Source organism: Bombyx mori, chromosome 28 (assembly GCF_030269925.1).
Source record: "Bombyx mori chromosome 28, ASM3026992v2".
Lineage (NCBI taxonomy): Eukaryota > Metazoa > Arthropoda > Insecta > Lepidoptera > Bombycidae > Bombyx > Bombyx mori.
The window spans coordinates 19,498-80,445 of record NC_085134.1 but is presented as its reverse complement, the minus strand read 5'-3'; the positions used below and the strand labels follow the sequence as shown (position 1 = coordinate 80,445).

At 41.3% G+C, this 60,948-nt stretch overlaps 3 protein-coding genes across 4 annotated transcripts; all 3 read right to left on the bottom strand.

Moving 5' to 3' along the window:
* Positions 1–1,561: 1,561 nt before the first annotated feature.
* Positions 1,562–2,905, bottom strand: LOC134201583 (uncharacterized). Its single transcript, XM_062676718.1, has 2 exons — positions 2,626–2,905; positions 1,562–1,746 (listed from the first exon to the last, which is right to left on the bottom strand). Exons 1-2 carry the CDS (start codon positions 2,813–2,815, stop codon positions 1,580–1,582), a joined length of 357 nt encoding a protein of 118 aa, XP_062532702.1. The 5' UTR covers positions 2,816–2,905; the 3' UTR covers positions 1,562–1,579.
* A 14,317-nt stretch (positions 2,906–17,222) lies between these two features.
* Positions 17,223–43,569, bottom strand: LOC101743315 (retina and anterior neural fold homeobox protein 2). 2 transcript variants are annotated; one of them, XM_012691593.4, is made up of 6 exons: positions 43,302–43,569; positions 33,858–34,006; positions 32,716–32,856; positions 25,680–25,767; positions 19,967–20,078; positions 17,223–19,539 (listed from the first exon to the last, which is right to left on the bottom strand). In XM_012691593.4, exons 1-6 carry the CDS (start codon positions 43,372–43,374, stop codon positions 19,338–19,340), a joined length of 765 nt encoding a protein of 254 aa, XP_012547047.1. In that variant the 5' UTR covers positions 43,375–43,569; the 3' UTR covers positions 17,223–19,337. The 2 variants fall into 2 exon arrangements, with proteins under 2 accessions (XP_012547047.1, XP_012547048.1); XM_012691594.4 differs by having other exon boundaries at positions 32,716–32,853; positions 43,302–43,568.
* Positions 43,570–53,010: 9,441 nt separating this feature from the next.
* Positions 53,011–55,364, bottom strand: LOC119630715 (uncharacterized). The gene is made up of 3 exons (XM_038021077.1): positions 55,119–55,364; positions 54,389–55,023; positions 53,011–53,095 (listed from the first exon to the last, which is right to left on the bottom strand). The coding sequence occupies exons 1-3, from the start codon at positions 55,362–55,364 to the stop codon at positions 53,011–53,013; spliced, it is 966 nt and encodes a 321-aa protein (XP_037877005.1).
* Positions 55,365–60,948: the final 5,584 nt, after the last annotated feature.

Below are 60,948 nucleotides of genomic sequence, written 5' to 3'. Positions count from 1 at the left end.
AACTTGATTTATTAACAGTTTATCTGTTTCGCCTATACTATGATCCATTTTAGACCTTAAATATCATTGACTTCATAAGATAGAATTTTGAAGTGAAAACTTCTTTAGAATGGTTGTGATTTCAAACCGGATGCAACGGAAAAAACGACAGGTAAGAGACACAAATACAAAAATGTGTAGGATGAAGCCAGCAAAGAATGAGACAGAAATATACATACTATTTAATACAACGCCATCTGTGAGATTTTTTAATACTAACGTGTGTATGAATGCTCTTGTAGTGAATTTTAATTTAGGATTATACCTGAAATTAAAATATCAATTCACGGAGGGCGCTACCTTACAATTATTTACTAATGACAAAATTTTACATATACTTAAGACCTTTAGGATAATTGTATTTTAATTTTGGAAGGTTTCACTTCTACCACGTGTGAATTGCACACATTTTGTTTTTTTTATTTATTAATTAATACATTTTTTTTATTTAGTTTTTCTTGATATTTGTCTTGAAAGCACGGAACAAAGCTGTTTCCATTTTTTTGTTACTGATGACAGTAAAGCTCATGTATAGCTACAAAAAAAATGTGTGTCGACAGTCAGACGAGAACATGCCGCGTAACTGTTTTCTATTTTCGTATTTAGATAAAGAGTGGTATTAAAATTAACAAACCGCAATACGGGAACCTTTCATGAACGGATTTATTTTGTTGACAATACGAAGGTATTAAGATGACAATAACACGCACACCTATTATATTATATGTATTATTATGTCGTTTAAGGAAACGCGCCTGAACGCTCGCTTTCACGTAGCTGGCTGTTAGCTGCATCACTGGGAGAGAGCGATGCAGTGGTCACTAGTGAGCCGATGTGAGTCCGCGTGGGGCTCACGGGAGCACTGCGTTGCGAAAGTCGACAAGGTTTTGTGTCCGAATTTATTTATACGAGTATTTTCTGTGCGTATTCTTGAGACTAAGAATTTTGTCTTTGCGATTTTGTACTTTGTCCGAGTCTAGTCATGAAACTATAGCTTAATGCATAATGGAGAAAAAGATAACTACAGAATTACAAGGGTTCTGTAAGAAATGCATTTAGGAAGTTTTAGTCTATTTAATAATTACATGCGCAGCGCGGGCTCAGCCATGGACAGACCTCAGACGCACCTAGTTAGAACTGTTAGGGCCTCCCTCGGCCGCGCTCGGGACTGGGTAGTAATCCTTGCCCTCCTGGTAGAGTTCCATAACCCATAGACACAGCCCACTGAGTTTCTCGCCGGATATTCTCAGTGGGTCGCGTTTCCGATCCGGTGGGCGATTCTGCGAAGCACTGCTCTTGCTATGATTCGTGTTAGCAACATCGTCAGGTTTGAGCCCCGTGAGCTCACCTTCTAGTTAAGGTTACGCTGAAATAGTCTCTCAAGGCTATCAGCTTAGGTAGGAAAAAAAAGAGCTCCATAGTGAGCTCATCCGTCGTAGTCAAGCGATAAGGTCGATGGACTAGCCACGAACCTTCCACCCCAAAAAACCTAGTCAAGCCTAGTCGTACAATAATACGCAAGTTTCAGTTTTGAAGGTATTTAATAAAACTCTCCGTCCGAGAGCTTCATAGCGTAGAGATGCAGGGACCTGAACTCGCAGTACTGGTTGGTGCACCAGCCGCTGTGCCCGTCCGTGCAGCGGCAGGAGTCGCACTCGTCCATGTACTTCTCGCCGGGGATGCACTTGAAGAACGGGTTCTTGATCACTGGAACACCACCACCAAATGGCAATTCAATCCATAGCGTAATAATATTATTTTTATTTTTTTTATTGCTATAATGTGTGGACGAGCTCACGGCCCACCTGATGTTAAATGGTTACCGGAGACCATGGACATCTACAGCGTAAATGCGCCAACCACCTTGAGATATAAGTTCTAAGGCCTCAGTATAGTTACAACGGCTGCCCCACCCTTCAAACCGAAACGCATTACTGCTTCACGGCGGAAATAGGCGGGGTGGTGGTACCTATCCGCGCGGACTCATAAGAGGTCCTACCACCGGTAATTACGCAAATTATAAATTTTGCGGATTTGATTTTTATTACACGATGTTATTCCTTCACCGTGGAAGTCAATCGTGAACATTTGGTGAGTACGTATTTCATTAGAAAAATTGGTACCCGCCTGAGGGATTCGAACACCGATGCATCGCTAGATACGAATGCACCGAACATCTTATCCTTTAGGCCACGACGACTTTATTTGTTAGAAAATGCTGGATCAGTGTCTATATCACTCGCAAAACCGCGTGTCCAGCGCGATCGTATGTGTGATATGTGTATGTTCCCTCTACTGGTGGTAGGACCTCTTACTGATGGTAGGACCTCTGTACTGGTGGTAGGACCTCTTGTGAGTCCGCGCGGGTAGGTACCACCACCCTGCCTATTTCTGCCGTGAAGCAGTAATTCGTTTCGATTTGAAGGGTGTGGCAGCCGTTGTAACTATACTTGAGACCTTAGAACTTATATCTCAAGGTGGGTGGCGCATTTACGTCGTAGATGTCTATGGACTCCAGTAACCACGTAACACCAGGTGGAAAAAGAAGTAGTAGAGCAGCTGTATGCAGTATGTATGACGTGTTACCGGTGCACCTGAGGCACGGCGTGCTCCTCTCGCAGAGCGCGGTGACGGTGGGCTCGCAGTACACGCACGAGGGCATGGAGCGACACGCGCCGGAGTCCTGCGCCTCGCACAGCAGACAGTTCTTGTTTTCAGGGACCAGCGTCAGCGAGGTCTCCTCCTCCCAGTACTGGTGAGGGGGCTTTGGCTTCATGAATTGGGACACTACGTAACTACGAAATCATATAAACATGTTCTATACTAATATTATAAAACTGAGGAGTTGGTTGTTTGTTTGAACGCGCTAATCTCAAGAACTACTGCTCCGATTGGAAAAATTATTTGAGTATCAAATAGCTTTTGAGAGGTTCCGTTGCGTGCGCTGCGGAAACGATTAAAGTTACGCTAAAATAATGTATGACAAAATTGTTCCCCTTTCAAAGTTTAAAAAAAGTCCGCGACAGCATATGTCTATATTTAAAGGTTAGCTCACTATAACGTTTTTTATGGTAACCAAATTTGTTCTAAAATAAAGCATTATTCGTGAAGGTGTTTTTATAAAGATAATATTAATCCCTATCCAAACAAATACATTATTGATTACAACATTGAAACACCCAAATCACTTCAAGGTAGGCTTTGACAATTATAGATTTTTCTGGATTTCTCCAGGAACCCATCATCAAATCTTGATGATTACAGGACCATTCGGGAAGTCTACCCTTTCGAACAAAAAAAAGAAAAAAGAATTATCAGAATCGATTCAAGCATTCTCGAGAAATCGATGAACATACATAGATAAAAAATTATGGTCGAATTGATAACTTCCTCTTTTGAAGTCGGTTAAAAATCGTGATTTTGGTTCCTTAATTTGGGTCATGGACATTAGCAGTACCAGTAAATAAAACGTGCTCTAGGTCCCGCGACTTTTACTAGCGCAATAATAAATGTTCACATTGCTTTCGTAATTTTTTCGTAAAACTAGTGACGTCAGCATTCGGGACCAGGCTACCTAGAGCTGCGTTGTCAAGCGTCCACGCAGTAAACAAGTCTCATGATGTTGTAACAATTACAAAACATTACGTTGAAACGGATGTAGACGACAGGGTAGACTAATATTGAAATGGAGCAAAAGAACTTACGCTTGAGATCCCGGTCTATACACCGGAGGCGACTCCTCACCAGTCCCTCCCACTGAGCTGAGGGTGCCGGGAAGGGGGGCGCCGTGGATGCGAGATACACGCGGATCTAACCAGTAACATCATCAGTTTGATATTTTACCACAAACATACTGGCCCATCTGGTGTTAAACGGTTACCGGGGACTTGAGGTCTATATCTCAATTGTACAATTATAACGCTAATTCCATTATTTGCAGGTTTCATGTTTTTGGGACACGACGTTATTACTTCGTCGCAAAATATGGTACCTTTCTGCAGGATTTAAACACCGGTATAGTCGCATGGCTGGGTACGAGTACACTGGGCACCTTATCTTCTAGACCACAACGATTTCATATATCAGCTAGACGTTCGAATAAATTTAGGATCAAAATGGTGCGTTACCTAGTCCCGATTAGAATAATTCGTCCCAAGAGGGGGCGATAGCATCCGAAAGACCTAATTTATTTAGAAAGTAAATTCGTTTCCTGTATATAGAATGACCAAGGATTGAACTCACCTTCCCCGTAACACAGCACCTGACCGAAAATCGCTAAACCGACCAACTCAAATAATCTTTGGAACATATTGTATCGCAGCACCATTGTTATGTTAGTGAACGTCGTTGTGGATTACATTGCTCAATCGCTCCAATTACCGCACAGCACTGATTGTACAAACGTACAGGCTGATGTTCTGGCATTCATAAAATTCTATTCAAACGATAGCTGTATACTTTTGTTTATAAGTCGGTTTTGCTGGAATAGGTCCATTCCACTCCCAACCCCCTCCCCGTTAAGAGGTCTATTGAGGACCGGGAAGCTACGCTCTCCGAGCATTACACCAGCGTGCACGGTGGTACAACCATCGTGCGGGTGACGCGACCCGCTGAGAAGACCCGGCGAGCGATCTCAGTGGGCTGTGTTTATGGGCTAGTTCGCACGTCGAACCCTTCGTCATAATCGACGAGTTCGACGAGGACGGTGACCGGTGCTTAAGGGGTCTAAAAGCATCGAGAGTAGATCTGGGGGATCCGACAAGACATGTTTCGGGTGACGGTGGATTTGCGTTGCCTCATTGCGGTCGGACAAGAAAACTACGCATTGTAGCCAAGCCAAAGCATTTAAGCTGTGTTATCTTCATACGTATTCAGACCACGCTGTAGAGACCAATAAACATAAAATAATTGGTTTTTAGTTTACTTTTTGACGATGGTGATTTAAATCACAATGGGCTAAAAACTTCGGTCACTAATGGTCACTGGTGGTGATGACTTGGTAGCACTGACGTTACTGCTGGTCAGTTGCCCCTGCTGGGTTTGCATGTTCACTACAGAGATGAACCATTGTGCGTCACAATTCCATGGGGTATCCTTGCAACCACCGCTGGTAGCGATGGTGGAATCGTCGACCTCCTGCACAAGTAATTCTTCACAAAACATTACCTTATTGATTGTAAACTCAGACAAGCGGAGCCATACAGCAGTGTTGCTCGATAAACCAAAAAAAGCTTTTAATATTCCACGAAATTACATAAAGCACTCTGTCAAACTGGAACCTAATTACAGTTTTATCTGTGGAGCTTACCGCTGGAGGCTCATTACCTGAATGTTATTGAACGCGTCGAGCGGATCTATTCATTATCTTTGGGCTTTTTATTATTATTTTATTAGAGCAATATAACATCATATTTAATGATATTATTATGTTATTCAAAGGGAGCCAATATGGCATACGGTAGGGTTGAACAACAGTTTGTGTCAATGATATAATCATTGTATAAATCGCATATTTTGCATTGGCATTTACAGGTGGCAGAGCATCTTGTAAGTCCGTCCGTACCGATCTGCCTATTTTTGCCTTGAAGCAGTAATTCGTTTCGGTTTAAAGGGTATTTATTAGAAGGGAACTAGTTTTTAGAACAATGTATTTTGGGCTCTCTACATATGCTCAGTAGTGCTGTCCCGGCAACGGGTCCTGTGCGGACGCTAGCACAGCGTAACGCCCGCACAAAGTGCGCACACCTGAGGCGCACTACTAACATCTTTTTTTTATCGCTTAGATGGGTGGACGAGCTCACAGCCCACCTGGTGTTAAGTGGTTACTGAAGCCTATAGACGTAATCTACAACGTAAATGCGCCACCCCCCTTGAGATATAAGTTCTAAGGTCTCAGTATAGTTACAAATATATTATTCACAAAAAACTTACAACACGTAGACTTAGACTTTGTTCTAGATCAGAGAATCGTAGTTCAGGAAAGCTCACGAAACACGAGCAGGTGAGGCAAATACGGTTATCAACGTAACGTGTCGTTTCATTATTAAAAGTTATCATTATATCATTATGTGTTATCATTATATTATGATAATTCAGCGCGACTTATCAGACACGTGTTCATTCTCAGCGTGGAGTGCGCACGTGTCGATAAAACTGATCAATTACTTTAACTAAACAATTAAGTATGTGTCTATATTTAAATTATCATAACATCACATTCGATACTGGTTTTGGTTGTTAACTTGACGAAAGCGGATGCCCTTCCCAATAGTAGCTCTCCGAGTCGCAGAACTCACAGCAGAATGTTAATGCCGTCACCATCTTGGGGTACATGGTCGGCATTCAGTTTGATTGTATAAAGACTGTCCATGTTCATTGTGACTGTCCATAAAGACTTCAAACTGAAACACAAGACTGATTTGCGGCAGAAATAGACCGAATGGTGGTATCTTGGGTGGGTACCATCCCGCAGCACGATCCGGTACTTGGCATCAGCCCGGAGCATGGAGCCTGGAGCATGACGCATGAGCTGGACAGCGCAAGCAGCTCCTAACCCTCTCGCCGCCGCTTCCGTGTTCAAGCACAAACGGTTTCATCCGTCCCCAAACGACACGCCTTTATTAAATTAAATACCATGAGTCCCGGGGCAGGAGACTATACAACATCGTGTTCGCTAAGGAATACTTCTTCGAGTTTCTCGAGAAAGATCTGTTGTCTCCACATCCGAGCTCGCTGCATACGCGACAGAAGCGCCACGCTCCGCGGACCCCTCGATCATTTCATTTATTATATTTTAACTGCGAACGATTCTGGTTTTATTGAATTATAATTATTGCTTACCGAAAATAACCAACGTGAGTAACATAACCTCAATGTGAAGTAGTTTTAATCATAACATAGAATCACAATTAAACACTACAGAAGGCTAAGTGAACAAATATACAAAAAAAAGTGTGGTGTCGTGGGACACCGGATAGGAACGAAGATCCTTATTATAAAACTATACTTGAGACCTTAGAACTTGTATCTCAAGGTGGGTGGCGCATTTACGTTGTGGATGTCTATGGGCTCCAGTAACCACTTAACACCAGGTGGGCTGTGAGCTCGTCCAACCATCTAAGCAATAAAAAAATAAAAAAATTAAGTTCTATCTGAGGTATAAAGAAAATAAAACTGGAGGTTTCGCAACAACCCACGGTCATTCGGTAACGTGCGAACTTGCTTGCGTGCGTGGATGAAGTGTACCACAATAATGTGGTACGGTTGTTTGCATAAGAGTTAGTGTATCGCGCAAACGAACGCTCTGAGATCGTGGTTAATGAATGATAAAAAATATGTTATTTTTTGTGCGTTATTACAAAGTTAAGTCGTACACTGTGTGCATTACTAATAAAAATCTTACGTTACGGACGTTTTTTCTCGGTTAGAGTACCTCTCCGCACCGTCCCTTTAAGCAACTTTGTTCCAAAAATCGTACGAATATTTTATGAAATAGTTACACACGAGCTGATGCGCAGACCGGCACACGAGAGATTCTATATGTTTCATAGAGTGTTTTCTGGACCATACCAACAACACACTCTATCAAATATTTACGAAGTCTCGGGCTGTATTTTGTGCTTCGATGAGAGAAATCAATCAGGTGATGACCTCTCATAAACGAACCTACCTTCAATTGCTCGAATCCTATAGCGATAAGCAAACACAATACTAATGCAAAATACAATTAAATCCTTAATTTAGCTTCATTATGTACCACGAAATTAATTAAATAGAATTTGCTTTTCTCACGAAAGTCACACATTCACTGGCTTGTCAATAATTAATCTGTGCAAATATGTGCAGCCGAGTGTACGTATTGTTGTAACGCGAACAAATCAAATAACCATGCGACTACAGCTATGAGCTTAAACCCATGCGGCATTCACTATTCATTGTGTTACTTTTTGGCTTTAAAATTGACCAATTTAGAGGTAGAGGTGGTCTTTTTGTTTAAATGACTAAGTTTATCGTATATTGTTTTAATGAATTTAAAATCATAGTCATTATAGTAAAATTATAATCTTAGCAAGGGAACACGGCAGGTTGTTTTAATTTGGTCAGGTTGTGTGACGGAGATGAATTTATTGGTTTCGCGTGGGAACCGTGGGGTGAAATGATTTCGTATCTCCAATAAACGTATTGTCGTAATGTGCAGCCTCCCCCATCTCCCCCGCCCAGTCACACCGGTGACTGCCCTGAGATAATATCTTCATTAGTTTCGACGTAACGCTTATAATATAAATTAGAAGCACGCGTGGAAAGCGAACCAACACTACAGAGTAATGATGATTGGGATTTAGACCAGCTTGACTGTATGTGGTTACCATCACCGAGGACATCGGTAATGGTATGGGCACAATCTAGATGCACCACTAAGGTGGACTTGTCAATCTTTTTGTTTATATAGGTGAACGATCTCACGGTCCATCTGGTGTTAAGTGGTTGCCGGAGCCCATAGACATCAACAATGAAAATACTGTCATTTACCTTGAGAAATGAGTTCTATGCCCCAATATAGTATAACGGTTGCACCACCCTTCAAACCGAAACGCTTTATCTGTGCGGACTCAGAAGAAGTCCTAGCACCAGTTTAGAAAAAAAACTGAAATAAATAAAAAAAAAACAATAAGCTTAGATAATAAGGTGATGTTTATAATAGCAGTTTATTGAATATAAACGAAATGAGACGATAAACAAATAAAGGCGAGCGCACACAAACAAGGGTGACAACAAAACCGGGGAAAACTGAATGATGTCCGGGTGGATGAAATTACCCGGGTAAGGCGGCTTATGACCGGAATCGATAACCGATGATTGCAATAAAACCGGCGGCTGTTTGTGGAGTCTCGCCCCCCGCGCCCCCGCGCGACCCCCGCACCCCCCCGCCTACAGTTTAGACGATATTAAGTTTATACAACGATTTGTATTACACCGGGGACGCACTCTCGGCAGTGTCTCAACGGCGACATTCGTTCTTGTGAGTTGAGTGAGACCCGCCACTCGCCAGTGACCACGGACCGCACCGCGCCGTGAGGGGCTGACTGCCTCCGACCCTTTAACTACATTGTCGACAAGTTCACAATCTAGTTAAAACACATTTGCCATATATATTTGTATGTGTTTTATTTTGTTACTGTTTTGTAAATTTCAAGTTCTTAATTTCACTTATCTTTGGTTCAGTATCTACTCATGTGTTTTGTTAATGTTGGAAACTTGTTTGGTTTATCTGCCTATAATAGTACCTATTTGGATGTAGTGTAATGTTAGTTTCCCTAATAAATAGAAATATAAATCAATATTTTACTTTTGTGTTTTAATAAGCAGCGCGGGGTCGGTACAGGAGGAGGAGGACGTCGGTACAAAGAGGATATAGCAGCGCACTGCAACCACCGCCGACCTCCGCCGTAGTTGGGGCGCATTGTGAGCCCGCACGGATAGGTCCCATCGAGCTGCCCATTTCCGCCGTGGTAACGCAGCTATACAATAGAATTGCAACTTCGGCCTCATGTCTCAAGGTAGATTGGTAGATTTCGACATTCACGTGGTGGTGTCTATGGGCTCCGATAACCGCTTTACATCAGGCGAACTGTGAGCTCGTCCACCCATCTATGTCCAATCAATAAATAATAAAATAAAATGATTGCTGTGTATACAATGAGAGCGAGGACAGTGAGCTCCGCGCCTTAATTCCGTCATTGATTGTGTCAATAGCCACCCCACGTTTAATATCGGTTCACTTTTACTCTCAAATCTCTTGTGCACATGTCACATGCTTTATATTAACACTCTTTTATTAAGTGAACGTCGCGTCGATATTAAAGGGGTTTCTACAAGTGCATCTCTGTAACTTGTTCCTTAGATAGGCGCTAACTGAATTCATTATGATAATGTATTTCGGATTATTTGAAAGAACGTATAATGGCGAAGCTATTCGTACCGCTCATCATAATTTATTACTATTTGAAATAAGTCAATTTCCTTTGTTTTATCACATAACAAACAAGTATATGTACATATGTATTTATTTAATAATAATTGAGGAATGAATAGACTCAACGCTGGCCACATCGAACGCCTAGAGACTGTGTGGGATTTTTTGGCGGGAACGCGAGGAGTGAAGTTGTGTGATTTGTTTTATTTTATCTATTTAGTGTTTCTTCAGGTTTAAATGTGCAGTAACGGTGGTTTATTAACTATTTAGTATCTGTGAAAGTGTACAAATGTGGGAAAAAGAAACAAAGCCGCTGAACGTAACTTCTGGGGATCCTCTAAAAAGTCCACTGGAAAAGTCTCAGTAAACGACCACCATTTTACTGAGATTATATTTCATCCCAAATATCATCTCATCTCATTTCGTTTCATGCCATGTTTCTTATTAACCAGCCTCATTTCATTTCATTATATCATTTTTCATATAAAAAAGTTTTCATTAAAATTAAAGTAAGACTTGATCTAAAGGTCTTAGTTACCAGGTCATAAAATCCCTTTAAAAAAAAAGGGGCTGTATGTCGACCTGAGAGCTCCGACGAAGACGCTTCACCAGGCGACGGAGGCTCGGCCCGTCTATGCTGGCTACACTCAAAGAGGTTCAATACTATCGAACAGGTCCAGGTATTGAAAAAAAGAAATGTTCGATTGAGTATTCAGAATGTTTTAATGAAACATCGTTAGGGTTGTAATTGACGAGTTTACAATGATAGCCACAACACGCGACTGTAGAGAATACTCACTCGCTATATTTTAGTATATACTGGTAGACTTTAGCTTTAGCTCTAGAAGCTTTCAATCATTTTATTTGTTTTGATGTGATTGTTGCTGTGCTAATATTATTACAAGCGGAACAATATTGTTTCGATGCTAACGTTGAAAGCTGCTGCTAACTGAGCGATGTGTTGAGTGTCGTCAACTTCCACTATCGGCTCTAATACGTGGTTGTTGACTTTAGTTTTCGGTGAGCACGGAGTTTATATTAGTATCAAAATTTTCATGTCGGAAGCGTTCCAAGCAATCGAGTCGCTTGAAGGGCTCACTTCGCACACGTCACTAATGTTGAGAGCCGTTAGTGCGGCATTGTTACCACATAGGCACTTGTATTCCATAATGAATCGTATTTGCATCGCCTAGATATTAATGAAATTATACAAAATATGTAGTAAAACAAAAACAGTAATGAATAAATCAATGACTGATTTCATAACAAACAGATTTTCATATTTAATTTAAATAAAATTCGCTAAACATTTCAGTGAGTAAATGTCGATTTATAATATCTGTTTATTAATGCAGATTTATTATTTATTTATTTCTGTCCCACTAATATATGTGGTGCAGAAATCGCTTGAACGCACTTCACAGTAGTTCACAGGCTCTTACTCATGAACTTAAATTATACGAAGGCTCTACGTAGAGATCTAAAACTCGAACCTTGTCTACTTTTGTAAGAAGAGCATCGTTCAGATAGTAATTGGTGCTTAGCTGTAGATTTAAATATCTTATTTTCTCAGCATCACAGAGCAAGACTCATAAAATATTCCTGTAGTAAGTTGTGGTCTAAGAGTTTAGATAGATTTCAGTAATTTTATATTTCTGGAAATATTGTATAGACATATTGGACTAGGATTGGACTAGTGTGTGGATCTCCGAGTACAGCTTATGAAATATGATTCAAGACATTTGAACAGATTACCGTCAATATTAATCTTTACAAATGCTTGGTTCTAGTCTAGGCACTAGTCGGCAGAGACAGTGTCCACGCCATTCTCTTATTTTATTCACAATAAGAGCGGTGTAATGATGATATCAATTTAATTGTAAGTTTCTTTTTTATTTTGAAGTGTATAAATGTTTCAAGTTTTTAAATGGCTGTTTGAAAATGTATTCTAAAAAAATGTTTCAGTTGAAATTAGATCGTCTTATTTATGTAACAGGAAGACTGATTTACCGGATCCATCATTATTGTTAAAATTTTAAATATCCTTCTGTAGTATCTGTGTTGTGTACAGAACAAAGCGGTTCGTGCGGCGGACGTGTGCATTGTCTCAAAGATGGCGTCGTGAGGCGGGATAATGAGACGGAGGGTAATTAACTACCCGCTTACTGTTCTATTGCAAACAATTTGTATGCTCACGACTGCGACTGTTGATCACAGAGAGGAGAGAGACAGAAACAACGGCGACCGATCCCGCTGATCGCGACGAGGCTTTAAAAATAATTATCTATTATATTCAAGTTTGAAATGTGAATTACAATTCACAATTTGAATAAAGTATGGTGGAATAAAATAAATAATTTTAAGTTCCAATATGAATAGATACATATACTGATATTGCTTCTAACTAGTTATAATGTATACCTATATATTACTTAGGTATATTGATATGGATAGATAATATTGTTTCCTTTCTTTTTCTTCATTACAATATTGATAGGAGTAAGCCCGCCGCATTTGACAAGACAGAAAGATTTCCAGTACACCGAGATACTTACCTGCTGATGCGGAGAAAGCGCCACGGACGGTCGTCTCCTCTATGGGTCGGAGTCATGAACTATTCGAGCAATAAAGCGGAAAGGGATAGCTTCCATCGGAATGTGGTATCTGAGAAGAATCCGCTCTATAGCCTGGACTGTCGACCTGGAGCTCGACCTTCAGCAGTGAAGACCGCAACCAAGAACAAGTAAAATGTTCTAAATTCTTATGCACTAATTAATTGTCTCTTAATATCTTATTTTAATGTATATTTATTGTAAAGATTAGAAAGCATGTGCACAGTTCACGCGACGTGGAAGTGGAACCACAGGTTGCAGTCCGCACATGTAAGTGTTTGTTACTTTTCCATTCATTGTGTTCCATCCAAACCATAGTGGTGCTAAAAGAAATTTAATTTAAAAAAAAAAAATTTTTTTTCCCTCAAACAATGAATCAATAATACCTGATATTACCTCTGACTTTTTACATTAATTCTGTAAATAAAAAGATCGTTGGTACAATCCGCGCATAAACCGTTACTTAATATAGAGTTATTTCACAATATATCATCGAATTGCAGACCATTAAAGAACCAGGGGATAGTGAGTACCTATGCATAATGCTGGAACATATTATATTATATTTTATTTTTAATGTCACTAGTATGGCCATAAATACTGTTACATAAAAACATTGCTATTTTTTCAACTTTTTAATTATTTTGAATTTGGAACAAGTATATTATTTTAAAAACTTCTTTCGATTTTGCGCCATTTCACATATTTTTTCGTGTTCATGATCAAATTACAGTATGGAATGGGTGTTAAAGACAATAGGATTGCAGTGATCGCCTTGCACAAAGTGGGTATAGAGCCGTCGGTCATATTCCAGACACTTCAAAAGCATGGTATCAGCCGTATGTTCGTATATCGTACTATCAACAGATACAACAACACTTCGTCTGTCGACGACTAGAAAAGATTGAGGCAGCCGCGTGCTGTTAGAACTACAAAGGCCCTTAATGTTGTTAAAGAATTCTTCGAGATTATTTTTTTTATTGCATTTGTAGGCAGACGAGCATACGGCCCACCTGATGGTAAGTGGTCACCGTCGCTCATGGACGTCAGCAATGCCAGGGGCAGAGCCAAGCCGCTGCCTACCATACCAGGATATTATATAGGAATTATTATATGGAAGGGAATAAAAGGAATTATTAGGAATTTGCTCCATTAGGAAGCAAAAATGTTATCGCGAGAAAGGAACATTCCCGCTAGGACTCAAAACAATACCTGAAGCTTATCGTCGATAGGTATACAGAACAGGTCACAATCAATCTTTACAATTGAAGAGAGTGGTTCGATCAAAACGCCTTCTGTCGCGATACGCAGGAGAAAGGCACAGAAATATCCTCTTTACCGATAAAAAAAAATTCACTATTGAAGAGCACTAAAATAAGCAAAATGACGGTCACAGTTCTAAAGAAGCCGCTCAAGTTGTCGGAAAGGTACAACGTGGTCATCATCCTGCGTCAGTGATAGTTTGGTGGGGCGTGTCTTATTAAGGCGGCACAAAACTACATTTTTGTGAAAAAGGAGTGCAAACCTTAGCCAAAGTGTATCAAGATACAATCTTGGATCATGTTGTGAAATCTATCAGCAATAGGTACACTTTTTTAAAATAGACCGTGGACTTTCCAGCAGGACTCTGCACCTGGTCACAAGGCACGAACTACCCAAGCCTCACTTGAAACCAACGTTCCAAACTTTATAAGAGTTGAAGACTGGCCCTCATCTAGCCCAGACTTCAACCCTTTAGACTTAAAATTATGGTCAGTTTTACAGGACACTGCCTGTTCTAAACACCACTGCGACATTGAGTCTCTTAAAAAATCTTTGGAGTAAACAGTGGCGAAATTTCTCTTGGAAACAGCACGTAAATCCACACATTCGAAGCCGAAGAGATTAAAGCCTTGTATAAAAGCCAAAGGTGGCCATTTCGAATAGAATATTTTTTTTATTTTTTGCTGAGAATTTAATAAATATCTAGGTATAAATTTTAATAATATTGCATTATGTACTTCATTTATGAAAATGCATTTTTATTTGTAACAGGACTTGTGGCTTATATTAACTTATACCAAACAAAATTAATGCGGTATGTGAAGAGTGAAGATTACAACTGAACAAACCGAAGAGTCGACGCGACGTAGTCAAACTTTAGTCGTATGTAGGTAAGCTGCGTAGGTAAACCGTAACAGTGGCCGGGGATTGTGTCAGCGAAGCGGTTCAGGCGGTACATCGGTAAGCCGTCGAGCAAACAGAACGCGTTAATGTAATTAGCAGCGTCCGCCCACCGGCCCGCCCCGCCCCCTCCCGCCCCCACCCGCGCACGCCACGCCACGCCACGCCACGCTGCGGGGACCTGCCAGCGCCGACATCTCGACATCTCGACCTACCAACTGTCTTACCAGTACCTACATCAAGTCATATTTGAATCACATCATATACTTACCTTTGTAACTTACAGATTTTAAAAAATAAAATAAAAAGTTGAATTATAAATATAACAACATCTGCATAAAGCCGTCCAGTTAAAGTTCCCCTCCCCTTCCTGCGAGTGGGAGGAGATCCCGAGAAGGGGGGAGGTGTAAGTAACAGTTTAAGAAGATTACCGCCCACAGAGGATGTGTTGTGAGGATCTCTTAACTGATATTATGAGATACAGGGATTACAAACAGCCGCCTGGCCGCTCTCCGCACACTAATATAACGGGACACAAACTTATTCGGATCGAAAATACGTGTAGTAATTTGTGGACGGATACTTTGCAGACTCTTACTAATATTAGTTAATTTTCCTATATGTTACTTATGACGAGGCTTGTAGCTCAAAGTAACGATTGTAGGTACTTTTTGACGAAGCATGTTGCTGATAACTCTGTTTCTATAATCTGATGAAGCGTGTTGCGGATAATAACATGTACTTTTAGGTTATTAAAATAATATTTTGTGTAAATTTTTGGAAATAAATAAAATTTTAAGTTTTGTGATTAATTTATTACTAATATCACTTATATTTTCCTGTCTATATTATCAACATGCGTGTCTTTATGTACAGTAGCGTGAGAGGCCAGATCAAGTTTGTTGAACTCACAGTAGCGCTCACAGGAGACAGTCATTAATAGAATAAAGATTTTTAAAATTTTTGATTATCCGATTATTTATTTCCCGATGTATAGAAATCTACAATTGGAACGAAATAACTAGGAGTGGAGTGGACTTGAGGAAAGCTGAGTTTTTTCTCAGCAGAACTAGACCTACAGACGTCAAAACGTATCTACTAAGGAAAAAGTCGTTTGACAAACGGATGAGAACATCGTATGTCATATATCCGTGTTTTTATTTGCGTGTTACATACAGGTGACTCCAAGCCCGTAGATACCTAAATACTAGACTTTCATTAAATTAGTCATATTTAGAATTCGAAAAGAAGAAGAAAAAAGTTGAAAACACTACAGATGGGTAAAACAAGAAAATCGTGAGAGTTAGTGTTTTGGCACCGACACCGTCCAGAACATTCCGCGCGGCGCGGCGGTGCGGTGCGGTGCGGTGGCAGAAGAACTTTTTTGGAAATTAATCTTCCTTCAAACACTCCGCGTTCTTTGTAAAGCAATCGAGCCCCGGGATTACACCCGCGCTCATCTCCGCGGGGGGCGGGGGCGGTAGGGCTGCACCGCGGACTCGCTCTCCTCACAGACAACCGGTTGAAGGTTAGGGACGCCGATAGGTCAGTTGGCTGAAAATACAAAACTATACATAAATGGACAGTTTTAAATGTAGTTTTTCTTATAATGAAATAAATCGACGGGATATGACTAATGCTACATATACCTGTGAATTCAATAGTTATTTTAATTACTTATTTTGAGATTGTTTTCATTACTTTGACTAAAGATATAAAATACTATCGGCCAGCTTCGGCTCCGCTCGGATCTTTAACAAAAATTTCAACGATTTGTTTTATTTTCTTAAATAAAAGATAACTATAATAATTAAACATATGCTGCCGCGACACTTTTTGTAATTAATAATGTGTTCTACAAAGTCGTAGTACATAATTTTATTCTATCATCAATAGTTTTCGCAGGGTACGCGATGTAAAGAATATTTGAGATAATTTTTTTACACCTTTGGTTACATTATTGGAGTTTTAGTAAGGATCCCTAATTTTTTTCAAAAAAGATTATGGCCTGTGTCACTCGGGAATAGCGTAGCTTCCAAACAGAAAAATATTTTTTCAAAACGGTTCAGTAGTTTCGGAGCCTATTCAATACAAACAGACAAACAAATCTTTCCTCTTTATAATATTAAGTATAGATGGAGACAACAATTTAAATAAAAATTTCAGAAATGAAAAAAAAAAACCGAGGTTAATTAACGACTTACTATTATAGTCACGCAGCCGCCCCCCGCCCCGTTCGAAGCACACACAAATCGCCACCGCCGCAAAACGCATTGATGACTTTGATCTCATGTATCAATATGAGTGTTGTCCGTGGGCTCTCTTCGTAATCACTAAACGGACAGTGAGACTGTGTACGCCCCCTAAAGAACTGATAAGGAACACACTGGTGAGCGCTCGCCAACGGAATGTCTTGACTAAATAAAACAACACAATAGCATAGTTACGTATATATTGATTGGATATCTTACTGTCACATTATTGCAAACGGTCTACATGTGTCCGATAAATGACCACTAATTACAACTAGTACCTACTCGTTCTTTTCATCAAACAGAATGACTACTTTAAGTTGATATAAATAACGACTTTATATCGGCAAACCGTGAAATTTTTTTTTTCTACAATTCTCTGCAGCCCTGTCTTTTCTCCTGTCAATAACTACTACTTATAAATTGTTGTAATTAAAACTCAACTAATCAAGATCTCATATGAACGACGCAACTGCTGTCCGTTTTGGGTCGCTTGTAACCATTCTGTTTGACTCCAGAGACGATATCTACTTACTGACTACAATATAATTTACAATCATTTACACGATTATATACAGATCAATGTGAACCGAGCACTACGTTCAGATGAACACAATCCGAGTTGGTTCTTCAATTTACTCTTTTAGACGTGTAGTGTTCACAGAACAACAACCGTCACCAAGAATTCGTTCAGAGTCCGTGGCTGGTGCTCACAGGTTGGCAAATGACTTCACGACAAGTCTCTACCTATAAAGTTGCCGTTTTACAATACTGGTCATTTAAACGGTACCTAATTGATGCCTGGCGATACATTATAAAATCAAATGATATTTATTTAAAAAAATATGGAAGTTTAGTTTCACATTTTAATTTTTTTACTTTTATTTTAAAAAATAAGTCTAAATTTGTGTATAGTAAACAGCAACTTCCTAGGCAAAGACCTACTATATTGTACACTAAAGAGTTACCAAGTTATTAAATATTTACAATCAATCAAACAAACAAAGAAATGTGCGCATACAGCACTTTCGACGGTGACTACTCTGGGATACGAATAACTAGACAGAAAGTGGGAGACTTGACATAGATTACTGCGGATGGTACGAGTACCTATGGGTCTTCGCCCAGCGGTGGAACAAAGAGAAGTGAATTCAGATCTACCACCTCTAGATTTAGGTTCCGGTGCCTAACTTTTTTATTTGTACATTTATACACAGTGTGGCATTACGTCGTGCCAAAAACGACTAGTTTAATAATAAAATTTAAAGTTGAATAAAAGTAATTATCACTAAACGCTATGTCTTATAATTATTCAAAACATTACTGAATTATCTTAATCAATTAACATTTTAATTTCTATAACTTACAGAATTTGAAGAGCCTAAATTGAAACCGTGAGATCTCATGGAATGTGTGAGAATTAATGTTTACCAGTAAGGCACACCACTTAATAACTAGATACAAACGAAATCATACAAAATGTCTAATCAATTAGTTTAGTAAACTTTCTAATAATATTATGAAGAAAAATGCATGAAGCTTGTGACATTGAGTGAACCAAACACATTGTCAATACTTATTGAAGACTTCGTGTTGTCTTCAAACATCCGTCAAATTTTAGAAGCGAGGAAAAACCACCAAATATCTTTCTCACGTTTCGGGAATATAAGTTTAAAATGTATTGTACCTGTGAGTGATTCTTTAAAAGTAGAAATTGAATACCTAACGTGAAGTACAATAAGTTCCGAAGCGTACAGCTCGAGTTGCATCGGAATTTTTCCCGACAACGCTCGTGTTTACTGACACGACGCCGCCAAACCATCACCTTCATCATTTGTTGGGTTTATTAAATTTGGGTTTCAGTTTAAGCAAGTTTACGGGTAGAACGATGTATTCACGTGTCCATGCTCGTTGTTGTCCAGTGTATTAAGCGTCGATGCACGACGAGACACTATACCGACTAGTTACAGATTCGAATGATCAACAAACATCTAGTGGTGAGGGTGCGCTGTGTACCCACACAGGCACAGAGCAGACGTCGCGAATTAGTTTTACAAGGAACAGGCTGTGATACGACACGCCACTAGCGTCGAGCACAGGGTCTGCAACCAGTAGGTACAATCCATCGCTTTTTTAAGTGACTACTAATACTACTACTACTACTACTAGCATTTAGTGTATTTGATGACTTTGTACATGCGTGGCGCGTGTTTGGTTATTCGTAAATTCGAATACTGGCTCGTTCGGTCATTCTTCGGTAAGGTTGTGGACGAGGGCCGCAAGAGATCTGTTTTGAGGTTACGTGTGGACCTTGTTGTTGTGTTGCAAGGCCCTCTCCTGCAGGATTGCGTCGTGAGCTCGCAGCCGCAGCGTGTCCGCGGGGGTGAGGGCGAGGGCGAGCGCGGGGACGGGGCCGGGGGAGCGCGGCGCGGTGGGGGGAGAGGGCGCCGGCTCCGGTTCCGCGGGGAGCAGCGCAGGAGGAGGGAGCGCCAGCACGTACCTGCAGCATAATGATGTGAGAACAAACTAACAAACAAACAACATAAGCGTTCTTTCGTAAGAGTTCTTATCTCGGCGAATTAGACAGCCCAGCGAACCTTGTGCTAATCACTCAACCCCAAGCTCTTCGCCCGCCAGATCCCACATCCAAAACATGAGTGGAGAGACCCACCCACGGATTTGAGTTCATTGCTTTGAAATTACCCCACTACCGACACGACATCCATCAATCGATACGTTCACTGCGGTCCGGGGTACATGGAACTATCATCGAGTTCTTCGTGATTCATGAACAATTGGATAAATCCAGTTCTTTCTAGGATATTCTTGAAGCCTGGTTTGGAGAAATGGTCCATCGTCGCAAGCCACAGTGAACACGGTTACACGAAAATCAATTGATAATATTATTTAAATCGTATATAGAGTACCTGTGCAGTAAAGCTCTGAAGGCAGGCTCGGCGTCTCTCCACACGGGGTGAACGAACCCGGCGCCAAGTCCCAGCGACCACCACTCTCCTGGGCCGCCCCACTCTCCCACCACTGCACAAATATTTCTATTTTATTTCAATTGACATACACACAAATTACAAGCACTTAATTAACTAGTACAAAATAAGTTCAATCATTCATGAGTTTTGTATCCGCTATTATTAGCACAGTATACCAGGACGCACAAGAAGACCCCAGTGCTAGTGTTGAGATTGCCTGGAAAAGATCACTCTAATCCGTAAAGCCCGCCATCGACTGCTCAAGTTCACTGTAGCTTTAAAAGTAACCGACCTACTCAGCTTGGAATATAGACTGAAACAGAGTGTGTAGGCGTAGCACCGCGGCTGCTCCCTGAACCACCCTTAAAATGGGGGAAGTTAAGATAAGATAACCAGAAGAAACTCATCGTACTACAGTTTACAAATATTCAAACGCTAGTTACGTCGGGCACCTCTGCTGACGCATGTCTGCAGAGGCAGATCTTCGGCGAACTCAACTGCTGAATTGTGGAATTCGTCCGATGCCCTTCCCGTTACATTAAGATTAGTAATAAGTTAGTCTTAAGTTAGATTTGGTGCGGAATAAACGTTCCAAAAATTTATTTTTTATTTTTTAAAACGTCCTCCGCGTGGCCCGCAGCTTGACTCGCTAGGACAATATTTTAGTTATTATTGTTTAACTCATTCAAATAACAACATATCTCTGATTTTCTGCTCAATCACACACACATCCACACTAACACACATACACGGCATTCAATATAATAAAATTGGAAATCGTGTTTACATTTTGAAAGTTGTAGGATGTAATTTAAATTATTAAAATAAAGTAGTGACAACAGAAAAAAATGTTTTTCAACGGCGTCGCGCCACCGGAGATTGTAAGTGTACCTACAATACGAGTATAAACAATATGCAACAGGTGAACGGGTAAAGGTTAATAATGCATTTGCTGTCATCTGTAGTCAGATGCGTATATTAACACGTTTTGGTAGACTAACTCAATGTGTATCATCATAGTGATTAGATCTAGTTAAACAAAGAAATATTTCTCAGTAGCAGATTTTTACTAAAGTGGGGTAAAGATGGGACGTGACCATTGGGTACAATAAATACACTATGATGTTTAAGTGCTATATGATAAAGCTTATTTTATTTTAATTATAAACGTACTGTTAACGCTCGATTATATTGACTATGATATTTAAGCACCGAGGGTGTGGAATGAAATCGTTACTTAAAGAATAAACTAAAAAAACAAGAACTGACTCACTAGAGTTTCACTTTGAATTTGAATTTGAATTAGAGACTTCACCAATGTGGCGGGTAGCCATCATACAACGCAAGATAATTGACAGATGCCTGAATCTCGCTTACGACATTTTCAAGATAAAGCGCATATATACAAGTTCCGAACAACAACATTCGGACCGTCGGTCTACTGAGCAAATACCACCCGCTCGGTGGAAGATTTTCCTTTCGTCGTTTAAGCCTCCCAAAACCAAAGTTATTGTATGTGCTATTGTAGTCGGGAACTGGTTACTGACTGAATGTGGTTTGAATTCAGTACAAGAATCATGAGGCAGTGAGAGTGCTAACGACAGCAACGCGACGATTTCAACCAATAGCAGTAGTAGCAGTAGTAACAACGGCGGCAGTAAACAGATTGATTAGTGTCGCAGGTGTAGCGCGGACAATGCGCGCCTTGTCACATGTCACCTGCCGCCCCCCCCCCCCTCTCCCCCCTCTCCGTGCCCGCGCACGTTTGTTGTGATCGATTATAAACAGTTACTCATACAATTTTAATGATTCCAAATTTGAGGGTTTATCAACTGTAGGTTCAATGAACTTGAAATTATTATGTTGTGCTTTGATGATAGCCTAGAGAGTTATATAGATAGATAGATCTCCTGTACCCACAGCGTCTACAGAACTACTGTGAATTTCGATTACTGCTCATTCACTGTCCTGTGGGTTTTTTTCACTCACGGGGCTCAAGCCGGAGTGTTGTTACACTAGCCCTAGCAAGAGCAGTGCTTCGCAGAATCTACCACCGGATCGGAAACGCGACTCCCTGAGAAGATCCGGCGAGAAACTCAGTGGGCTGTGTCTATGGGCTAATTCGCTCGTCGAACCCTTCGTCGCAAGCGACGGGTTCGACGAGCACGGTGACCGGTGCTTGTGGTACCTAAAAGTACCGTTAATGGATCAGGAGGATCCTTAATGACGTGTTTTGGGTGACGTCGACTGCTTACCATTCGGTCTACAGGATCGGGTATGACCTGTGGGTACGAGGACAATAAAAGAAACAGACGACCAGTTTCCGAGGCCTGCGTCTGTAAGTGCGGAGTAGCGTGGGTCGCTATGCGGCGCTAGTTCGATTACTCCGTGTCGATTCGGTTGGTTCAATGCGTTTTTATAATTTTAATTTGACTAGTGTTCGTTCACCCAATGATCGGTGCGCAGTCGACCATGATCACTTACGCCTCAAGATTTGAATAGATATTATATATTTAATTGTTATAAAATTTGGAGGCAAACAAATATCTCCCAAATATGTCGTTACCGCAATGTCGCAAATGTCATTCCGCACTTCATATAAAAATATCACTGTATTAAAATTTGGGAGGCACGTTCAGGAGCGCCATCGTGTTCTTGAGTCGGGGCGCTGGTCGCCGGGGAGTAACTATTGACTGGGCTCGCACATTTCTGTTTCTTTATATGAGCATAACGATACGACACGCTCGCACGCAGGAGCGCACGGACACCACAAGTTGAATGTAGCCGTCTGTCCTGGCTGCCCCGCCTTTCAAGCCAGAACGCGTGGTTGCTCCACAGTAGCATTGATCAGGGCGATTGTGGCGGCCTGTGTGGGCTCACTGTACGGTTCAATATCTCATAGCTTATATGTAATTCCCAGTGTTACCTGAGGCCCCACTGCACTCATGAGATTGCCACCGTCCATGGGCGATCGAGTCCACTCACCAAAAAGTTTGCTTGTTTGCCATCAAGGGCAAATTTTGTTTTTGTTAAAATGCTGTATTTAAGTTACAATCTGCTTATGAAATTTTAATTACATTTTAAAATTAAGCAACAAAATTTATTCAAAACTAGTAGTACAAAACCAACATTAAAAAAATACACAAAAAATGTATTCAAAAATCAAAAGTGAACTTTTATTGAAAGCGAATCACGCTTAAGTTAATACATTATGAATCGTATCAAACAATAATCGCTTTATAATGACAGCGCCGCCCCCGCCCGCGCCCCTACCCGCACCCCCGGCCCGCCAGCGACAGAACAAATGTTCCTGAGAGTGTCCGGCCGGCGTATCGCGGCGTAGTGCGGCATAGTGAGGCACAGTGCGGCGGGCTGGCACTGTTCTGATCGGTATCGGGCGCTAACTGCCACTAATCGTCGGAATCGATTACCGCGACTCGTTACCGGCCGCCTCCTCTACTCGGTGGACGTGTCGGTATCACGTGTTACATCGATAATTATACCAACTAATGCGCGGGAAGCATATGTACCTTTTCCGAGCCACACGTTAATTGTGAGGGAATGCCTTGTACACGATAGTTATGGATAATGTTGGATGTGTCTCCAAAAAGTTAGTATTAAAAAATGAAAGTAGGAGAAACCTCCGGTGCATCAGTAAAAGTGGTTACCACTTCCATCACTTACGGAAGTTCTGAATCTGTACGTTATAAATAGCTATGTGACGAGAAAATACGAATATGTTCACGAGTATTCAAGGTTTCGCGTTGACAATGCTAATGACCAGAATGATAATAATTATATTGAAGCTACTACATTCGTCACTAATCAAAATCTACAGAGTACTTCCCCGTCACCTAGATTAATTAGAGTTTATGCAAGAGGCAAAAAGTTTTAAAATTTGAGGAGCTTACAACTGTACATACTCGAAGGTGGCCTGGCGTTGTGCTCACTACCTGAATCGCGCTATGGTTGTGTTACACGGCTTACCACAGAAACGGTTGTGGAGCAGCGAAATCCTGAGTAAACCCAAACACCTGCGTCTTAGTAGCACATAGTGCTTTATTTTTAGCCTTTGATAGTGAGTGGTTATTGCTTATGGTTATTTGCGATGGCAAGGGCAGAGCCAAGCCTCTACCGACCCCTAAGTACTCTTCGCAAGCCACGATTGAAGAAGGCCATGTCACATTCCCCATAGGCTGCTCAAACTTAATCGATTTCTTTTAATTCAACCCCACGTAAAGCACAGTCGTGCTCTTCAAAAGGGGTCGCCCTCCCGATACCACTGCTGGTATCTCGTCCAGAGTTAGACGTGTTATACCGCCCGTACCGTGGGCTTCGAAAGCCAAGTACCTAGTCGTCACCCTTGACAGAAGGACGACATTCGGTCCCGACACAAGTACGCGACCGATCCTTATGATCTGCAGGCGAAGTAAATTGTCCCTTCGTAATAAGGTGACACTCTACAAATGCACATTATTATGTCATGACATGACATGACATGACCTATATAAATGCAGTATTCGCTCACGCAGCCCGCATACAAGTGTTTTCCAGGTCATTCAATCCATCCATGTTCTGCACGATAACCGTCGGAGCTCCGTGGTGCGTGAAGAATGTGGACCTTCACGACCATCTTAATTTAGAACACAATAACACTCTTATTGTGGCCGCCGCTAATTACATATTTGACCCAGGCGACGGGGCACGGCAAAGTCTGGATTTTCTCAGTGGGTCGCGATTCCGATCTAGTGGTAGATTCTGCAAATTGCTACTCTTGCTAGGGCTAGTGTTAGCAAATTCTTTCAGGTTGAGCCCGTGAGCTTACCTACTCAACCGTGAGAATACCCTTGGACTACCAGCAAATATGTAACGGTTTTTTTTTTAAATCAGGGATGAATCTGTTTTCGAAAAAAAAAAAATGTTTAGTTGTTTGGTTTTTTCTAAAACCGGTTAACAATGGCATAATTATAAGTAGGTATAGGTCACTTGCTATAAGTATAGCTCGCACTCGTCCAATTATAAAGGTCTAACTAAGTGCTACGTTGATTTTTCTTATTCCCCTAGCAGGCAGACGAGCATACCGCCCACCTTATGGTAAGTGGTTACCGTCGCTCATGGACCTCATCAATGCTAAGGGCAGAGCCAATCCGCTGCCTGGAGCAGGTCCAAATTTGAATCGTTTTTTTTAATATTGATTTTTTTAAATAACAACATACACGAGTTAATCAATCGCGATATTAGCCGCCCTAATACCATACCATACGTAATTTTTTTTGGGTGGGTTCAGTTCATTGTGAATTATTTTATGATTATTCGAACATTCCTACAGACAAGCTCTCTTCCAAAGAGTCCATATATAGCTTCAGAAAATGTTTTTTTTATTGCTTAGGATGGACGGGCTCACAGCCCACCTGGTGTTAAGTGGTTACTGGAGCCCATAGACGTTCACAACGTAAATGCGCCACCCACCTTGAGATATAAGTTCTAAGGTCGCAAGTTCAGTTATAACGGCTGCCCCGCCCTTCAAACTGAAACGCATTACTGCTTCACGGCAGAAATAGGCAGGGTGGTGGTACCTACCCGCGCGGACTCCCAAGGCGTCCTACCACCAGTAAAAAAAAAAAGGATAATTCTTGATATAGGAGTGACTCACCGTGGTCGTGGTGCAGGAAGGGCGCGTGCTCTCTGCCGAGCGCCTTCTCACGCTTGCGCCACTTCGCGCGTCGGTTCTGGAACCACACCTGGCACAGACAAACACACCGCTGTACTCATTACTCCTCCAGCAACGAGCTCTCTCATTGAACCACTCGCCATTTCTTGAACAGGTATGACACGCAACTACTATGATCACGACTTTTATACATAATATGTTAATAAAATAGCTCTTCACTTAGTAGATTCGAACATATAAATAAATGAATAAATAATCAGACACAGTCACTCGGTCCAAAATCTGTTTTCTACTTAAGTTCAAATATACAGTACCTACTAAAAAGCCAGATATAGAGCAAATGAACTTGTCGCCTGACCCACGGTCACGCAGGTAAGGGCGCCCCATCGAATCAGTCAGTACATTAGACTTAGTCATATTAAATATCATCTAATGCAATTCATTAAGGAGGAATAAAATACACGTAGCCATAGATTGCAGTATAGTAGTTGATTTAACAGTGACAGTGGCTATTCAAATGTAGTTTTACTCATGAAAACACGACTATAATGGTAGAAGTTCCAGTGGCTGGCTACATGTCGACAAAATAGCCCACGTTCGAAATAATAATTGTTCATTTTTGCATAACAGTGTCCAGTATTGTAAAACCCCGAGACTCGTGGCCGACTTTAATTTTTTTTGTAATCGACTGTAATTGTTCACAATTTGCCTCCTCTTCCTCCCCCGCAGCCCCGCGACCCATCCCCCATCTCACCCCCGCTCTCGACTACAATAGAGACGTAATGAAAAGCAATTACTCATACGTGGTTTTCATGCCAATACCGAACCAAGGAGAACTGCACTCTATTTAATGAACGTACGATCTAATATCGTCTATCCGATGTAGAGAATAGAACCAAATTAGGCTACTCGCGGTTTCGGCTAATAAAAAAGATGAAAAACGACGATTATTTCATAATGTACGAGCGATCGCCTCCGCACAATGGCGCGTTACGACCTACTGCGATTGTTACACGTATGGCCCGCTTTGAGACTTTGACCTCATGTCTCAAAACGGGTGTCGTCATTCACTTTGTGATCAGTGACGGCAACCACTTGACACCATCTACATACATTCTTAGAATAATGAAATTAATATCCGTAATGATCTTAATTAAAACATGATGTTTAAACACGATACAATAGGGGTGAGTCTTTATCGATATTTATATGAATTTGAATATTTGACTAGTGAGTGCTGTAGTGCTCCGAGTGTTGGAGCAGCCCAAGTGCGCGGCGAGGACCCTCCGTCCTCACACAGAACACTTTAATCACACTCGAATCGGTGCAAATTACTTTTAATCCACTCGATAGATGGCGTTTGTACAAAAGACTTACACGCCCCTTGCTCGGCACTCACAGAGCATCTTCAACCTTATCGCAAAGGAATAAGATGGGAATTGATTTAATTGAATAGGTTATGAATTGAAAACGAGAAGTCCCCAATAAAAAGGTGTAGTGATCGACGCTTGACGCAGGAGAGAGAAGCTAGTAGAGCAGACGTATTTAACGTAGATGATCTTAGAGCAAGAATTTAATTTTCAAGAACCATACATTTTTATTATGGATGATAAAAAGTTAATGATTTTTTTACATATGCCTAAATTATGTAAATTACACAAAATTAATAAAAATAATAATTAGATAAGCATTCCTGCAAATTGGCAATCTAAACACTGATTGAACGACTTTGAACAAAAGACGTATCTATTTAAATGTTTTATGCGTTTCACAATTTATGATTGAAAATGTTCTAATTGATACTCTGTTTGATATCGTCTCCGTGTAGTGTGTAGCAGCAGGGCGGCGAGTGACTGCACCCCGCTCCTGGCTCCATACAGGCCAAGCTCGCACTTCACTTCACTTACAGATAATTAACTACCTCTTTTATTGACTGCTAAGAACCCAGCTAGTACTTGTTGCGACAGTCGATTGCTGTCGACTCGCTCTCGTGTCGGCCCTTTCTACCGCAGGGATACGCTGCTTCATTGAGCAACCCTATCTGCTGTCCAGTCAAACAATATTCTGTATAACTTCGTGAGACAAAAACCGACCTGACTTATTATATCTATTAGAAGCGCTCACTCTAATCCCCACTTTTAGTAGATTTAGAACCCCTTTCAAAGAATCTTTACATTTTTCACTGTTTGAAGTCATCCCACACAACGAGCGCTAATTCCTCAAGTGTCTGCGACGACATCAGCCCCTCTCGCCCCCCCCCCTCCCCCCGTTCCTCCGTCCCCCGAGAGACCATAATTACCAAATTGCAGGCGCTCACTTGAAGCATGTCGCAAGTGCACTTCACACTAAACTATGCTTAATTAAGCCATTGTTTGATGCATGATCCTCACGGGCTCGCACTGCACTCCGCTCATTACTAATCACAAAGCACTCGCCGGTTTCAAGTATTATCGCTATTATTAACATCAATTACGCAGCGGCGAGATTGACGAGAGCACCACTGATGCAGCTACACCGTCAACTTTGCGAGCAGTTTCTCGCTTGACCGGGCGTCTGACGCTGACGGAAGCCACATCAACTAGCACACTAAGATCATGTCAATTTAAACACTCACTATTTTATATAAAGTGTACCACTGGTTGATATTTAAACCTAAATTCGATTAGTGTAATAATCCATACTCATAATCAGCGTACGTACCTACGTAATAGTTATATTTGGAATGCTAGTTAGAGACATGAGGTCGAAAGGCGTAGTTGCACTAAGGAGAACTGTCACAACTGTCTGTCTATACAAGACCAGGTGAGCCCGGCTGCGTCCCGTGCAGACCAGAGTGTGTCAGCCCGCACCGCCCTCCGAGATCGCCTATATCTGAGCTGTGTTCACTCAGGTCGATCCAACCGTCGTCTGTTACATTTGGAGAACCCATTTCCATCATTCGAATTCAATAATGGTACATTTGAAGTAATTCGTGTCATAATGCCCGATGTAAAGACTCGATAAAAGCCCACAAATCTGAGCAATTTAGTTATTAGCACGATTATTGTTCGAAGGGAAAACGAGCTACAGAGGAAAGGGGTGGGGGAAGCGGAGAGGGCGGGTGTGAAGGAAGGAGGGAGCGCCAGATCTTTGAGAGGGCATGGACTCAAAGTAAGTAATACTTGTATACGAACAACTACATTGGCCGTTGAATAAAACTTAATTATAGTTTTAATGAGTTATACAACGACTTCCATCTTGCAGCCATTAGCGCAAACTACACGAGCTGCGTTATAGTGTGATGTAGCTCATGTTAGTTGGAGTCTCCGGACATGTACAGGCGGCTCCCGAGACAACATGCACCTTCCCGTGTGCTGCACAGTGCGGTTCCTGCCGCTCTACTGCCTACTCGACATCTCACAAAACATACATAAAGCAAGTCCCTTGACGTTAAAGAATAGCGATGAAAGCTTGTTTGCGAACTCTAATATAACAATAGATAAATGTTGTTATTTCTAACACGAAAATAGGAACAAAAGTTAAAAGAATGTGACGCGTCACCAATATGCATATTATTATATTTTCTGATTGCCTTTGTTATTAGCTGATATGGGCAGTCGAGCTTACGGCTGACATGATGTTAATAGAAATTTTATGTCCATAATTCTCGTTTGGGGCACTGACATTATTCCAGTATTATCAAAATGGATTAATACGAAGAACGATCGTAAAGAGCAAATAATTGTAAGAAAGCATTGTCATGAAATCTGTTTGCAAGAGCCGTAAGTAATTAGCAGGAGGCGGCGTTCATATCATCGCGGCGAGCCGAGTGCTGCAAACATTAGCGCTCTCCGCACGAGGACGTAATGAGCCATTGTGCACCAGCGACATCGCCGCACTACACTCTGCGTTCTACGTTATACGACACGATGCGATGCGATGCGATGCGATGCTCCTTTAGACACGGCTTGACTGAGTTGCGGAGAAACAACAACATCAACATAAGTGAAACGGCCGGTCACTAATTGGAACAACAATGTCGCGAGTCCACCGCACCACACGCTCTACAGTACCAGGTTGTACCGTGGAGTCGTGTGAGTTGTGCTCGTTGGTTGGAAAGGAAATACACGCAGAAACACATCTAAAACTCGGGGATGTGTCCAATGTATCACAAAGATGAGTATGCGGCATTGTTATACGTATGATTATGCGGCATTGAAGACTATGCGCCGTGTACAGTGTAGCGGACGGAGGCTGCAGTGTCGGCACAATTAGCAGCATTGTGGTCCGCACCGCCGCCACCGCCGCCACCGCCGCCGCGCCGTGAATAGAATGGGAACTAATTTTAATTACAGCTTGCAATCTGCATTCGCTGTCCGCCGACACACCTACACGCCAACACGCCGGGCCCGTGCTTTAGTACATACCTACTGTCCTCGGGATCGCACACATTATTCGTTTCACATTCCGACGCAACGTTCCCACACTTTAAAGTTAGAGCAACCTCTAGGCGCTGACGAAAGTTAGAAAAGGAAATGTGTTACAAACAGCTAAAGTCGATTATCGCGTGAACTGTCTGTAAACATATTCTAGTTGTTTACTGTGGCTACGTTCATCCCCCAACAACACGAACATTATAAATAATTAAGACATGGAATTACTATTGAACAAAATGAGCGCGAGACCAAGCCGCAAAGCCGCTTTCATCCGAGCCTCCGCATTTGCAATATTCTTTTCAACTTTACTGACAAATTCTTGGCTCAATTCAATAATATCTACTTTTTTTAGCAAACCATATCTACAAGTGGAGGTTAAAATGAGCCGCACAATCGAGCTGATTGCAAGCTGTCGCGAAGGACAACCTTCAGTTCAGTTTTAACGGAAGATTTGTAAATTGCAGGAAACAACATCACTTGACATTGTATCATGCGATGTGCTAATGTTAGCCTTGCAACCATCACATACTGCAAAGCGATTGATTCTATTGTGCCGGGCGGATTATAAATGTTTTAAGTTTTGTAAATGATTACAATTAAAAAATATTTTTAATACGTAAACATTATTTAATAATACCACTGGTGACTTTATGTTTGTCTGTACGTAGTCCAAGCTCCAACATAATTTGTAGACAATTAGGCAGCACCTTTCTACCTACCACCTACAGCGCTTAATTATTATTTGTGTATAATGAATTATAATTAACGACAACCACTTCAATGCTACCGGCAGAGATGAGAGAATGTATTCAATTACCGACTGTAGAGACAGCGACGAGCAATTATTATAATGCTCGGATCCAGTTTTAGAACTCCGATGACGCTCGTTATTTTTCTTTCCTACCTATTCGCATTCGCTAGGAGCCTGGTCCGGCGAGAACTTCGTGGGCTGTGTCTGTGGGTTAGTTCACGGGTCGAACTTTTCGTCGTAGTCGACGAGTTCGACGAGAACGGTGACGGGATCACTACATATATATATTTTATTGCTTTCATTGGTGGACGAGCTCACAGTCTACCTGGCGTTAAGTGGTTACCGGCTCATAGACATCTACAACGTAAATGCCGCCACCCAGCTTGAGATATTGTAACACAGTATTATGTTATGCATAATTTTATTGTGACCCGTGTGTTGGCGTTCACTGCATCTTAACAAGTTTTGTGATCTGCGCGCGGCACACACTGCGTCCTAATACCATTTGTTCTTATTTATATGTAAGCGCGTACCACCGCAGTAGCCATTCATTCTGAAGCCGCGCTATACAGTTGCAGTGAAGACCGACTCAACGCGTATATAATCAGCTGTAATTCTGTCAAGGACATGATAAGTGCCTGATTAGTAATATCGGTAAGTCCTTTACATTTTTACTGTGTTCAATCCTCATAGACTGACGAAACTAATAGTGAATAAATAATTATAGAGCTCCAATAGTCCCGTTAATCGCGACGTATTTATCCATTATTGAAATTTGCTCTGTGGACTCTCCAGTCACGTCCCAGAACATGAATTGGTGCTTTTACTGAACAACTTGCGTAAAGGAGCTGGAGTATCTTTGTTGGATCCCAAGAGCTGGTGCTTCAGGATCACCATTGCAATAAAGATACGTAATCGAACTTAGTATATATATCCATCGTATATCTACCCTCGATCATTTTAAGACAATAATCTCAAAATTTAAATGTTATTCAATCGTGTTAATTTATTATATAATTGTATTATTCGTGCTGTGTGTGTGTGTGTGTGTAGCTTGGGTAAATATATGTTTCTTTGTACGACTGCATTTCATCTTTTAATTATGTGGTGCCCTGAGAAACTTTTATAGAATCACATACTCTCCACTGCTGCTACCGGTTGGCGTAACGGGTTAACGTTACAATATGAGTTCTAAAGTCTCAGTATAGTTACAACGGCTGCCCTACCCTTCAAACCGAAACGCATTACTGCTTCACGGCAGAAATAGGCAGGGTGGTGGTACCTACCCGTGCAGACTCACAAGACGTTCTTCCACCAGTAATTACGCAAATTATAATTTTGCGAGTTATTTCGATATAAATGGTATTAACATTACAAAAGTTTGCCGCAATAATGAAATAACATTCATGGCAATAAATAACAAGTTCCAAATTCAAATTTAAGATTATTAAAACAGTTTTTACGTTTAGTACATATCGACGCTTGAAAGGCAAGCGTGACTAAGCGACAATAACTGCTTTGTACATAAATGATAGGCAATAACCATAATCAATGCGCAAAAATATATATTTCTAGGTCTATTAAAATCATTTAAAACGTACAGCTAGATTCGTTAAAATATAATTTTTTTCAGGTATTTCAACCTTCAATTAGTCCACTGTAAAGTTCACGCATTGTCGTTTAGTCACGTTTGCCTTTCAAGCGTCGATATTTAAGAATTTCAAATTTAAATTGTATACTTTTTCTACTCTGTCTCCGTAACAATTAATCAAATATTGATAAGTGAAGAGGCTTAGTGTTCGTCGAGTAGTGAGGTAGTGTGGGTAGTGTGGGTAGTGTGTGTGGCACCAACCTGCACCCTGGCCTCGCTGAGCTCCAGCCTCATGGCCAGCTCCTCGCGCGTGAACACGTCCGGGTACTGCGTCTTGTCGAAGGCGCGCTCCAGCTCGTGCAGCTGGTACGTCGTGAACGTGGTGCGGCTGCGGCGCACCTGCTCCACATGCACACAACACACAACTACACGCAACGGTACCACGCACGGCGCACGACGCACGACGCACGGCCAGCCGCCAGCGACAACGTTTGTAGAGAAGCACTCGAAGGAGTGGGATTGACACGAGTGCTCTGAGGAATTGTTCGAGATGATACCGGCATCTCGTTTTTACCATCGCACCGCCCGCCACCGGAGTAGAGTTCATCCGTACTACCTGGAGCCACTGCGGTCATCCACAGTGCGTTTCCAGAGGTATTTTATGCCACGTACCATCCGGCTATGGAATGAGCTCCCCTCCACGGTGTTTCCCGAGCGCTATGACATGTCCTTCTTCAAACGAGGCTTGTGGAGAGTATTAAGCGGTACGCAGCAGTTTGGCTCTGCCCTTGGCATTGCTGAAGTCCATGGGCGACGGTAACCACTCACCATCAGGTGGCCCGTATGCTCGTCTGCCTACAAGGGCAATAAAAAAAAAGAGCTAACGGAGGGCCACGCGGTCTACCTAGTTATCTTTGGTACATTTTAGGTGTAGCTTCTTCTTCTTTTTCTCCACCTTATCCCACTAGGTGGGGTCGGCACAGATAATTTTTCTCTTCCATTCTCTTCTCATCATCAACACTTACTTCTCTCTCTCTCTCTCATATCGCCATTCACACACTCCATCCATGTCTTCTTCGTTCGACCTCTTCCCCCTCTACCTTGCACTATCATTTCCATACATCTCCTAGTCACATGCATCTTCTCTCTACGCATCACATGTCCATACCACGCTAACTGCTCTTTAATTTGTCAATCATCGTGGCTACTTCCACACTCCTTCTGATATACTCATTATTAGGTACAGTTTACGCAGAAAAATAAATAGTTACGCGTAAGTCAGCACAATATGTTTTTCATTTTTGTGTCGAGCCCTCCAAGACCTGTGTAGAGTACCCTACACATACAGCACTGGTAATTGTCTCAAAGTATGAAAACACTTGAGGCTGCGTGTAGCAATATACCTTGCGCGGTCGTCCCGCGTCGATCGCCTCGAGCTGCTCTCCGTGCTCACCGTGCTCACCGTGCTCACCGTGAGCATGCTCGTGCTCATGCTCGTGCTCGTGATCAGAGTCCGAGTGAGCTCCAGATTCACTCTTCAGTTCCGCTCGGTCTGTTAACAAACATTTTGAGGGATTCATTAATTATGTTCATTAAATTCAGTCAATAATTGAAACGATAGATCCATGGTCGCAGTGAAGTGTCTCACTTGATATACAACATGGGTATGCCGCATGACGCACTCACTATAGCATCGACGGAATCCTAAGGAATAAAACAACTAGTTTACACCTTAACCAGGAATACTTTTGAACTTAATTGTCCGACAAACTGAGAGGGCTGGCCGAACTTGTATGACTAAATTAATTATTAAACACTTTCAGAATTCATAGAAGAAGTTTTAGTACGCAGACAAACTATTAGCTTGTAAGAAATGAAATTAAATAGTTTCTCTTATAAAATAATTAATTTAAAAAAGCTAATAATCACGTTTTTGTACGAAGACAGTTTAAAATAATAGTAATTCATTTATATTGTGTGTTCATTCTGTAGCAATGTAGGGATAAGAAAATTGTTTTTTTTAAATGTAATAAGTAATATGGCAATGAAATTAATTAAAAATAACTAATTAATTTAAAAATTAATAATAAAATGAATTGATAGAAATGGTTCATTCAAATTCAAATTCAAAATCATTTATTTCAACTTGGATGTCAGCATAACACACTTGTTGAATGTCAAAATATAAATGTTAACTCTACCACCCGTTCCAAAAAAAGCCACAGTCCTGAGAAGAACCGGCGAAACAAACTCAGCGGGCTTTTCTTTTGTTTTTTCTCAATTTTTTTTTTTAATAAGTAAAAATATTTACAGTAATCGAAAAAACAAGTCACAAAATACAATAAAATACAATAAAAAAATAATAATAATGAAAAATGGAAATGAAAATGAAAATGAAAAGGCCAGGAGCGAGCGCCTCATTCCCACGTAGTGCCATCTAGTAAATAATCCTTAACTTTATAATATGCCTTGTTGCACAAACGTTCCTTAACAGTTTTCTTAAATCTATGAACATGTAGTAATTGAACGCTTAGTGGGATCTTGTTGAAAAGTTGTACACCAGCCTCCTAAAAGAGTTGCTTATTTTCTTAATTCGAGCCGCCGGCAACGCAAGCCTATGTTTGTTCCTAGTGTTCACGTTGTGCAAATCGCAGACTCTCGGGAATTCTTCAATGTTTTTACGCACTTACAATAAATTTTCAAAAATGTATTGGGACGCTAAAGTTAGAATTTTGATTTCCTTAAACTTGTTCCTCAAGGATTCCCTCGGGTGCATATTATAAATAGCACGAATAGACCTCTTCTGCAGGATGAAAATCGTCTCGACATCGGCCGCATTGCCCCACAGCAATTGCTAGATAATATTTAGATATTAATAACAGAGCTCTACCTATAAAGTTTCCGATTTACAATACTGTACTGGCCAACGTTTTTTACTGGCGAATTTTATTTAAAAAATATGGAATTTCATTTTCACATTCATTTATTTATTTTTGGGTTACTGTTTTGTTTTCACTACATTTGTCTTTTTCATCATTCATAAAAATAGGATTCATTATGGAATACGAATTTCTATGCGGTAACAAGACCACACTAACGGCTCGCAACATCGCCTTCTGATATCGAAGTTTTGATTTAAAAATGAAGTCCGGGGTCGCACGAAAACTAAAGTCAACAACGATGTGTCAAAGCCGAGAGTGAAAGCTGACGATACTCAGTACACCGCTCAGTTAGCAGCAGCTTTCAATGTTAGAGTCAAAGATACTAGAGGTAAATGGGTGCCGCCCGACCTGAACGATTGCCAGCGCGACGGTCGCGTTAAGGTATCCCTTGCGTTGCTCAACAAGCATAGAAACGAAGGGATTTTGAACCGCCTCATAACCTGCGATGAATAATAGATTCGTTTTGATAATCATAAGCAGTCATAATGTTGAATAGACTCTGATTCAGCACCTAGGCAATATGCCAAACGGAAAATTACCCCTAAAAGTCATGGTCACTGTTTGGTGGTCTAGTGCAGATATAATTCATCACAGCTTCTTACCAAATGGCACTAACATTACTGCTGATATCTACTGTAAGGAACTGGGCACAATGATGGCGAAGCTAGCGAACCTCCGACCAGTCTTGGTTAATCGCTCGTCCCGGCTGCTCCTACATGACACAACCCTCGACAGATGGCACCTATCTAAGCTAGAAGAGCTAGAGTTGGAAGTTTTGCGTCATCCACTGTACTCACTAAATCTTGCACAGACATATTCCACTTCTTCGCAACGCACTAAGCTGCGCCTGTCACGACTGCTGTAGTATCCACCGATCGCTGAATACCACGTGATCTTCCGTGAGCTCTGAGCTAGCTCACTTTAAACTACCATACAATTTCTTTAATCTGTAGAAGTGACAGCAGTTAATGAGCACATTAAGTAGAAATGTACTTCATATTAATTTCTGGTGAGTTTATAATTATAAAATAAAATCCACATTATAGGCTAATGAAGTTGTTAATATTCGACACAAGTGAATGTAACAGCAACCCTGCAACAAAACTATAATCCGACTGCAAACATCGGAACATCCCCGTGATACAAACTACAGTTAGCATTGTGGATGAGCGAAACACAACTCTGTCGCAACTCGATACGGTCACTATTCGTTTAAAACATACATTGACCCCAAAGGTTAATACGCAGACACACAAAAGGCGACTATACGTGTAAGCTGATTAAGTTGCATTTAGTCTGTGACCGTATTAGCGAAGTAGAGAACGTCAGTCCGCGTCACGATTTATTTGCAGTAATAGTATTTTGATTGCATTGTTGCTACATTGTTGTTAGAGGATGATCTCCGCGATGAGCACACAATGAGACATCAACTGTTCACTCATTGAACTGTTGTGCTCAGGTACGCTCCGGCTCAGGGGTGAGCTTTTTGACTCTTAGAGTATTTCATTTCATTTGCAGGATAATTAATTGAAAAATATAAAACAAACAAATAATATACTCGTTTATATTATTATAATAATGTGGGATATTTTCTTTTCTTATTCTCCGGATGCTCTCAATTATTTTGTACTACAAATATGAATAATTAATTACATAAGCCATAGGAATAGATTGTAAGTTCGAGTCGGAAGTCGCAAAAACTAGCACCTTACTTGTACTTTTTGTAAATGAATATGACGTGAAACAAAAAGCTTCCTGCCGGCCGTCACACAGGGTCGTCGACCTAGAGCGACACCTGACTTTCACTGCGCTAAGCGGCGCCATGCGTGTCACCGAACGCATCAGTAACGTGTAATTTAAATGTTCATGATTTGTGTTGGTTATCGCGACAGTAATCACCGGCCCCAGCGTCACCGTCGACTAGCACCCAGCACCCAGCACCCACCCAGCACCCAGCAGCGAGCGCTCCGATACAATCGAAACAATTATCACGAGATTAAACATTAAACCCCCTTCAACTAATTATTAACGTTCATTTTAGATTTACTTGATTTCTATGACCAAAGAGTAGGTAAATTAAAAAAATCTTTGAGAGGAGTAATGAATTATGTATATCACATTCACGCTAAAATGTATATTTAATTAACAGTGGGTCTGCCAGCCCTAGCGCCGCTGCCGGTATTGCTCTGACAGCCGTGAATTTTGTATTTATTTAAGTAGAGCGCCCCTGCCCCCACGAGTCGATGCAGATCGCGGTAATCCCTTTGGGAACATTTACTACTCGCTTACTCGTTTAATTTGTAATAAAACCTTTGTAATGATCCCTGTAACGCATTTCACATGCACTGATCGCACCGTGGCCGCCGCCGGACTGCGGCTCTCTATCTATGCAATACTTATTTGCCATTTTAATTACATTTTTTCGGCCAAAATACAACTTTTTTTATTACATGTTTCGGATTATGTCTGACATAGACAGAAGAGAAATTTATCTAGCCCCGATCGAATAAATCTTACCGTGTGCGTTTATTGAGAGCTGTCTCATCTACAACATCTGCTCAGTGACTTGTCAGTTGTCACTTGTTAGTTAATTCGTTACCTAGTGGAACATTAAATAGACAAGATCGTGGACTTCGGATCACCCCCGGCCATCTCGGGCGAGACGTAGAGTCCAGACCCCTATTTGATCTGTTCTGCCTGTTATCTTTTTATTTAATAAAGTGTAGGTGCATACCATCCTGTCTTTTTCTGCCAGGAAACATTCTTCGTTCTTGTTTGGAGTAATAGCTATCCTACGCCATTATTTCAAAATAATAATTGAGCCTTCGGTTCAAAATCGATTGAGATGTGTATGTGTCGATAACGTTAATCGCTCACCGTCAGACGAACCATGAACTGTCTACGCTAAAATTCAGTATTACATAAATAAATACATATAATGAAGTCGTCGTGGCCTAAAGGATAAGACGTCCGGTGCATTCGTGTCGAGCGATGCGCCGGTGTTCGAATCCCGCAGGCGGGTACCAATTTTTCTAATGAAATTCGTACTCAACAAATGTTCACGATTGACTTCCACGTGTAATAAACCTCGTGTAATAAAAATCAAACACGTAAAATCATAAATTTAGTAATTGCTGGTGTTAAAACGTATTGTGAGTCCGCACGGGTAGGTACCACCACTCGTCCTATTTCTGCCGATAAGCAGTAATATGTTTCAGTTTGAAGGGTGGGGCAGTCGTTGTACTGTAAAAACTGAGACGTTAGAACTCAATTCTCAATGTAGGTGGCGGAATTTATGCTGTAGGTGTTTGTGGGCTCCGGTAACCACTTAATATCAGTGAGACAAGAGCTCCTCCCCGAATTAACGAAAAAAGAAAATTTGTATTAACGTTATCTTGAGGGTAAGCTGATAGAAGCGCATTACGAACTAAAGTGCTGTTTGGAAGCGCTCGGCCGGCGCTCGACATACAAACGAGATTTATTCATGAGTAATCCCTTCAAATTGGAACTCTACATGCTCGTTACCGGCAACTCTAACTAGAGATCGGCTCTACGTTCAGTCGCCCTCTACGGATTTATTCAATAAAAACAAATATACATTTTTATTTATTATGATCAAGAAGTGTTTTACTTATAATTAAAGTATATCAATAGTGTTTATTTTCTATTACATCGACGTGACTCGTCGTGCGATGCCAGTTGCGGAGTCAATCCCAAACCTACCGCTAGCAACTTTACAAAGGCACATCCTGCATCGCAGCGCTGGAAGACTCTAAAGAACGAGACGAGCTCATCCAGCCATTGCGTCCAGCAGCAGCGCCCACGCATTATCTGAATTTCATAAAATAATCTCTGGAAATGGACTGAGTACAGAAAAGAGAGCTCTGCTTCAGTCTCCGGCGCATCACTCCGAAGCAGAGGGAGATACAGAATTTAAAAAAATTGCGTTGTGCGTGTATGAGTGAACCCGTTTCTTCTTTGTTTTTTAAATTCCAACATGCACCTGTTTCCAACATCACGCCCGACCAAGCCAAAGGATACATCCTTGACACTCGCTTCCTTGTACATTCAGTACTCGCATCACAGAGACTCATAATGAGATGAATCATTACATAATATAAAGAGTACAATATATTTATTATAGTATTGTAGCGGTTGTCAAAACAAGTTGAGATCAGTTCGAGTGTGGAGTTTGTGGAGAGGCAGCGCCCCGTCGCGCGACCGCTAATTACACCAACATTAGACTGTAATAACGCATTGCCGGTAATCCTCCGCGACGCACTGAGCTGGGAACAGACAATGGTAAGTGGTGAGTGCGGCCTCAGTCGGCGCGGCAGGGGTCCGCGTGCACACATTGTGCTACTAATATTATGTTATTAGACTGTGTTCATAACACAAAATATTAAATATTGTGGCGGCTATTCAATGCACCAGCGCCGCAGCGATCTGAGACCGACGCCCGCACGACCATACTGCGCGCTTCCATTGTACGAACTACACACGTACCTGCATTGTTAACGTTAACATCTGTGTACAACAACTCAAAGAAATCATTTGTTGCAGTAGACGTGTGTGAATTTCATGGGAACATTTAAAAACAAGTCCATTTACTGTTGTACAGTTATCTGTTGACAGTGTCCGATGAGCTCACCGTTCATGAGTATGTACAGCACACGTGTGATCGAACAGAGGCTCAGCCAGGAGGGGTGGGATTCGCTTACGGCTGCCCGAGCGCCTCCGAAGAAGACCTAATAACTCAAGGGTAGCAATTAATCTACTACCGGATCGGAATCGCGACCCGCTGACAAGATTCGGCGAGACTCAGTGGGCTGATGCATGAGTTAGGTTGCACGTCGAACTCTTTGTCGAGTTCGACGAGTACGGTTACCGGAGTTCCTAAGCCTGCTCCTAGTGTTAGAGCTGAAGGCATCTAATGCAAGGGATATTGGATCTGATGGATCCGTAAGGAGCACGCTCTTAGGGCGTCGAGGGTGACTGGCTTCTGCTTGATCAGGATTTAGAGGTAGTCAGCGGCGACAACGATAAGGCAATTATCATGACGATGGCACACATACTACGCGGGTGCGATGGTCGCCATCATACAACACTAGATGTTTGATAGATGAATCTCGCTTACAACATTTTCAAGATAAGCTGACATATATACCTACAAGTTCCGAACAACAACATTTGGACCGTCGGTCTACCGAGCAATATCACCCGCTCGGTGGAAAATCTTCCCTTTGTCGTTAAACCTCTCAAATAATATAGCTACGTGGATTATTTTTTAGTAGGCAGAATAGTATACGGTCTGTCTGATGGTGAGTGGTGGTAGATGCTCACGGACCTCTTAGCGATGTCAATAACTGAGTCGCTACCTATCGCTACTGGAAACCAGCTGACAACAGGTATGTAATTCGCAAACGAAATATCACATAATTAATATTGAGACATAGAAATTACATGTTTATATAATTTTCATCGTTAATAAACAATTAAATTATAGTAGATTGCGTAAAGTTTTAAGAGTGCTTCTAGCTAAAAGACTGAAAAATTATTCAATGTTTATGTTACTCTCTGGTCGCTAAGCCAGCAGTTGATTTGTAGTTCCGTCAGTATATAGCATTACACACCAACTAATTTAAAACCCCTTCAAGTCATTCAATCCCGTTTTTGCAGGATAGCCGTCGGAGCATCATGGTTCTTAAGGAATGTGGATCTCCATGATGACCTGGAGCTTTACTCAATCAACTTTGAGAAGGCGGTATGACACGAAAACCCTCTTGTCGTGGCCGCCGGAAATTACATTCCCGGTTCTGTGGACTGAATGGTAAACCGTCAACGTCGCCCCAAACACGTCATTACGGATCCTCCCGATCCTCTAACGGTGCTTTTAGGTACCCCAAGCACCGGTCACCGTCCTTGTCCTTCTCCTCGTTCCCCGTAGATTCTGCGAAGCACTGCTCTTGCTAGGACCAGTGTTAGCAACACATTCGGTTTGAGCCCCAAGAGCTCAACTACACGCTAGGGCAAAAAAACACGAACCAAAGAACACGCTGTTGTATTACTGTAGGTACTACCTATAAGTAAACATTAGACAATATGTATGTATATAGCCGACACACCCTGCGTTGCCCGGTTGATGTCATTTACCACGATGAATGCTATTCTGAGTGAGCATTCAAGCTAATAGCTGTCTGTGTACAAACTTTCATTCAAAATCTTACAGTGGGTTTTGCACGATGGAGTAATAGCCATCTAAACATAAAAAGGTTACACTCTATAACTATTTTTTTGTTTGTTCTACAAAACCTGGGATTAGGTTGTGATACATTTTATTTACTTATAATTAGAACTAAAACTGTTATAGCTATTTTTATTTATTGATGCTTTGGTTGCTATACTAGTATAATGTAGTGAAGTTATTTTTTTTTATTTTTTTTATTTCAAAACTTTTCTACATTCTATAAAATATAAATTTGATTAAATGGGCGCCTTCTCAGAGAACCAGCCATCCTAGTCCGGCTCGCTAGTCGAGATTTAGCTAGTGAGGTTTAATTCGAAGTATGTATATTCATATTTCAGCCAGTTTCGCTGCAGCGACGTCTCTACGTTGCTCTATAAAGTGTGACTACATTAAATTAGACACGACTGCGATAACAAGTAGTAGGTGGTAGCGCGTAGAGTCGCGTCCCATTCAAATCTTTTGTTCGTGACGACCGGCCTCGCCGTAACCGACCCACTCTACTTATACTGGCACTCTCATAGGTCACACGTAATCAGATAGAAACTTATATTTTATAATATATTAAAAACAAACGGAAGAAATAATTGAAGAAGAAGTCGTTTTATTATTAGTTGTGTAATTCAACAATTTGTAATTCAATCTTTTCATTTAATAAAGACAATAATAGATTTAACAAGATATAGTATAGAACAGGAGTGGCCAACTTGATTAGAATCAAGATCAACTGCTTACTGACGAAACACTCTACGATCTACAAGTGACATTTCTTGATGAAATAATGTAGTTCAGTATACAAATAAGTAATATATTTTCTTTTATTGAAAAGATTAACATAAAGCTGAAATTATATAATAAAAGAGAAGTATTGTGTGGAAGAGAGGATAAATAATGTGACCGGTCGGTCATCCCTGGTATAGAAGATCAAACCCCCTACAAACCGCTGTACTGAAACTAAACTGAGTGCGTAGGTGTAGGTAAGTGTCAGGGGTCGTAGTGAAAGCCACGTAGGTGTCTACATACCCACCTACGATCATATTAAGTTTGAAGGGTCAAGGATCGTTATTCAACCTACCAACACAAAATAGTCAACTGACTTGAAAAATACTATTAGTAAAATAGTGACTTAGATTATTATGAGTGTGAGTGAAAGTTGAAGCCTCCTGGAGATGGCGAGGCGTCGCAGGAGTGAGTGCGTCCACTCGCGGAGCAGCTACCAGTGTGTACAGAGTAGGTATGTGTTCTTTACTCGTTTAGATGAATGCTGGCCTACTTTATGTAATATGTCATGTACCTGTCAATTGAGCATGATTCGCTCTTGGCAATTTGTTTGTCCGTCTTCAATTTACCAAACACAACAGTTATCGAAATTGGAATAAAATATCAATTTCACGTTATTTATCTGTTATACTAATTCCAAATAACCAAAAAGTCATTCTATGTGTAACACACGACTTGCATACGAGTACTTATGTGACGTGTAGTTTTAACGATAGATACCTAGTATGTAAGTAGTTATTAAACTATTTCCTGTTCTTACTGAACACTGTGAATACGCTTTCAACGATCGCACAAGTAATTTAATTTGATTACATTTTACTGATTCACTATAAACTACATATTTGCATTGCTCAGAAGTAATGCAATACATAAGAGCATACCGTTATGTCTGTCTGTGTGTCCGAGGATGTTGTCTATGGTGTAGGCGGCTCCCCGACGGCCGGTCTCCGACATGGCGACACTACACTCTACACCAGGCTCAGCTGTTCACTCTATCCATCAAACTTAATCCCGTTCATCAAAATAAATAATCTTCGCGTAATTATTGTTACTCGTAGTGCATGCGGGGCGTCCTACGCGGGTGGCCTCTACACTTGTACTGACTTGGTCCCTGTAAGTGGTCGGCGTGACAGCCCTCGCCGGCGCGCGTCTCGCTCGCACCCCCCTGCTCGTGTATCGTGCCGTCGCCCTCTGTCGCTCCTCCCCCGGTGCTCGATTGGTGCACCGGCGGAGGGTTTATCAGAGCGCGATTGTTGCAGGACAGTTACGCAATCCTCGTCAAACTATTGTGTTCGATGTAACTGATTTAATTTTTATCGTTAAGGAGCGGCGCCATGTTGCTCCGCGTGCCGACTCCTCGCCCTGTGTTGTTGTCAGCTTGCCTGCTCTTAAATGTTGTAAATAAATAGCTTCTAATGGACATCGAGCCGCGGACCACGAGCAATGCTTCTACGGTATCGTTGCTTGGATCACTCAGATCAGAACAATGGACTGCCTGTTGACTGTCACAAACTATGTAGTAACTTTTCTAAATTGTATAAAAAAACTTCAGAGGTGTCAAGGGACACCCGGATGGAACGAAGTTCCTTCCGATTAATTAGTGAAGGAATTGTAATATTTTTTTAAGTTATAATAATAAATTACGGCATTATGAAGAAGAAAAAAACAATACTATGAACTAAATTACTATTGTTGAAACGCTATCTCGAGAAACTGTACTCATTACGCGGACCAATCGGATACGAGCAATGTCACGCGATAAGCGCCTACACGTTAATTGGTCAGAATGACGGATCTAAAAAGTGTCGTGACAACTTTTCGTAAGAATTTTTTCCGTCTAGCCCCCTTTCACAACGCGCGATAAGGAACTTCGTTCCAATATTATTATTGTCATGAACACTGAGCACGGTAAGTATTATAATTCTTGAAACAATAAGTAAGTGGGTGTGTATAGGGCTATATAGAGTAGGTCTAGTAGACCACATGATGTGATCAACTGATAGTCTGCTCTTCCTCAACATAATATCAGTCCTGGCTCATTTCGCAGTGTTCGAGAGCGGAGAGCACGTGTCCTCTGCAGCCGTGTGGGCGAGGGCGGAGAGTCCAGTGTGTACTACCAGTGTCATTATTTCTTAATGTATCGATCTTTATTTTTTTAAAACACTCTTGCGTCATCAAATTTCTTAAGGTATTCCTTCTATATTAGTACTGATCTGAACAAGGATACTTAAGGATGTTCGCAGCCTGGCACAAGCACAGGCGCTATTTGTAATGATATGTTCCCTACACTACAGTAAGCAATAAACCAATAAACTACAAGTGGCTAGTTGTACTATACCTATACTGAGCTCGCCCCGGACCATATCTTATTGTGTTTTTTTTTTACATCTAGGTATTCTCCTTAAGCAAAAACAAATCTATGTTGAACTAAACAAAATTCAACAGCTCTAGAGCAGTTTCATAAGTCGTGACGTGACAACGTCTTATAATTCGATGGAGCCGGCTGCATGCACGAAAAAATATGACCCATGCGGCGTTACCTCGCTCTGAGGCGTTCCATTTAAGGCTTGAAGTGCAAGCGAGAGCGCGCAACGAGCGACAAAGAGGCACAATCGGCCTCCGCGTTCGGCAGCGTTCGACATCTGTCTCTCTCCTACTTGAGTGAGCGATGCATCCGCGTGGACAGCTGCTATACAATAATACATTTACATGTTTTCGTCAAGTATGAAGTTCAGTGAAAAGTGAATGTGGTGTCAATTGTTTATAGCAACGATAATTGCGATAATTGAAAAATGAAACCATTCCATCAGTATGTTCTTATGACGCAGTCACGTTATGTTTAAATTAAACAGCAAACAATAGTTTAATTGTTCACCTTTATTGAATATGAGTATTCAGATTATAAGATAGATACTAGCGGCACGCTCCGGCTCCACTCGGGTCTTTAACAAAATTTTCAATGTTCACGATTGATTTCCACGGTGAACAAATAACATCGTGTAATAAAAATGAAACCCGCAAAATTATAATTTGCGTAATTACTGGTGGTAGGACCTCTTGTGAGTCCGCACGGGTAGGTACCACCACCCTGCCTATTTCTGCCGTGAAGTAGTAATGCGTTTCGGTTTGAAGGGTGGGGCAGCCGTTGTAACTATAATTGAGACCTTAGAGCTTATATCTCAAGGTGGGTGGCGCATTTACGTTGTAGATGTCTATGGGCTCCAGTAACCATTTAACACCAGGTGGGCTGTGAGCTCGTCCACACATCTAAGCAATAAAAAAAAAAATTTGACGTTGTTTTATTTCTTTAAATTCAAGAATACTTATTACGGCATAACTACAATAGTTAGACATATGCTGTTGCGACATTTTTTGTAAATAATAATGTGTTCTACAAACTCGTAGTACATTATTTTATTCTATCATCAATAGTTTTCGCAGGGCACACAATGTAAAGAATACTTTAGGTAATTTTTTTACACCCTCGGTTACATTATTGGAGTTTTAGTTAGGATCCCTATTTTTTTTCAAAAAAGAACGTTATGTCACTCAAGAATAGTGTAGCTTCGAAACAGTGAAATAATTTTTCAAATCGGTTCAGAAGCTTCGGAGTCTATTCGATACAAACAAACAAAAAATCTTTCCTCTTTATAATATTAGTATAACCTACCTTAGATACCGTCGTGTAGAAGCGACTATGGTCACTAGAACAGTGGAGTCGGTGCCTCGCCGGTGTAGCTGTGCAGGAACTATTGCTTCAATGTTCTATTGAATGTCGCCTCACTAAGAAATACTTCAGTCCTAACTTATAATTAATTAAATGCGTTTTATTTACCTAATTATTATTACTGATTTATGTCGTGATCGATATTATAAAGGTATTTCTACCATTAACAGCGCTACAATAGATTAGGTTCGGGCTATAATTCCCTGCAGCATCTGTAAATCTGTGTGAGCAATTCTCCCCCCGGCAGCTTCCCTCAGAGCTCGTCAAAGAGATCGCTAATAGTCGGAAATGAGACGTCGCTGCGTCGCTTGTTGCGATCTTCATTCCGGATCATTTAACGCGTCGCCGCGGGACCCCCCCTCCCCGCCCCGCCCCTCCCCACGTGGACATGTGGCATACTGAAGTCATTTAAAACGTAATCATTACCTAAACCGAAGTCTATTCACTACTAAGAATTACATTTTTCTCACCTAAATTAAATATTCACAAATCGCAAACTCTATTTCAATTTGCATGTTTTGCTCTCGAGGTCTGACAATTATAACTAAACGTGAGATTATGAATGTGTTTATCTCCGAGTGCGCGTGTGTGTGTAGGAAGCGAGCGCCCTCTCGCGCCGGAAGGAAGAACTCGACAAATTAGTACCGCACGGCCACGGCAGTACAGTCTACTCAGTACACAGCACACACTCGAACAGAGTACTCACTCGATCTAATTAATTAACAATGTATGTATTTTATAATGTAATTAAAGCGCACAAAAATAAATTTTTTTACAACTTCACATTATAAATCTTTAAATTTATCTATCATATATTTAACCTTCCTCTTGAATCACTATATCTATTGCTGAAAACTGCATTAAAATCAATTGAATATTTTAAAAGATCTAATAGAGCGGAAGCGACTTCATTTTACACTATGTAAAGATAATAATAATAATGATAGGACGATCGACATTAGTCGGCATGTCGCCGTCCGGGACATCTTATTAGACATATTATTGTTTCTGGCTGTTTTGCTAATGGCGAGACTTGCATAGACACATCGCAGCCGCCAATGTAGTTCCATAACAATATGTATAAGATTTTATTTCAGAATATATAAATTCCATAAAGTTTTGGTTGCAAGCTTATATTTAAAATGTTACTAAGTCTACTACTACTAACTAATTGTTAAATGAATTCCCATTCAATGCTTGTAATATTAACTATCCATTTTGGTGATAATACCTTCAGAATATTGTCGGAGCTCACACGCATCCTGTGCCAGCTCGACGCGGTCGCTTCCTCATGCTGCCGCAGCTGTCGTCGACGCCAGCCCCCGCGAACATACGGACGTGATGCGCTACAGGAGCCCCACCATCATCCTGAAGGCATCACTATATTATATCTATGTGTAGATTGTTGAAAGCCGCCCTCCATACTTAGTACAAAGCTCGAGTATGAATTACTAGCACTGAATATCAATTCTCTTCTTGACCCGAACGAAATGAAAAATCACAATTAATATTCATGTGAGATTAACATAAATATTATAGTTTTTCTTTAATTTCATAGTATTTATGAGCGGACTGCGTTTGGTGTTTAGGGTACATAAATAAATGATCAATTTAATTATGAATAGTGTACTATCTGTATTTGTCGGTGTGTTGTGTCCCCCCCCTGTAATTGTTTGCGGCCATTACAGATCGCTTTGTGCGAGTCCACGATCACTCGATACCTCTCCGACAGATGTAATTATGCTTCTTACGCAACAATCGCGCTTGTCGCCCATATACTACCAGTATATCCATATAAAGATATGTCCCTACAATTATTTATTGATGTAGGTAATGACGTGCTGTGACAGCTACAGATATCCTGTTCCAAACTTCGTATACTTGAACATTTTGAGATAAAACATTCTATATCATAATATGTATGCGTGTATTTTGTAATTCAAGAAGATTGACCGGAGCCCCTCAGTCCGTCGGTCCGTCGCGGGAGCCGGTGGTCGGTCAGTCCCTAGTCCCAGGGTACTCGGAGGAACAGCGATTAACACAATAATCAAGGATCCCTATCATTTAACTTAACCTTACGCACAGAACAAATTGAGTGTCGGCGCGGTGAGTGCAGGGGCCCCGGGGCTCCTCTCGACTCGCCGGGCTCTCAACGTTCAATGTTCGATCGCGTCTTGTACAATACAATGTTCGGTAAGTGCTCGTAATTATCGATAAACGAGTCGGTTCGTCGTCGACGATATATCGATAACGCAGTAACGACCGCCGAGTGTTTGATGGGGTCCCTCCGAGCCGCGCGTGTTCCAGCTACGCTCTCACTGCGCGCGGCGTGCTGTACAGGACTGCCGACTACTCACCCTGACTATTGAACCACGAGCCGCCGGTTCAGATTCCAATCGCGATCGCCGATGCAGAGTCTGTGTGTAATATGAGTAGTTCTCGTGTGTTACTAGTCTCGGCACCGTCAATACCATACGTTAATTAAATATTATCATTATTGCAGTTGCACGCGTTGTGTGAGCACGCTGACGTCACTTTATTTTTTTTCCTACCTACGCTGATAGCCCTGAGAGGCTATTTCAGCGGAACCTTAACTAGTAGGTGAGCTCACGGGGCTCAAACCTGACGACGTTGCTAACACGAACCCTAGCAAGAGCCGTGCTTCGCAGAATCTACCACCGGATCGGAAACGCGACCCACTGAGAAGATCCGGCGAGAAACTCAGTGGGCTGTGTCTGAGGGTTAATTAACTCGTCGAGCCCTTCGTCGCAAGCGACGGGTTCGACGAGGACTGTGACCGGTGCTTGAGGTACCTAAAAGCACCGTTAGTGGATCCGAAATGACGTGTTTGGGGTGACGCCGACTGCTTTCCATTCTTTCTGCAGGATCGTGAATGGTGACGTCACCTCATCGACAAAGCGCCGCGCCGCTGGAGCTCTCGGCCGACACACAGCGACACGGCGACACAGCGACACGGTGTCGGCCGAGGCTCAACGTCGCGCAGTCGCTTAATGCGAAACCTTTCAGAGTGTTGAGAGTCGCTAAACAATGAGTCGACACAAAACGTACATTACCGATCCGCCACCACTTGCGCCCCACTTACCGCCGGGTGAACTCTCCGCGGGCCCGCTTCAGCCGTCTAGAGTGTAATGAGAGTGTAATGCGTCTCGTGCCTTGCATGCGCACCTCCCACTCAGGACGAAAGCTCTGACGGCGGAACTGCAGACTCACGAACAGAGACCATGAGACGTGCATTATTTTTTTTGGGCCCACGTACGATAGCATGGTCTTTCACGCATTCATCTAAGCAACCAACCAAGCTGTCGACGTGCATTAGTTATCTTTTAGTTCTGGACGTTCATTACCTTTGGGGTGGCAGAGGACGTCCTTTATAATAAGGGTTAAACTATGAAATTGCCGTTTTATTGTAATAGGTAGTTCGAATTGACACAGAACCTTCATGGTTTGAGATTTTGAGTGAAACTTTTTTCAAATGGTTACCTGTGAGGTTCTTCTTTTAATATACAGTCGTGGTCAACTAATTAGGGACATTCAAGATAGTGAAGGGCTATAACCGGTTATGTACATTTAAATATAAAACCCTATTGATTTCTCAGCACCTATTATTTGCATAACGTGGTCCGATTATTATGCTATAAATGGCTGTAAATAAAAGATTTAATAAATAGAAAAAGTACTTAATATCAAAGATTAAACATGTATTAAATATTATGGTACAATTCTGTAGTGGACATTTAATTAAGGACAGTAAAGTATAATGAAAAATACAGTTACACAAAACTTATAACCTTCAGTGTTATAATATCTTTAACAGCTCCATTTTATTACGTGTAAAATCAGTACCCAGTAGCAAAACCTTTGTTAGTAATTACCGCTTGACACCGATGTGGCATAGACATTATCAGTTTCTGACATGTTTCGACAGGAATGTTTGCCCATGCCTCACAAAAAGCTTCATGAAGTTCATCCAAATTTGTATTACGATAATTGGCAACTTTTTTCTGGATTTCGTGCCAAAGGTGCTCAATTGGGTTGAGGTCCGGGCTATTTGCTTGCCAATCTAGCACCGATACAAACTGACTGGTAAGAAACGACTTGACTGAATGGGCGGTATGTTTCGGGTCGTTATCCTGCTGAAACGTCCATATAATAGGGAGATGCTCCTCAGCATAGGGAAGCATAGTTTCTTCCAATATTGTCTTGTATTGATGTTGGTCTAAGTTACCCTGAACTTTCCTCACAGGTCCCACTCCACGACCAGAAAATGAACCCCATATTTTAATGTTTCCACCGCCATGTTTCACCTGTTTTTTTGTGAATCTTGGATTCATTTCCGCTTTTAGAGGACGCCGTACATATTGCCTTCCATCTGAAGAAATCAAATTAACCTTGGTCTCGTCAGAGAAAAGTACATGTTGCCATTGGGCGTAGGTCCAATGTCCATATTTCCGTGCAAATGCCAAACGAGCATTTCATTTTATGTTCTTTCTTCAACAACGGTACTTTGCGAGCCACTCTTCCGAACAACCCTGCTTCTACCAAACGTCGTCGAACGGTCCTCGCAGATACACCGGCTCTTTCGTTTGCCCCAAACACTTCGTGTTTAATTAAAATAGAGCCTAGAAACGGATCTTTCTTAGCTAACCTGGTTATCATTCTATCTTCTTGCGGAGTCGTTTTTCTCGATCTTTTTGTTCTGGACACATTTAAAGCTTGTTATAGCGCTTGAAATGTTGCACTGCATTGCATACCATAGTTTTTGAACAATTTAAATGTTGTGCTATCCTTCGGTATGACCAACCACGCTCGACAAACTTCATGATAATTTTTCGTAGTGTTGGATCGCAACTTTTATTTTTGCCCATTTTTCTTCAAAATAATTCTCAAAACTTAAAATAAAAAATCTGGTATGCCGCCAAAACGACCACTAAACAATAAGAAAAGAAACAAAAAAGTTTAAAATTCCAATTTTGAAATTAGAACGGAATAACCTCAGTGTCCCTAATTAAATGGCCAGCCAGCATTATTTGAACCAATAGCACTATGATATTGTATCAGCTATACTGTAAAGAGGTTTAATGTTTAAGAAGTTGTTATTGTTTGTATAATCGCGCACATAAATGACTAATTACACTTACATGTAAAAGATATGGAACATTGCTAAGACTCGTTGGAAAATAAAAAAAATATTCACAATTTGGCTTAACTAGAGATTGTCCCTAATTAGTTGACCACGACTGTATGTGCGACATTCTATTATCGACTTTCAGTTTGACTTTCAGACTTGTTTTTTATTCAGCTTAGACAAGAAAAATGGATATTTCGAAAATTCGAGAGATTTTTGAATACGAGTTCCCAGGCGGAACTAACGCTGCGGAAACCGCTCGCAATATCAATGTTGCGTTAGGAGAGAGGACCGCTAATGAACGCACCGTGTGCTTTTTGGTTTAAACGCTTTCGTGATGGTAGTTTTGACTTGAAGAACAAACCACGCGGAAGACCGCCCACACACGTGAATAATGAATTGAAAGAGATGATGGAAGCCGGTCCGAGCCAAAAGAGTGTCCTAAAGCAAAGCATACCAGTAAAAAGGTAATGGTAACTGTTTGGTGGACTCAGCATGGTGTTATTCACTATAGCTTTCTCCGATTTGGTCAAGCAATAACAGCAGATGTTTTCTGTGCCGAACTCCGAACAATGATAGCAAAATTTGCCGTGAAATGCATCGACTCATGAATTTATCTTCACCGTTATTGCTCCATGATAACGCGAAGCCTCATACAGCACGAGAAACCGTTTTAACTCTACAGAAACCATTCCTCAACCTCCATATTCACTAGACCTTGCTCCATTTTTTTCGTGATTTGGACTGTCTTCTACGTGATAAAAAGCTTTCTTCCCAGGAGGCAGTACAAAATGCTTTTAAACAGTTTGTAGAATCTAGATCACCAGAATTCTATTGCAAAGGCATAAATGAATACCTTCCTATTAGATGGCAGCAATGTATAGATAAGAATGGTAGATATTTTGAATAAATAAACAAATTAAATGAAAAAAAAAAAAAAAAAGAATTTAAATTTTTGAATACAAATCGGCAATTTCATACTTTAACCCCTACTACATACGCATGTAACGTCGTATCGCATAAGGACGTCTTCTGACGCCTCAATGGGGAAGGTCGGTACTTTTTGATCAATTCACACTGGCACACGCCCCCGCAACTGGTTTAGGGAGTCCAACACTCATATAAATATTAGCCTATCCATTAATCACATGTATTTTCTACATGGATCCCAAGTTTTAAGCCAATCGGATGCATGGTTCAGTAGTTATACCGGAACATCCGTAACCATTTTTTTTTTGTGCATCGAAGACTTCGAGACGTGTCAAAATAACGTTATTGATTAAGTGTTTTGTAACGTTATTGAAGTTTCGTTATATTATGCAGACTAATGCCCGCGACCAACACGATCAAATCTTTCCCGAGGAAGCCGTAATGCAACTAGGATTCGAAACATTGCGAGTGAAAGGACTGAAGAAGAACAAGAATACCTAGTTATTTGTGCAACAAGGGGGCAAAGTTGTTTTGTTTCGAGTGCTGATTTTGATTCCCGAGCAAGCGCAAAAATTCTATGATTGATTCACGAGCGCAGCGCCAAGTGAAAAAGAAAAACTTAGAAGTGTTTTCTTTGAGATCGAATTCCAAAATCGAATTTCGAAGGGGTTTGCTCTTTTCACTCGCTTTTTTTTATATGCATGTGAAAGAGACAGCACAGTAAAATCCGAATGTTTTAAATTTATGGCTGAACAATGACAACGTCGTAGCACTGAAGATTGAAAAATTAAAAAGCTACTTTGACCCATGCTTGAATCAAAATCGCGTCTTGTTCACTGTTGTCTTGCAGCAAAAGCGGCATGTTTGAGCTGCTGAGGTGAAAAATATAATAATAACAACTAAAATACGTGGCAAATAAAGAATCATTAAAACACTTGCTTTTTTAATTTACATTAATTAACCAAATTGACCTTCATAAAAATCAAAAGTCTGCTCATTGATTGCCTCTAAGGCGGAACAAAGTCCGCCAGGTCAGCTATTATCATATAGATTTTCGATACCTTCCCACATACATATAGTGGTGTCTCACAATGATACTACTCATTTATTGCGAGCGATTATCTTAGCTTTTTTATGTTTTTGTGTATTCTCATTGAGAGTAAATATAAAGTCACGACAGATTCGTTACGGCTTGAGAGAAAAGATATAATTTACATTCTAACCACTCGACCCTGGAGAAAGAAGGAAAAAGCATGTTACGTCTAGGTCTAGTTTAGGTTAGGTTTAGGTTAGGTTTAGGTTTAGGTTTAGGTTTAGGTTTAGGTTTAGGTTTAGGTTTAGGTTAGGTTTAGGTTAGGTTTAGGTTAGGTTTTTTTTTTTTTTTTTAAGTAATTGTCAGGGACATTTTTTAGGCTATTTAGCTATTTTTCCAATTGTCTTTTTTTACTATTTGTAATGTCGGGTTCATGTTTCGTTTTCCATAATTATATAATATTCGTTTCTGTTCCCTTCTTATACTTATACTTTAATTCCCTTATATTTTACTTATATGCTTATTATTATACATTTTATTTCTTCACTTTTTTCCGATATATTTTCATTTTCACTTCTTATACGCATTCCATTGTCTATCTGTCACATTTTTCGTTGTACATTTTATATAATTATGTTTACATTTTCTTTACGTTATCTAGTGATTACATTACCAATATAAAAATTTTCATTAATAAATTACGATATATAATATCTTAAAATTACATTTTTTAATATTTCCATTTTTCTTACAACATTTCTTTTTCTATTTTAAAACTAGAGGTCGCTACGAGGAATACGAGGAATTTGTTTTGGCATTGTAGTGATTCGATGATTTTGTGTATGTATTAATTTTAGTATTGTATATCCGCATATTTCAAAATATCCTTTTATATACAATTTATTTGTTTCTAAAGTTTACTTTTTGTATTATTTTGGTGCAATATTTTATGAAGTCTTGTTTAGTTTCTTTTTCATAGATTAATTGACTTAGTTTTGTAATTTCTATTTTGATTCCAATTCTTTGTTCAATTTCAAGTCGATCACTACAATGCACCGGACACTCTACAATTAAGTGGACGACTGTTTCCGCCATGTCCGGGTCGCAAATACACGACGGGCTCTCTTTGCACCGGAAGCGATTCAAGTACTCCGAGAACCCGCCGTGCCCAGTGAGTACTTGCGTGAGGTGCATGTTTATGCTCTCTGACTTTATAAATTTCTGGGCTATGTAGACGTCGGGCAGAAATATTTTTGTACCGGATGCGGAGGGTCCCTCCGTGTACCTCCGATTCCATTCATGGAGAGTGTCCTCTCGGATTTGTCTCTTCATGAATGAGACCGGGCATTGATCGTACACAGGTTTAGTTTTTAAATGTAGCGCGGCGTATTTCGCGAGCTCATCCGCTCTCTCGTTTCCTGCTATCCCCACATGGGCCTTCACCCAGTATAGCGAGATTGTTTTCCCTGCTTGTGTTGCCTGGCTTATGTTATTTTGTGCGTGTACTGCTAGAGGGTGCCTTGTCTCACTATTGCATAAGGTGTCATTCATTGCCCTGGAATCACTAAATATTCCAAATGAATATCCAGCCCTTTCCAGGGCCACCACCGTTGCATTTCGGAGAGCCAGGAGTTCAGCTTGGTATACGGTGCAGTGAGACGACAGCTTAAACTTTTTGGACTCAATTTCGAGGTCGTTTTTCCATAAGGAAAAAGCGGCCCCGACCTTGCCCTCAAACTTGCTCCCGTCCGTGTAAATTTTAAATTGCTAATTTTCCAGGGTGTTAATCTGCTCATGGTTCTCCAGATGTTTATATTGTAGGTGTGGCTACATGCAGGGTGTGCGGTTTTGGTGTACATTACTTCCTTCTCGACCTCCCTATCTCCGTAGGGGTGCTCCTTTTTTCGTTTCTTAATCTCAAATAGTGTGGCAGCCTCTTTGATACGGAGGTCGAGACGCAGTATCCCGGACAGTGCGAGTGCGGAGTTGAGCGAAACCGTTCTGTATGCTCTGCATATTTTTTGGGCGAAGCCTTTTTGCACGACATTGAGTTGCTTTCTAGATGCCAGCTTTGCAGTGGACTTCGCCCAGGCCCCAGCCGCATACATGATGACCGGTTCCACTGCTGCCGTGTATATTGTTTTTATTATTTCCGCGTCCAGTCCTTACGTTATTTTTGCCGCTCTGGTTAAATGCTTATATATATTTCCAATGCTTTCCTACATGAGAGGGTGATATGTTTATTAAAAGTTAATTTATTGTCGATAGTTAGGCCCAGCAATTTTATTTCGCTGTCCATGTCAATTGGAATCCCTCCCATGCTCAGGTGTGGGGTGTCATACTTTAGCCTGTTTATTATAACCATCGCTTTTGTCTTCTGTGGCGCGAACTTGAGTTTATTTTTGGTACCCCACTCCAGAACATAATCAAGTGCCTCCCTAGCGCTGGCGTTAATGCTCGACGTCTCTCCACTAAACACTAGGACTACGTCATCGGCAAATGCCTGTACGTGGTGCCCCCTTTGCTCCAGATTTTTTAGTAAGGGTTCGATCAGGAGGTTCCATAAAATGGGTCCCCCTATCGAACCCTGTACGCACCCCTTACTGGTGCTTTTTTGCGTCTCCTCTCCCGCATACCTCACCTTAACCTTTCTTTCTGTCACATAGCTGTCAAGTATTCTTCAGATGTTGATGGGACACTTCTCCTCCGCCAACCTCAGTCTGATGGCGGGCCACCATGCGCTGTCAAAGGCCCCCTCTATGTCTAATGAAACCATAGCTATAATTCGTTTTCGTTTTAGCTTATCCCGTACGTGTTCCATCAGATCATAGAGGGAGTCCTCCGTGCTCTTCTGCGGTACGAAGCCATACTATCTTGAGCTCAGTCTGGGGACCAGATGCCATCTGAGACGGCCAACGATCATCCTCTCGAGCAGTTTCCCCATCACCGGGAGGAGGCCGATGGGTCTATAAGACTTTGGTGCAGTATAAGTTTCCTTGCCCGGCTTTCTTAATACCACTACCGTGGCCTCCTTCCAGATGGTGGGGAAAAGGCCCAATTCTAGACATCTGTTGGCCATCGTCAAGTGGAAGTCCGTGCCACCTTCGACCAGCATCCGGACAATATCCGCGGTCACTCCATCCCCCCCAGGTGCCTTTTTCGGGTTTGAGGCTCTCGCGGCGCTTAACAGCTCCTCCTTACTAAAAGGTGGATCCTGTTCCTCTTTCCTGTCTTGGCCGTTTATATGCTCCACGGCTCTCCTTATTTCCCGATAATGCTCTGAGTCGGTTTGGCTGTTGTCGTCTGGGAAGAATGTATCCGCGAGCTCTTCTACCGACTCTTTTGGAGTCAGCACCTTGTCGCCTTTCACCATCATTTCATCCTCCTGTCTTCTGGTAGCCCTCCTTAAGATCCTATATATCCCATCCCACATATCTTCTTTCTTTTGCCTTCCACAGAACTCCTTCCAACTGCTTGTCTTGGCTTTCTTTACCTCAATTTCATAGTCTTCTTTTTGTTTTAGGTACCTGGCTACGACGGTGCTCCTCCTGCAGGGTGCTGCGCAGCGGATTCGTCGCTTTAGGGTAAGTGTTTTCTTTTTCTCAACCTCCAACTCCTTGGTCCACCAAGGAATCTTCGGTTTGGTTTTACTTTTTATTTTCGGAAGGACCTCTTCACTAGCCTCGATCACAACTGCATCATACTCGTTTATGGTATTCTCTAACTCTTCCTTTGTGTTTGACGCTTCCAATCTTTGGGTGCCAAGATTTTTGTCCTCCTTGAGTTGGGTTATCTTTTCAATAAAAGATTGCCAATTCACGTCCCTGGTATTGTATTTCCTTGTAGTACTCGCCTTTGGCTTGTCTCTTGACACTTCCTTTGTCAGAGTAAACATGATACAGTTGTGATCAGAGCTGACGGCGTCTTCGATCACCCTCCACTCCCCCACCCTACTTAGCAGGCCGGGGGAGCAGAAGGTGACGTCGATCACACTGCTAATCACCCGGCCTCGCCTCACAGTCTGGAATGTCGGTTGACCGCCGCAGTTCAGTATCTCCAACCGATGTTGATTTGCCAAGCCCAATATAGCTTCTCCTCGACTGTCTGCGGTTTTACTACCCCACCAGATACTCTTGGCGTTTATGTCGCCTCCAACAATAATGGACTTCGGTCCAAGCTCTCCGATTGCGCGACTTAGGTGGAAGAGGTAGTCGTCAACCTGTTGGTCTGGTTCAAAATACACGGATATGAGTGTAGTCTTCCAGTCTTCAGCTCCGACTTCCACCACGGCGATGTTGTTTGTTGTATACTTTGGGTGAGCTCTGGCGTATATATCTGGATTTAATATCATTATCGCCGCTTTCACTACTTTGTCTTTGCCATCGGCCTGGAAGACCCTCACTCCCCGGTAATTCTTAACCACTCTCCTACCACCCACGTACGGTTCTTGTACTAGCACAAAGTCGAACTTCGTTTTGTTGGCTTCTATTATGACCTCATTTGTTGCAAGTTCGGATAGGTTTAGGTTTAGGTTTAGGTTTAGGTTAGGTTTAGGTTAGGTTTAGGTTAGGTTTAGGTTAGGTTTAGGTTAGGTTTAGGTTAGGTTTAGGTTAGGTTTAGGTTAGGTTTAGGTTAGGTTTAGGTTAGGTTTAGGTTAGGTTTAGGTTAGGTTTAGGTTAGGTTTAGGTTAGGTTTAGGTTAGGTTTAGGTTAGGTTTAGGTTAGGTTAGGTTTAGGTTAGGTTTAGGTTAGGTTTAGGTTAGGTTTAGGTTAGGTTTAGGTTAGGTTTAGGTTAGGTTTAGGTTAGGTTTAGGTTAGGTTTAGGTTAGGTTTAGGTTAGGTTTAGGTTTTTTTTTTTTTTTTTTTTTTTTTTTTTTTTTTTTTTTTTTTTTTTTTTTTTTTTTTTTTTTAATCTCGTCCCCTGACTATACTATTCTCAGGGTTCGTTTTTGCCCTATGCTCTGTTTATACACGTTTTACTTATTCACCTAATGGAATAAAATATAATATATAAACCTTTTATGTGGAATTAGGACGTGTTGGGGTTATATCCTATGCTTCTACACTATCTTGCTTATCCTAAATAATTTTTTCAATGCCCTTTATTTTTGTGGGCGAGTACCAAGTACTCATTATTACTATTTCACATACATTTTATTTACATCTTATTTTTCTAGTTATTATGCTAGTGTCTACTTTATTTATTCATTAATTACTGCCAATGCAATATCTTTATCTATCTTAATTCTAATTTATGTTACTCTTAGGATAAGCTTTAACTTTATTACTTAATAGCTAGTTTACAATTATTATTTTTATTCTTATTTCTATTTGTTTCTTACTATTACTTTTTTACAAACTTTTATACAGTATTCTAGAAACTGCTCTTGTGTTTCTTTTTGGGATATTAGCTTCTGGAAATTTTCTGTTTTAATTGTTACGCCTATTAATTGTTCTATATTGAATCTCTCAGGCCCGGATATTGGGCACTCCGTTAATATGTGTGGGATCGTCTCCGGCGTACCACCGTCACAAGGACACGCTGGGCTCTCCTTGCACCTGAACCTGGCCAGGTACTCGGAGAAGCCACCGTGTCCAGTCAGAATCTGTGTCATAACACCTGTCGGTTTAATTGTGTCTATTATTTTCTTTGCAGCTGCTGCATTAGGGAAAAATAGTTTTGTAGTCCCTGCTGTTGTGCCTGCCTCATATCTTTCGCTCCATTCGTCGATGGATTCTTCACGAATCCGTCTTTTCACGAATGCTATAGGGCACTTATCGTATTCAGGCTTTGCTTTCTTTTTCGCTGCTTCTTTTGCCAGTTGATCGGCTCTTTCATTTCCTTCAAGTCCGTTGTGAGCTTTTATCCAGTGTAGAGTAATCTGCTTTTTCTGGAGTTTAATGTTGTTTATGTTTTTAGTGATTTTTGTGACTAAAGGGTGTGTGCTGTTCCCATTTTTGAGTATATCTAGCGAAGATCTCGAATCACTGAAGATTCCAAAAGAGTCCTCAGAACATCTTAGGATCTCCTCAGTGGCGCTATTTATCGCGAATAGCTCGGCCTGAAAAACTGTGCAGCAGGACATCAGCTTCAGCTTTTTGTGTTTTTGTTCTTTTCCCTCTATCCATTTAGTATATGCAGCGCCGACGAATCCGTCAATTTTACTTCCATCTGTGTAGAACTGGACGTTGCATTTGTCTATTGCAATCTTAGTTTGCTCGTCGTTTTCCAGGTTCTCATATTTGATGATTAGTCTCTCGGCAGGGTGTTCCATCACAGTGACAGGCTCCATCCTTTCTATTTCCCAATCGCCAATTATGGCTGTGGGGTAACCCTTTCTGGCCATGTACAGGGTTGCTGCTTCTTTTACCCTAAGGTCCAGTGGCAGCAGTCCTGTCAACAAGAGCCCCGCGTTGAGGGAGACTGTACGGTATGCTCGGCAAAGTTTTTGAACGAATCCCCTCTGTACTACGCCAAGACTCTTGCGAACCGATACCCTCTCTGCAGCCGGTGCCCAGGCACTTGCCGCATACAAGATAATGGGCTCCACCACCGCGGTGTAAATCACACGGATTACATCGGGGTGGAGCCCCCAGCTTACTCTCGCCGCCCTGGCAACCTGTTTGTAGATCTGTATGGCTTTGTTTGTTGCTGTCTTTACATGGTTGTTGAATGTTAGCTTTTTGTCTATGATCAAACCTAAAATTTTTATTTCATCGCTCATTTGTATTGTTGTACCTCCCATGTTAAGTTTTGGTGCGTCAAATTTTAGTTTCTTAGTAATGAGCATGGCTTTGGTCTTGTGGGGTGCAAACTTCAATTTGTTGTTTTTTCCCCATTTTTCAACAGAAGACAGCACTCTGTTTGCTGTCCTCTCTATGCCCAACCCTGTCTCGCCATCAAATACAAGCACGACGTCATCGGCGAACGCCTGGCAATAGACACCCTCGTTCTCCAATTTCTTCAGCAGGGGGTCCAACAGCAAATTCCATAGCAGGGGTCCGCCGATTGATCCCTGCACACATCCTATCTCAGTTTTCTTTTTATATTCTTGACCAGCATATCTAACTCCGACTCTTCTGTCTTCCAGATAGCTATCCAGGACCTTCCGCAAATTTATCGGGCAATTTTCTTCGGCTAATCTGAGTCTGATGGCAGGCCACCATGCCGAGTCGAAGGCCCCTTCAATGTCCAGTGAGACCATAGTAATGAGTTTCTTTTCCTTCAACTTCTTTCTAATATGGCTCACCAAATCGTAAAGGGCATCCTCCGTACATCTCTGGGGCATAAACCCATATTGCCTTTTACTTAATTTTGGAAGGATATGCCATTTAATTCTATTAAATGTCATTTTCTCCAATACTTTCCCGAGTACCGGTAGAAGGCCTATCGGTCTATATGCCTTGGGGTTTGTATAATCTGTTTTCCCGGGTTTCCTCAGCACAACTACAGTGGCTTCCTTCCAAATTGTTGGAAAGCAACCCAGCTCAAGACATTTGTTCATTGTAGCTAGAAGCAGATTTGGATCTTCTGACATTATCTGCTCACAAATGTCCGCTGTGAAGCCGTCCGCACCTGGAGCTTTTTTAGGGTTGAAACTCTTCATCGAGGCTTGTAGCTCGTCCCATGTAAACGACGGGTCATGCTCATCATGGTCCTCGTTTATCTGTTTGGCCATACTCCTTACTTTGC

Excerpts from the sequence above, each read along its gene's own strand:
- LOC134201583 (XM_062676718.1), bottom strand. The coding sequence starts at position 2,815 with ATGAAGCCAAAGCCCCCTCACCAGTACTGGGAGGAGGAGACCTCGCTG. Across the intron at positions 1,747-2,625 it reads GCCGTGCCTCAGGTGCACCG|TGATCAAGAACCCGTTCTTC; the intron begins GTAACACGTCAT and ends GTGGTGTTCCAG.
- LOC101743315 (XM_012691593.4), bottom strand. The coding sequence starts at position 43,374 with ATGTCGGAGACCGGCCGTCGGGGAGCCGCCTACACCATAGACAACATC. Across the intron at positions 34,007-43,301 it reads ACACACAGACAGACATAACG|ACCGAGCGGAACTGAAGAGT; the intron begins GTATGCTCTTAT and ends GTTTGTTAACAG. Across the intron at positions 25,768-32,715 it reads TCAGCGAGGCCAGGGTGCAG|GTGTGGTTCCAGAACCGACG; the intron begins GTTGGTGCCACA and ends TGTCTGTGCCAG.
- LOC119630715 (XM_038021077.1), bottom strand. The coding sequence starts at position 55,364 with ATGTATGCGGCTGGGGCCTGGGCGAAGTCCACTGCAAAGCTGGCATCT. Across the intron at positions 55,024-55,118 it reads ATAGGGAGGTCGAGAAGGAA|CAATTTAAAATTTACACGGA; the intron begins GTAATGTACACC and ends CTGGAAAATTAG. Across the intron at positions 53,096-54,388 it reads GAGTACTTGAATCGCTTCCG|CAGCTCAAACATGCCGCTTT; the intron begins GTGCAAAGAGAG and ends TTTTCACCTCAG.